Here is a 72,089-nt window from a genome sequence, read left to right as displayed (position 1 = left end):
CCGGACAAGAAAGCTGGTAAACCACGTGAGCAACATGATGCATTCTTTCTTCTGTCCTAATGCACCCGTCTCTCCCTGGATGTAACATTACATAGCTCCGTATGTGGCCTACTATGATGGTAAGAGCTACTGCCCCCTCCCTACCCACCACACCCTGGTTCTTCCTTTGCTTCTGTCTGCAATGTGCTGTACAGTGACGCGCTCAATGTGAATGGGGTTATTTTTCAGTTGCACACGCAAATAATTCTATGGTTGCATCGCTAAGTTCTGGCAAGATGTGAGATCTTGCATGGTGTCAGAAGTGATGCTCTGAATCTGCACGTGCTAATGTATTATGCCATTTGTTTCCCTTCTGCATCACAGCACAGTGATGGGGACAGTCTGTCGTGGCATCTCTTAATGTCACCTGATGCCCCATGCCTTCCATTGGTTCCCATCACCTCCTGAATGTTCAAAATATTACACACACAGACAAACACAGGCCTTGCTGGTCTGCAGAATTGTTTGGACTCCAAGGAAGGCCCTGCAAGCCATCTCCCCGAGATCCAAACATCCACATCTGCTCTTCATGTGCTTTGCTGTTTTTCCCCAATCGATTTCTCCCCATAATTGCTGTTAGCTACAACTTAAATCAGTTTTTCATTATTTTAAGGAGTAGTTTGGCTAATGCTGCATGGTGTAAATTGACAATTTTCTTGATATTTTGTCAATGGGAGTGACAGTTGCCCTCCTCCTGGTAGAAAATCTACCTACGGAGGACATTTTGGCTCCAGGGCTATTTACTGCAGTGCACCTGTATTGACCATCTTCATGTCCTTAGACTTACTGTAACTCAAGGGAATTAACTTGAGTAAATTCAAGTTCTGTCAGGTTTTTCCCATCAGCAAAATACAACTCTTATTAGATTTACTTGTAGTTATTTTGTGTTGATATCAATAGATATTTTTCCCCTCATATTGATATGCATATTGATACGATTGCTATGTAATGACCTTTGACCCTCTATTTCTCTCCTCAGCACCAGTTCCTGTCCGAGGCTCTACAGTGGAGGGCACAGACTGACCCAGACCACTGTCTCTATGTGCTGCTCAATGCAAAGGTAGCACTCTCAGTCTTATAGACACACTCTCACACGTATTACAGTAAACAGAACCCCCCCATATACAGTTGTGCCCAGTTGTAAATAAACCCCTTGCCCCTACCCTCTCTAACTCCTGTGCTTCAGGGGGTAGAGGTATCTACAGCAACATGTGTGCAGCTGCATAAGCGGGCGGAGAAGATTGCAGCGGCGCTCACAGAGAAAGGCAGCATCAACACCGGGGACAACGTGGTGCTGCTCTACCCTCCTGGTGAGTCCTTTCTGTCTGTCCGTCAGACTCTGAGAAGTGGCATAGCCGTACCTGTTGAGGATGACTTAGAGTTACAGTCTGTCTTTGTCTCACTCTCTAGGTATTGACCTGATAGCCTCCTTCTATGGCTGTCTGTACGCTGGCTGTGTTCCTGTCACTGTCAGACCTCCTCATCCACAGAACCTGGCAGCCACACTTCCCACTGTCCGCATGATCATCGACGTAAGTGTGTGTGTTTGTGTGTATACAGTTGAAGTCGGAAGTTTACATACACCTTAGCCAAATACATTTAAACTCAGTTTTTCACAATTCCTGACATTTAATCCTAGTAAACATTCCCTGCCTTAGGTTAGTTAGGATCACCTCTTTATTTTCAGAATGTGAAATGTCAGAATAATTGTAGAGAGAATTATTTATTTCATCTTTTATTTATTTTATCACATTCCCAGTGGGTCAGAAGTTTACATACACTCAATTAGTATTTGTTAGCATTGCCTTTAAATTGTTTAACTTGGGTCAAACATTTTGAGTAGCCTTCCACAAGCTTCCCACAATAAGTTGGGTGAATTTTGGCCCATTCTTCCTGACAGAGCTGGTGTAACTGAGTCAGGTTTGTAGGCCTCCTTGTTCGCACACGCTTTTTCAGTTCTGCCCAGCATTTTTTTCTATAGGATTGAGGTCAGGGCTTTGTGATGGCCACTCCAATACCTTGACTGTGCTGTCCTTAAGCCATTTTGCCACAACTTTGGAAGTATGCTTGCGGTCATTGTCCATTTGGAAGACTCATTTGTGACCAAGCTTTAACTTCCTGACTGATGTCTTGAGATGTTGCTTCAATATATCCACATAATTTCCCTGCCTCATGATGCCATCTATTTTGTGAAGTACACCAGTCCCTCCTGCAGCAAAGCACCCCCACAACATGATGCTGCTACCCCCGTGCTTCACGGTTGGTATGGTGTTCTTCTGCTTGCAAGCCTCCCCCTTTTTCCTCCAAACATAACAATGGTCTTTGTGGCCAAACAATTCTATTTCTGTTTCATCAGACCAGAGGACATTTCTCCAAAAAGTACGATCTTTATCCCGATGTGCAGTTGCAAACCGTAGTCTGGATTTTTTATGGCGGTTTTGGAGCAGTGGCTTCTTCCTTGCTGAGCGGTCTTTCAGGTTATATCGATATAGGACTCGTTTTACTGTGGATATAGATACTTTTGTACCTGTTTCCTCCAGCATCTTCACAAGGACCTTTGTTGTTGTTCTGGGATTGATTTTCACTTTTCGCACCAAAACGCGTCTCCTTACTGAGCGGTATAACAGCTGCGTGGTCCCATAGTGTTTATATGTGCGTACTATTGTTTGTACAGATGAACGTGGTACCTTCAAGCGTTTGGAAATTGATCCTAAGGATGAACCAGACTTGTTTTCTGAGGTCTTGGCTGATTTCTTTGGATTTTCCCAAGATGTCAAGCAAAGAGGCACTAAGTTTGAAGGTAGGCCTTGAAATACATCCACTCCAACTCCAATTGACTCAAATTATGTCAATTTGCCTATCAGAAGCTTCTAAGCCATGACATAATTTTCTGGAATTTTCCAAGTTGTTTAAAGGCACAGTCAACTTAGTGTATGTAAACTTCTGACCCACTGGAATTGTGATACAGTGAATTATAAGTGAAATAATCTGTCTGTAAACAATTGTTGGAAAAATGACGTGTGTCATGCACAAAGTAGATGTCCTAACCGACTTGCCAAAACTATAGTTTGTTAACAAGAAATGTGTGGAGTGGTTGAAAAACGAGTTTTAATGACTCTAACCTAAGTGTATGTAAACTTCCGACTTCAACTGTATGTGCTATCTTTTGATCAAGTCAGTGTATGAGGATGGGTGCTTTCTTATGAGCTTGCTGTTTGAGTGTAATTATTTTGGTCTTCCAAATAAGACAAACTAACATGTTGTTTGTGGTGCCTCTGACTGTCCCCAGGTCAGTAAAGCTGCCTGTATCCTTACCACTCAGAACCTCATGAGGATCCTGCGCTCTAAAGAGGCTGCTGCCACTCTGAACATTAAAACATGGCCGACAATCATAGACACAGGTACCAAAGACCAGGGGTTCTTAAACTTTTTGGTCCCGGGGACGCCTTTTGTGGTAGCAAATTCATCAATGATGGACCCCCTCATATTTAGARCACAACTTGAGTGAGATGAAAATAGCATACAAGGAGTTCTACTATGACTTTGGCAGTGCATGGCCGGATGAAACAAGTCTCAGGCCCTGGGATGGAACATAGAGCATCTGTTTTTTTTTTTGCAAATTTCCTGCAATTCTACACATTTTGCCATGAGGCAGAGAGAAAACTTTGCTATTCAAAGTTTCAATTACAGTGCATTTATGTAAGGTATTGAGTTGAAAAGTTGATAATTGGTGGACTACTGTGGATACCAATATCCCTGTGAGCTTCCCAGGCACATGATGCCCAGGTTTAAGAAAATATATTGTATATAAATTATATTGTATTGTATTATACCCTCTAAACTTATTCCACGGATCCCTTGGACAAAATTTGTTTAATCTATTTAAAAAAAWATATATATATATGCTTGCTCTGGCTGCGTACCCCTAAAGTACCTCCACACCCCACTTTGAGAACCCCTGCCATAGAAGATCTCACATACAGAGCATACCTAACCATATAACCTGAGCCAGAGAAACTCAACCGTGTTGTGCATGTTCCCTTCTTCCAGACGACCTCCCTCGCCATAGACCTCCCACGATCTACAAGCCCCCCACGGCAGAGATGATCGCCTATCTGGACTTCAGTGTGTCCACCACGGGTATGCTCACTGGGGTCAAGGTAAGGTCAACTACAGGAGGCTACCGCTGGGTCTCAATACTCTAAAACAGTCCCAGATAGTTTGTAAACCTATGGTAGCCCATAAGCAGCTTGCCATCGGCAAAGTAAGTAGCCAACGGGCCATTTTGCTCATCTGCTGTACAATGGGCCAATGGCAGTAGCCATAACCATGGCTTTAGCGRTTGATTCTGCTTCTCTTATTGGTTGTTTCATTGTGATGTGTGTGTGATTGGCTGTGTCTCTCTGGCCATCAGATCTCCCATGCTGCAGTCAGTGCTCTGTGTCGCTCCATCAAGCTACAGTGTGAGCTATACTCCTCACGCCAAATAGCCATCTGCCTGGACCCTTACTGTGGCTTGGGCTTCGTACTGTGGTGCCTCGCAAGGTACACACACACACACACACACACACACACACACACACACACACACACACACACACACACACACACACACACACACACACACACACACACACACAGGGTATCTTTATCTCTCTCACTTACACACATTCCGAACACACACCTTCTCTTGTTTCCTGTGTGTAGTGTGTACTCGGGCCACCAGTCCATCCTAATCCCTCCTATGGAGTTGGAGAGCTGTCTGCCCCTGTGGCTGAGCACCCTGAGCCAGTACCGCATCAGAGACACCTTCTGCTCCTACTCTGTCATGGAGCTCTGCACCAAGGGGATAGGCACGCAGACAGATATACTCAAAGTGAGTACAACACATATACACACACACACGCACGCACACGCACACGCACACGCTAACTCTCCTTCTCTCTTTCCTTCCAGGCGCGTGGGCTGAACCTGTCATGTGTGAGGAGCTGTGTGGTGATAGCAGAGGAGCGTACTCGTCTGGCCCTCACCATGTCATTCTCCAAGCTGTTTAAGGACCTGGGCCTCTCCCCCCGCGCTGTCAGCACAGCCTTTGGATCYAGGGTCAACCTGGCCATTTGCATGCAGGTATTCAACCAGCTAGAATCAGTTCTGTGAGGAGTTACTAGGCAACAGGGAATTTTATAAGATGGAAGCATAACTCACTTGTTTGGAAAGATAGACTTTTATGAATGTTTTGACGGCCATGGCCAATGTTCCTATGATTTGTTGCTGACTCATGTTGGTTGATGCGCTAACCAGTGTCTCCCTGAACTGGAGGCTAAAGCCTTCTGTTAACTCTACATAATAGAAGAGTCACATGTAAATAGAGGAATCTATCTGAGGGTTGTCTGCCAGGTCAGTTAGTACAGCAGGACCTCCCTGTATGTCTCCTCAAGGACTGATCCATGTACAGTGGATGTGTATCTGAGTTTTCAGTCAGGTTTTCTGTGTGTTTCTCAGGGAACCACTGGACCGGACCCCTCCACTGTGTATGTGGACATGAAGTCCCTCCGCCATGACAGGTGAGAACATATGTGTGAGCAGCTTTGACACTGAGGATATTTTTGTTTTTACAATATTGAGTTTACCATCACAATGTGCTTTCACTTTCTGTCTCAGGGTGAGGCTGGTGGAGAGAGGAGCCCCTCAGAGTCTCCCTTTGATGGAGTCTGGAAAAGTAAGTCTCCCCTGATGGATCCACACACATTAAATTCCATTTTGTATTCAGATACAAGATGTGTTGTTGTGGGAGTTTGTTGTTCACCATCTGTCTCTCTACTCTATCACTTTCTCTAGATCTTACCAGGAGTCAGGGTGATCATTGTGAACCCAGAGACCAGAGGACCTCTCGGAGATTCCCATCTAGGAGAGGTGAGAGGAGAGAGAATGCTAATATTAGATTGAAAATGTCAACATGTGGCATTGATAAAAGGATGGGCAATAAGAAGGGTATAATTAGGAAAAACGCATATCCCTGTCAATAACCAACAATTCTCCTCATACATTACTCTCCTATTTCATCCTTAACTGTACATTGTCCCCTACTCTGCTCTCTGTCTCTGTCAGATCTGGATCAACAGCCCTCACAGTGCCAGTGGCTACTATACCATCTATGGAGAGGAGAGCCTGCAGGCCGACCACTTTAACACCAAGCTGAGCTTTGGAGACCCCACGACCCTGTGGGCCAGGACTGGCTACCTGGGCTTCGTCAAGAGGACTGAACTACTGGATGCCGCTGGGCGTGAGTGGCTGGGCACGGTCAGGGATATGGAGGCTAACGCTAATGGCTAACATGAAAAGGGAGACATACTAGGGATCTGATTAGGGCTAAATTAACTATCCCAACATTCCCAGTATTCAACATATTTGTTTGCCCCTCTCTGTCTGTCTTCCTCTCTGTGGTCAGATCGTCATGACGCCCTGTTTGTGGTGGGTTCCCTGGATGAGACTCTGGAGCTTAGGGGACTGCGCTACCACCCCATCGACATCGAGACATCTGTTTCCCGGGCTCACCGCAGCATCGCAGAGAGGTCAGAACACTGGAGGGTCTCAGGAAACCTTACTTATTGTCCAATTGGTTTATCTATGTTTTCATAATTGGAGGGAGATGAAGAGATTTCTTAGTGTGTGTGTGTTTGTGTGTGTACGTGCGCACGTGTGTACTGCATCTTTGTCTGACATTTGATTTTAATATAACACCCTTTTTCATATGTGTCCCATGCAGTGCGGTGTTCACGTGGACCAACCTACTGGTGGTGGTGGCTGAGCTGTGTGGCTCAGAGCAGGATGCCCTGGACCTGGTGCCCCTGGTCACCAATGTGGTGCTGGAGGAGCACCATCTTATCGTGGGCGTGGTGGTCATCGTGGACCCGGGGGTCATACCCATCAACTCCAGGGGAGAGAAACAGCGCATGCACCTCCGGGACTCCTTCCTGGCTGACCAACTGGACCCCATCTACGTGGCATATAATATGTGAGGGGCCAGGCGGATGGGCTGGGCAGGTCATCGTATGGTGGAAAAGATTACGGCTGTTGGAGTGGGGATTAGGAAGAAATTAGTTTGGACCAACCTGCTCCATAGACAGAAAATGCATGGTACCACAATGGGCAGTAGGATGGGTTGGCTGCACTTTATCGCACTGTATTGACACAGCCCTTTTTGGGGTGCATGTGGTTCAAATCTTAGGTCTTTTGCAGTCCAGGTCTTTTGGATTTCAAGGGGCACTGTTGTGTTTTGAGATGTACACTGTATAAAATGGTGTATATATACAGTACCAGTCAAACGTTTGGACACACCTACTTTTTACTATTTTATACATTGTAGAATAATAGTGAAGACATCAAAACTATGAAATAACACATATGGAATCATGTCGTAACCCAAAAAGTGTTAAACAAACCAAAAATATATTTTAGATTTGAGATTCTTCAAAGTAGCCACCCTTTGCMWTGATGACAGCTTTGCACACTCCGGGCAATGTCTCAACCAGCTTCATGAGGTAGTCATTTGGAATGCATTTCAATTAACAGGTGTCCCTTGTTAATTTGTGGAATTTTTTCCCTTAATGCATTTCAGCCAGTCAGTTGAGTTGTGACAAGGTAGGGGTGGTATACAGAAGATGGCTCTATATGTAAAAGACCAAGGACGTATTACAGCAAGAACAGCTCAAATAAGCAAAGACAACTGACATTCCATCATTACTTCAAGACATTAATGTTAGTCAATACGGAAAATTGTGCTGTCGCCAAATACGTCAAGCGCTATGATGAAACTGGCTCTCATGAGTAACCGCCACAGGAAAGGAAGACCCAGAGTTACCTCTGCTGCAGAGGATAAGTTCAATAGAGTTAATTGCACCTCAGATTGCAGCCCAAATAAATGGTTCACAGAGTTCAAGTAACAGACCTCCACAATCACCCGACATCAACCCAGTTGAGATAGTTTGGGATGAGTTGGACCGCAGAGGGAAGGAAACGCAGCCAACAAGTGCTCAGCATATGTGGGAACTCCTTCAAGACTGTTGGAAAAGCATTCCAGGTGAAGCTGATTGAGAGAATGCCATGAGTGTGCAAAGCTGTCATCAAGGCAAAGGGTGGCTACTTTGAAGAATCTCAAATACAAAATATATTTTTATTTGTTTAACACTTTTTTGGTTACTACATGATTCCATATGTGTTATTTCATAGTTTTGATGTCTTCACTATTATTCTACAATGTAGAAAATAGTAAAAATAAAGACAAACCCTTGAATGAGTAGGTGTCTCCAATCTTTTATCTGGCACTGTATATACATACATACACACAGACAAAAGTATGTGGACACCCCTTCAAATTAGTGGATTCAGCTTTTTCAGCCAAACCCATGGCTGACAGGTGTATAAAATCGAGCACACAGTCAGGCAATCTCCATARAGAAACATTGGCAGTAGAATGGCCTTACTGAAAAGCTCAGTAACTTTCAACATGGCACCGTCAGAGGATGCCACCTTTTCAACAAGTCAGTTCGTCAAACCACAATAACAATAACAGTAAGTGCTGTTATTGTGAATTGGAGACGTCTAGGAGCAACAACGGCTCAGCTGCGAAGTGGTTGGCCACACAAGCTTACAGAACGGGACTGCTGAAACGCGTAGCGCATAAAAAATGTCTGTCCTCGGTTGCAACACTCACTATAGAGTTCCAAACTGTCTCTGGAAGTAACGTTGGGACAAGAACTGTTCGTTCGGAGCTTCATGAAATAGGTTTCCATGGCCGAGCAGCCGCATGCACACAAGCCTAAGATCACCATGCGCAAAGCCAAGCGGTGGCTGGAGTGGTGTAAAGCTCACCTCCATTGGAGTCTAGAGCAGTGGAAACTCGTTCTCTGGAGTGATGAATCACACTTCACCATCTGGCAGTCTGACGGACGATTCTTGGTTTGGCAAATGCCAGGAGAACGCAAGCTGCCCCAATGCATAGTGACAACTGAAGAGTTTGGTGGAGGAATAATGGTTTGGGGCTGTTTTTCATGGTTCGGGCTCAGCCCCTTAGTTCCAGTGAAGGGAAATCTTAACGCTACATCATACAATGACATTCTAGATGATTCTATGCTTCCAACTTTGTGGTAACAGTTTGCGGAAGACCCTTTCCTGTTTCAGCATGACAATACCCCTGTGCACAAAGGCGAGGTCCATACAGAAATGGTTTGTGGAGATTGGTGTGGAAGAACTTGACTGGCCTGCACAGAGCCCTGACCTCAACCCCATTGAACACCATTGGGATGAATTGGAACGCCGACTGTGAGCCAGGCCTAATCGTCCAACATCAGTGCCTGACATCACAAATGTTCTTGTGGTTGAATGGAAGCAAGTCCCCGCAGCAATGTTCTAACATCTAGTGGAAAGCCTTCCCAGAAGAGTGGAGGCTGTTATAGCAGCAAAAGGGGGACCAACTCCATATTAATGCCCATGATTTAGGAATGAGATATATATTTATTTTGTGTTATATTTATATATATCCACCCGGACAGAGTCAGTGTCTACACCAAACACAGCTTTCAACTGGAAGGGAAGAGAACTCTACTCTCGCCACACCCCCTACGGCCCTCCTGCCCAATCACACAACACCTCAACAGCCAGACTGGCCCTCTATTTGCACAGTGTCAGGGAGTATTAAGGTGCTGAAGTCAATCTTACCTCTCTCCCAACTCCTCCAAGATCCAATCATCTGGAAGGTATTGCGAGGGGCCAAATAGATGAGCACTTCCTGTCTCTGGTGACATAATTTCCTGGGGTTGAGTGATACAGTATGTACATTCATCTTACTCCATTCTTACTGGCTTTCCTCCCCAAGCTTTCCAGGTCTTACCCAGTCCTTGTTTTTTTATTGTTTTTTAAAATGATCTTTAACTTATTCTAAATGCTTGCTTCACCCTGCAGTGACGTATCTGTGCACTTTGAGGCAGGGGTTTATGAAGGATGTGTAAAGGCATGTTAGAACACTAATGAACACACATTAGATAGACCAATCAGAAGCCGTAGAGGAAAGTACGTCAGTCAGTCGTCATTGGCTGTACTTGCATCACAGGTTTATTGCTTGAAAAGGCAAAATAAGAAATGGAATAAATTCTCAACTTTCTTGATTTAAGTTTACTTCTTGCCTTATAAAACTTTGCCCATACATATTTTGTTTTTGTCCATTGCTGTTCTTCCATTTCATAACTGTTTGTGTTATTGGGGTGATAATCCTGATTTGATATCCAAAGGGATGTTTGGAGTAGAACATAGAGGCCATTTACTGTACTGTACCCATCAAGGCCTCTGTATTTTAGATATACTGTATTTCACTGTATAGATATTATTTTAAAATTGTATGTATAAATGTAAAAAAAACAAAAAAACAATTTATCTCTCTCACCTGATAGTTTTCTGGAAAACTAACCTAGCTGTGAACAGATGGTGGCGAAAGATTATTGTACATAAGAATTTTTTTTTTATGTAATGGTAAAGACTAGTGAATTTAAGATCTTAACACTGATCTTGCACGTGTCTATTTTTGATTATCTAATTATGCACATTCCTCCTGTTCAAGGAGCATATTAATTGTGAGGAATCATTTTTGAGGAATCCAAGTTAACTAGGGATTAGCAGAAAGAAACCAGGTAATAGTGCCAGGAGTTTTCCCTGGTCAAGTCACATCAAGCTCGAAGGATCTTGAAAACCACGCCACCATGAATAAGGTTGTCAGGGATTTGTAGAGTCAGCCATAACTCCTGGGCCCAACCAGAGATTGGTTTGATGTTATGAGCTTGGGGAGAATGATGAAACCAATATAATGACTGTTGTTTTGTGGCATAGTAAAGCAAGCTCTTATTTTTTGTATGAACCACTGATCAATTAGATTGGAGGGTACTTTTCAGTGACTGTCCAAAGCTGAGCGATTGAAGAATGTGAGCAAGAGAATTTGGCAATGCAACATTTTGCATACGAAAAGGACTTTCAGGGCCCCAATTTGCAAAAATAGGACTGTCATATTTAATGTAATTATACATTGGCCACTATCATAGTGGTCAGGTTTGAAAATTTAATCATATTCTACTTTAAATCACTGGAACCTGTTTTTATTTCCCCCTGTAAACTTCAATTGCACACCTGAGCCAATCGTATTGTTGGAATCAAGAAGGTAGTATTTTATTGAAACCGGAGAACAACATCCACCTGTTTAGGTTTTATTATGTTCCTCTCCTCTCCACACACAATGTTTAGCACTCGGGGAGAAAAGTTTATAATTTACTGTAACCTTTAGAAGTTTTCACGTTATTATTATATTGTATGCTCCTTCCTGTCTGTAAGGTTCTAGTGATCCTCAAAATAACATTTTTTATCCTTGCAGTGGTGTAGGAGTCCATGATGAACTATTCATTATTATTGTCTAACATGTCTATGCGTAAATAGTTTGTTGTTTTGTTATTTTCGATCCCCCTCCATCTTAAATATGTGAGAAGTGTGAATGGGGTTTGTCTATATGTAACATTCAGTCATGTTCAACACTACAGCTTAAAAGTTTGCATTCAACTTTGTTGTAATATATGAATAAGAACAATATGGGAAGGTTCTGGACCAGAGATGTGTGTGAGTTAAATAATTGTCCCCCTTATGCTGTTCAATCACAATGTTTAGAGCGATGAGAAGTTTACCGTATGATTTAACCCTATCCATTCAGAAAAACTATAGCAGTGACAAGTTATAGCTCCATATCCTACATTTGAATTAAAGTTCCAAGTTCACCATGGAATGTCTGTCTGCATGACACAGAGACCAAGCACACATAGGCATCAGATTCAACCACAAAAGGGATAGTTTTTTTTGGGGGGGAGACATTTCAGGGAACAATAGTTGGCTACTCTGACAACCGAGTGAATAATACTCCCCATGTTGTGTATGTTTGTCCCAGGACTTGCTTGGCATTACTACTAACTGCAATCAATCTACCACTGGGAGGTCAATAAGGGCTTCCTCTTCTCTCTGCTCTCTCTAAAATACTTTTTGACACTATGCAATCAATGGCCGTGCAGTTTAACCCCAATGTTTACACAGCCAGGGGGAAATTCATGTTGCTTATACATTTTGTAATAAATTTACACAAAGAGGACTTCAATTTGACTTGTGGTATTGTACATATAGCACTGCACATATATCTTTATCTGAGTTGTTCAATCAATATTTTGTGTATGCACTCTTAGTATGCTGTGTATATCAATTATTTGGTTAATAATAATAATAATGTCAATTAAAGGGGGGCTGATCTTCCTGATTTAGCCTCGGTTTCAATTCTCCTCATTAGGAAATGCGACTGAGAACAAGATTTGGGTTTTGGAGGCTTGCTTTGATGTGGGTGTCTCTTGTGTATGTTCAAACGTGGGAGGTGTTTTTTGCTTTGACTCTGCCAAAACAGTACACAGTTAGTCAGTCAATCACCCTTCTAGATAACTTGACAGTCTAACCAGGTATTGTGTCTGGAAGTAGCATAGACTAGCCAGCAAGCTAGCCAACTTCTTTCTCCAATTAGCTTAAATGGCCTGGTGTGCTACCTTGGCAAAATTGGTTTCACTTAGGATAGGCTATTTGTGGGGCTAGTTATGGACTGTCAATAAATGACCAAAATGTAAATAGGACAATAATTTCATGTTGCACACCTTTTAGTTGTCTCATTAAATGCTTCAATATTTATATATTAAAGACATGCTCCGGTACTTTGGCAACTAGTAAGTATTTTTCAAACCTCCAGCTTTGGACTGGATGTGTCAATGTGTAGTTCATACATGCATAATCTATGAGCAGAAATACTGTTTTACCTCAATTAGCCACAAAATCTCTGGTTTGAAATCGACTGTTTTCTGGAAGTTGTGCAGTGCCATTTTCCCTACATTTCCCCCCACATAGGCCAGCCCCCTAGCAATTTGAGTTTTAACCAATAAGCTTCAGCCCCTTGCCATTTGTGGGACAGCTTGCAAGAGGCACACACAGTAGAGTGAGAGAGAGCAATGACATGGTGCACTTATGTAGTATCCTACCAATTTCCCGGGGAACACTATTGGCTTATGTGCACTACTGGCTAAAAAGTATACAAAAGTACCAGAGAATCACTTTAATTTGTTAAATTTATAGTTGGTTTGATGTTTTTAAGTCATGGAAATTTGGAGCTATTGACATAAAACAATATTTCCCCATGTACATTGTGTATTTTACTGATGGTCTCTAACTAGCCCCATAGGGATATCGAATTTCAAACCAAATTGACCATGGGCATTTTACAATCAGGTTGCGTGCAGCTGCGCTCCTGCCAGCTGTGGGCATGATTGAAATAAACCCAACCCAAGGAAAACAGTTACGGTACCCTTCATTCCGTGACATACCATTTTTTCCTAATTATCTCGCAAATCTCTGTTTTGGATGAGACTGACTTTTTGACCAAAATTATCCTATTTACACTTTATAGTCAATTTTGACAATAGAATAAATGTTCCTAAGGCATATTGATGCCACATATGCCGTTTTCAAAAGGAGTAGTTGCTTATTACGTTCAGTTGCTCTTTAAAAACAGGTCATATTCATAGTCAGTCATAGTGATTTAATTGTTTTCTGAATTCATTTAGCTCATTTATTTTTTAAATAAAGACTTGATTATATTATACTACACTTACCCCATTATTTTCACTCGTTTCATTTAGTAAATTGGTTATAATTGCTGTTTTATACTGAAATTGCAAAAATGAATTAAAGACTGATTTTACAGCCAATCATTATTTTCAGATTTTTTTCCGAGTTCCTTGAGTTCAAGGACATTACTCATGTGTATGGGTGGGTAACTGGATTTGTTAAAGGTGCTGTCATGTTATTGATCGTTTCAACTATTGAAATATACCCCTTGGTTTTTGAAGAATACAACTAAGAAATACTGTACCTAAAATAGCTTWGTATTACTAAGCTATTTCAGGAAGTTGATGCTATGTATATCCACTGAAGGTGGCCATTTACTACAGATGTGGACATTTTAAGTGCTATTTACAAAACTGTGCATGTGGAATTTGTTTACAGAGGCAGCGACAATGTATCTATTTTATGTCATCATAGTTTTACTATACACACTTTTCCACCAATCACAGTTCTCAAAGGAAGCAATTACGTCATATGTCCTTCCTGGGGCTGCGCGCATCTCCGCCTCCTTCCTTTAAAAACAAATAGAACGTTTTTATTTTTTCATGGTTCTGCGCCGCCCTTTTATTTACCATATTAGCAATTAGCTAGCTAACAACTATTTGTTTTCCCGTGATTTATACGCGCTTTTGTGATAATCAACGCCATCGCTGAGGTCCACGAAGGATTGTAAAGGTAATACAGCTTTTCAATGATTTGACCGTCTGCATATGTGTGCTCCGCTCTAAACGGCACAATGCCATTTTATGGTGTGCTTTGCTAATATAATGGCGCCTGTCGGCTCCCTCTCCTCGTCGAAAGGTAAGTTGCTAATCATGGTTCCCCTTATCGCTGACGTCCGTTGACGCGGGTACTTGCGTGCCAGTGACTGTGTATTACAAAAATTCGCTCATTCATTGAAACAAAAGCACATACTAGCCACGCTAGCTAACGTTAGCTAGCTACAAGGCAAATGTTAAGAATAGCTGGCTTGTCCACCAATGTTTAGTTAGCCAGCTAGCTAGTGTTAGTTAGCCAGCTAGCTAGTGTTAGCTGGCTGACGTTACACTGCCTGTTTCGACCAATTAACGTTAGTTAGCAATAGATAAATTAGTAACGTTTGATAACTATCAAAAGTTACTAGGGGTATGTTCGTAAATTCAATCTTGAGTGCCCGAGTGCACTCGTAAATTCAGAGCGTTGTCAGATTGTCCGTTCGTAAATTCAAACGCGTTTCGCTCTTGGAGCGTTCAGAGTGCACACTGGACGCTCTGGCCGAGGAGTAGGGCTGATCCGAGCGTTCTGACCTCACAACAGTAACCACTCTAACGTTGGCTAGACTGCTAGTTACTTCCAGACACGCATGAGAGAACATCTCACTCGCCCAAGCAAAGCTGACTAGGCTGTTTTCATGTTATCCAGAGCGTTGGTGACTAATTGCTGCTGGCAACAATTTAATTACGTTTTTTTGCCGACGTTTACTGACACACCCGCCATATTCAAGGGGTGTTGAGCATTCGTAAATTCATCAGCTATTCTGCGCTCTGGCACACTCAGACGAGAGTTCTGAAATTGCAGTAGATGGCCAGAGTGAAATTACGAACGCACCCGAATTTACCTAGCTAGTTAGCTTGTATTCAAATAAGAGGACGTTAGCTAAACGCTTAATAACTAGCTAGATAACTCCGCTAGCAAACAATGCTTACATATTGTGAACCGGTTTCTTGTGCGGGCTAGCTAGCTAATGACATTGGAATTTGCCTGTTGACCACACGTTATGTTGAGCAAGAAAGACAACGCACTTGGCATAAACATATAGCTAGCTACCACAGGTTAGTGCTGTCAGCCTTGTAACTAATGTAGCTAGCTACTGGTACCTAGTGCAGCATTTTCAATCATGTCCTTAGTTTTTATTGATTTATTTTACCTTTATTTAACTAGGCAAGTCAGTTAAGAACAAATTATTATTTTCAATGACGAAATGACGGTTAACTGCCTTGTCCAGGGGCAGAACGACAGTTTTTTTACCTTGGCAGTTTGGGGATTCGATCTTGCAACCTTTCGGTTACTAGTCCAACGCTCTAACCACTAGGCTAGACACTCTCTCATTAGCTAGCTATGTTTTGTTCAATGGATACATATATCCTGGTGGATGTGCATAGTAATTCTAGCTATGACGAATAACATGCTAGTCAATCGTTAAAAAATAAATAAATAATAGTAATTATATAGGTGTGAGGGATAGGTGACTGTCCTCTATTTCCATGTAGATTCTCAGCCTGTCCAGTCCTTGTCCACCATATCCCTCTATTTACAAAATAGACTTGCCAGAGAGGGCTCTGTCCATTGCCCATACACACCAGTGTCCCATCAGGAAATTTTACCAGTGGTCTTTAAATTTTTCTGTATATCTGCCTCCGCAGTGACAATGGAAGAGGTGCAGAACAGCAATGGCGCTGAGACACAGACTGTCACCATCCCCACCACCATCACAGCCTCCCAGATCTCCCAGATAGCCCAACAGGTAACAGACTGGCTGATATCAAGAGGTTAATAATGACTCACAGACTTTATGGAAGTAGGGATTAGGAATGGGAATAATATCACAGACAGCAATGCACTATGCAGGTGAGAACTTTGAGGGCCGTGTAGTGTTACTGTTACAGAGAACATGATGGGTTCATTCTGTGAATAATATCAGCATGATAATGAAGAGGCATAGTTACCAGGGTGTCTACAGGTCCTTTAAGTCTTAAATTAATTTATCTGCCACTTTGCCATTTCCTGGTAGCTAAAATTCTAATAGTTTTCCTATTTTCAGTTTGACAAAACAAGCAAGTATAGTGTAGAGCATCATTGTACCATCTACACAGCTGTGCAATATCTTTTCTATAACCAAAAATATTGTAGTTTCAGCTGTTTGAAGCTGGTGTACAAAACTGAAATTAAAGACGCAAAAATGAAACTTAAGAATGGATGCATAGAAATAGCACACATAGAATAGATCTACCACTTAGACTTGCTTTCAATGAGAATGACAGATCAAAAACACACATTTCTATGTGAATTTGGTCAGGTTGCCCAAAAGGTTACATATTGCAGCTTTACTTGTTTCCACCACTCAACAAAAATATAAACAATTGGGTCATTCTTACAACTGATATTTTACCAAAAAATGATGTTTTCCCACAATTCTTATTACTGCAACAGTTTTCAAAGTAACAAATAAATCCTTTACAAAAAATGTTTTAACCTGGCTTGAAAAGGCCGGAGTTAAACAACACTGAATTACTAACTAAATTATATTATTTTAAATCAGACTTGTTCCAAATTTGAGCTTTTTAGCCGTTTCGGTAATAAGAAGGCCAAGTGGGGTGAAATGGGTTACTTGAGAATAAGAAACTCATTCTGTAGGCATATAGTAGCATATAATTAATTAAATTAACTTTTCTCAACTAAGGACTACTCTAGATGATGGATCATGGGTGAATAAAAGTTATACTATTTTAAAACTGATAGGTTTGCATTGGGGTTTTGTAACTCAATTTTCTACAGACATGGTTTCACGAGAATCACATGAGAACTCGAGGCGCACTTTCAAGTTGTTAGAGAGCTATCCACATGTGCGTCTCTGTGTGTGCACATCATGTGCGAGTTGGGCTGTTGCCAGAGGAAAGAAAGGAGAGAGCAAGGTAGCCTATACAACAGTATCTTAAGCTGAGACAATAAACCGGCATTGCCATCCTCTTACCAAAGCAATTTTGCTTGCTTACCCCTCCTGCTGTGTTCCAGTCGAATTGGACTGATTTGACAGGTTTTCTCTCTGAAAAATGTAGTTCATTTAATCTGATTGTCATAAGGTTCCATGACTTTGTCCACACAGGGCATCTGAACACACAAATTACATTTCTGAACATTTTCATAACATTTTGGGTGTCTTATTTAACTTTTGTACACCTGTGGTGTTCCCGGGTTAAAAATGACTGGTCATTAGAAATGAAGGGGCGAGACTACAATTAGTGTATACAATTGAGTTCAGGCACATGTTCATTCATCAGATGGACACACTTCCTCCCAGACCCCCACATGTATGTGTTTGAGCACACACACCTCACTCCCCTTCTTGGCTTCCATGGCAACCCCCACGGGAACCTTTCTCCAATATAATCTTTCCCCCACTGCCAACAGGTGTGGTTCCATTCTCACAAACAATTGCAACATTGTTTCAATAATATATAGAACTTTTCTTGCCGCTCTGGTATATAAAGTTTTGAGAGGCCTTGCTCACAGTTCATTCTGTGGCAGCACGTATCATCTTTGATCATGACAGTGGTGAGGAGAGAGTCCTTGTTAAACTTTGGCACAAAGAGTTCTGTGATAAATAGCACTGTTTCATCTGAGTATTTGTTATAGTCAAAATAATCCATACATTTAGCATTCTTTTACTCAAACGAGTTGTATGAGCTCAGGTCAATGAGGCCTACAGGCCATAAATAGCAAATAGAAGTTGTAATGTTCACAAGAACTTAAGTTGATTAAAAAGATCTAATGCAACATTAGTTGATAATATATGGATTATTATGGGTTTATAATCAGTTATAATGGGGTGGTCATTTTGGACCGGGAACACAGAATTAATGAACACAACAGGAGAGTTATGTAATTTCGGTGATTCGGCAACCCAACGTTCCTGCTGATAATTACTTTTTTTTGGGGGGGGGATTCTAAAACCATTGTTTGGTAAACAGTAATGTGCATTAACCTGCTTCCCACAATAAAAGTATCTGCCCTTTCCCTGTTTTGCTGCCGCCTCTCACTCCTCCCTTTGCACACTGAGTAAAGGGAGAGATCCATTCTGATAAGTTCAAGCATACTGACAGTTAAGCAACATTTCAACATGTAATTGTGGGAAAGACCGTTTTAAAACAACTACTGTTACTGTTGTTAAAAAAGAGTAAAGTCTCAGTGTTATGTGAGTATAACATTTATTTCTCACCTGTCAATATAGAGGAAATGGCAACACTTTGCAAAAGGAGTATGTATACTGAACAAAAATATAAATGCAACATGGAAAGTGTAGGTCCCATGTTTCATGAGCTGAAATAAAAGATCCCAGAAGTGTTTCATACACACACAAAGCTATGAGCCCTTATTGATGTCACCTGTCAAATCCACTTCAATCAGTGTAGATGAAGGGGAGGAGACCGGTTAAAGAAGGATTTTTAAACCTTGAGACATGGATTGTGTATGTTTGCCATTGAGGGTGAATTGACAAGACTGAAGTGCCTTTGAAATGGGTATGGTAGTAGGTGCACTGGTTTGAGTGTGTCAAGAACTTTTGACTTTTTCACGCTCAACAGTTTCCCAAGTGTATCAAGAATGGCCATCCACCAAAAGGATTTCCAGCCAACTTGACACAACTGTGGGAAGCATTGGATTCAACATGGGCCAGCATCCTTGTGTAATGCTTTCGACACCTTGACTCCATGCCCTTTACGAATTTAGCTTTTTTTTAGGGGTGCAACTCAATATTAGGAAGGTGTTTCTATTGTTGTGTATACTTGCTTGTTTTGTCACAAATTGAAATTAGAGGAACTATTAGAATTTTAGCAACCAGGAAATGGCGTAGCAATTTTTGCATAGTGCACCTTTTAAATAAAGTGCAATAAGAAACCATTTGGTCTTGTTTTTATCATGTCTTAGACCTGCCGAAAGGCTTCTGGCAAGGAACACACAGCATGTTCACCTTTTCTGCCCCAGAGTAGCGAACTCTGCAGGATAATGGACTTATAAATGTTGACGGAGGTTTGTAGTCTGTCCACCCTGATCTTTTTTATAGGCTATGTTTTACTTGTCAGACTGCACAAAATCCATTTGCATTTGTTTATTAGGCTATTGTGCAGTCTGACAAGTAAACATTGCCTACAATAATAACTAAATCAACATATGCATTTTTGAAAGAGTATTTTTAGCATTATTTTATTAACGAAAGCATAAAGATGCTGGTGAAGAAGTACAGTATATTCTTTTATTATATACATTTAAAAGCATGTACTGTATTTCTTCATCAGCATCTTTATGCTTTCGTTAATAAAATAATGCCAAAAATACTCTTTCAAAATGCAGATGTTGATTTAGTTATCGATCCATAACGAATTACTATGGGAATAAATATCCCTGATTTACAGATATTGGAACAAGTTGTCTAATGAAGGCAAACAATTTAGAATCCTCTTATGCTGTAGCCTACTCCTGATTGTCACGTTGTACAGCGCCATATGTTCCATTCCATCTTAACGGAAACCCTGAGGGCTTATTTCCCCCCCCCCCTTTTATATTTATTTTTCTCGGAATAGAAACACCATAATATTAATTAAGACAAATTTCTTAATTAATCCCATATACTATGTTATTACAACAACAAAAAATTAAATTATCTGGTAATGCCAATATGGAAGACTCAAATGCTTCTCAAAGATGCCCTCTGGTGGTCAAACTAGCACTAACTTGCATTAACAGAAAAATGGCTGACAATTATATAACGTGCCACAGAATGCTGCAACAGCCCACAAGGCGTGCTGCAGTATAATGCAGCTTTTAGAGGAGGAACCACTGTACAAAACATTGTTGCTCTGTTTCCTGCCTTAACGTGACCTCTGGATACAATACACATTTTGATTCTATATGTATCGGCAGCTAAGTATCGTGAGGACCCTGGCAATACCCAGACACCGCTGTTTTAGTGTTTGTTGTTGCATCAGCCTCTAAAGGTAGTGTCAGCGACAGCAGAATGACTTCGCTCTCACATAGTCACACAGCGTATGTGCACAGGTGCGCTTTACGGTGCTACAAACCGAGGGGAAGGGGAGCCTCGCACTTCAAAGCTCTTAGTAGTTGTGGACATTTACCTGCTACTGCTGTTTGCATCTGCGTCACCTGGCTGAGTAGCTTTAATAGGACAGCAAACCGAATCCAAAGGATGGGACAGTACAGGATTGAATATTCACTCCTGTGTCATTGTTTAATCTGACTGTTTGCAGATGTCTCTGGGGGGCTCTCCTGTGACTGTGGTCCAGCTACCTGGGGGTCAGTTCCAGGTGCAGGGGGTGATCCAGTCGGCCCAGTCGTCTGTCATCCAGTCCCCACAGTTGCAGACTGTTCAGGTAGGAGGTGCTCCTCAACAACCAGGAACTAGGCCTGCGCCCGTATTCACAAAGCATCTCAGAGTAGAAGTGCTGCTATTCTAGGATCAGTTTTACTATAAAGATCATAATGAATAAGATTACGTACACAAGCATTTTGCTACATCCACAATATCTGCTAAATATGTGTATTTGACCAATAAAATTTGATTTTAATCCTAGATCAGCAACCCTACTCTGAGATGCTTTATGAATACTGCCCCTGGACTACAGTGCCTCCGGAGGACATGGAGGTGTCCCCTGTTCTTCTAGCATACTTTAATCGTTGTTAGCCTTTAGCTTACGTTATCTTGCCAAATGGTATTACTGGGGTAAATGTGTGATTTGATGGGCAGGTATCTCTATCGTGTACACTCTAGAACCACCACATTCTGATTTAAGTTAAGGTCCTGGGCAGTGATTCTGATTCCCATGTAAAATAGCTTTTTGAGTGACTAAAACATCACCCATAGTATTTTTCCTGATTTTAAAAATGCTAAAATTGAGAACTGCGTCTTATGTTAAGACCAAAAAACTGCCAGTAAGTCTGAAAAGACCGACCAAGTGGAGAGGAAGATAGTAGGCTGAGTGGCGGGGGACCTCACCTTGACTGGCGGTTGGTGTGCCTGTGGACCACAACTGGAGGTGTACCTGTGGATGTATTTCAAGGCCTACCTTCAAACTCAGTGCCTCTTTGCTTGACATCATGGGAAAATCAAAAGAAATCAGCCAATACCTCAGGAAAAAATGTGTAGACCTCCACAAGTCTGGTTCATCCTTGGGAGCAATTTCCAAACACCTGAAGGTACCACGTTCATCTGTACCAACAATAGTACGCAAGTATAAACACCTTGGGACCAGCCGTCATACTGCTCAGGAAGGAGACGTGTTTGGTCTGCTAGAGATGAATGTACTTTGGTGCGAAAAGTGCAAATCAATCCCAGAACAACAGCAAAGGACCTTGTGAAGATGTTTGAGGACGCGGGTACAAAAGTATCTATATCCACATCTCAAGACATCAGTCAGGAAGTTAAAGCTTGGTCACAAATGGACAATGATCCCACGTATACTTCCAAAGTTGTGGCAAAATGGCTTAAGGACAGCAAAGTCAAGGTATTGGAGTGGCCATCAAAAAGCCCTGACCTCAATCCTATAGAAAATGTTTTGGCACAACTGAAAAAGCATGTGCGAGCAAGGAGGCCTACAAACCTGACTCCGTTACTCCAGCTCTGTCAGGAGGAATGGGCCAAAATTCACCCAACTTATTGTGGGAAGCTTGTGGAAGGCTACCCAAAACGTTTGACCCAAGTTAAACAATTTAAAGGCAATGCTACCAAATACTAATTGAGTGTATGTAAACTTCTGACCCACTGGGAATGTGATGAAAGAAATAAAAGCTGAAATAAATCATTGTCTACTATTATTCTGACATTTCACATTCTTAAAATAAAGTGGTGATCCTAACTAACCTAAGACAGGGAATTTTTACTAGGATTTAAATGTCAGGAATTGTGTAAAACAGTTTAAATGTATTTCGCTAAGGTGTATATAATCTGTCTGTAAACAATTGTTGGAAAAATGTATTGTGTCATGCACGAAGTAGATGTCCTAACCAACTTGCAAAAACTACAGTTAACAAGACATTTGTGGAGTGGTTGAAAAACGAGTTTTAATGACTCCAACCTAAGTGTATGTAAACTTCCGACTTCAACTGTGTGTGTATGTACAGTCGTGGCCAAAAGTTTTGAGAATGACACAAATATTAATTTTCACAAAGTCTGCTGCCTCAGTTTGGTATGATGTCAATTTTCATATACTCCAGAATGTTATGAAGAGTGATCAGATGAATTGCAAAGTCCCTCTTTGCGATGCAAATGAACTGAACCCCCCCAAAACATTTCTACTGCATTTCAGCCCTGCCACAAAAGGACCAGCTGACATGTCAGTGGTTCTCTCGTTAACAAAGGTGTGAGTGTTGACAGAGACCAAGCTGGAGATCACTCTGTCATGCTGATTGATTTTGAATAACAGACTGGAAGCTTCAAAAGGAGGCGTTGTGCTTGGAATTATTGTTCTTCCTTTGTCAACCATGGTTACCTGCAAGGAAACGTGTGCCGTCATCATTGCTTTGCACAAAAAGGGCTTCACAGGCAAGGATATAGCTGCCAGTAAGATTGCACCTAAATCAACCATTTTATCGGATCATCAAGAACTTCAAGGAGAGCAGTTCAATTRTTGTGAAGAAGGCTTCAGGGCGCCCAAGAAAGTCCAACAAGCGCCAGGACTGTCTCCTAAAGTTGATTCAGCTGCGGGATCAGGTGTGAGTGCATCTGCACGCAGTGTGAGGCGAAGACTTTTGGAGGATGGCCTGGTGTCAAGAAGGGCAGCAAAGAAGCTATTTCTCTCCAGGAAAAACATCAGGGACAGACTGATATTCTGCAAAAGGTACAGGGATTGGACTGCTGAGGACTGGGGTAAAGTCATTTTCTCTGACGAATCCCCTTTCCGATTGTTTGGGGCATTCGGGAAAAAATCTTGTCCGGAGAAGACAAGGTGAGCGCTACCATCAGTCCTGTGTCATACCAACAGTAAAGCATCCTGAGACCATTCATGTGTGGGGTTGCTTCTCAGCCAAGGGAATGGGCTCACTCACAATTTTGCCTAAGAACACAGCCATGAATAAAGAATGGTACCAACACATCCTCCGAGAGCAACTTCTCCCAACCATCCAGGAACAGTTTGGTGACGAACAATGCCTTTTCCAGCATGATGGAGCACCTTGCCATAAGGCAAAAGTGATAACTAAGTGGCTCGGGGAACAATGTAATTGTCAATAAAAGCCTTTGCCACTTATGAAATGCTTGTAATTATACTTCAGTGTTCCATAGTAACATCTGACAAAAATATCTGAAGACAATGAAGCTGCAAACTTTGTGGAAATATTAATATTTGTGTCATTCTCAAAACTTTTGGCCACGACTGTGTGTGTATATATCTCAATCAGAAACATCTAAAGCCATTACATACATACTTTTCTGTATATGTATATACTGTACTCTATACCATCTTGCCTATGCCATTCGGCCATCGCTCATCTATATATTTATATGTACATATTCTTATTCATTCCTTACACGTGTGTGTGTATAAGGTAGTTGTGAAATTGTTAGATTACTTGTTAGATATTACTGCATGGTCGGAACTAGAAGCACAAGCATTTTGCTACACTCGCATTAACATCTGCTAACCATGTGCATGTGACCAATAACATTTGATTTGATTCTGTAATTTTCCAAGCTGTTTAAAGGCACAGTCAACTTAGTACTTCTGACCCACTGGAATTGTGATAGTGAAATAATCTGTCTGTAAACAATTGTTGGAAAAATCTATTGTGTCATGCACAAAGTAGATGTCCTAACCAACTTGCAAAAACTACAGTTAACAAGAAATTTGTGGAGTGGTTGAAAAACGAGTTTTAATGACTCCAACCTAAGTGTATGTAAACTTCCGACTTCAACTGTGTGTGTGTGTAATAATGACATTTACAACAATACTGAATGAACACTTTTTTTTATTTTAACTTAGTACATGAATAAAATCTATTTGGTCTCAAATAAATAATGAAACATGTTCAATTTGGTTTAAATAATGCAAAACAGTGTTGGAGAAGAAAGTAAAAGTGCAATATGTGCCATGTAAAAAAGCTAATGTTTAAGTTCCTTGCTCAGAACTTGAACATATATGAAAGCTGGTGGTTCAATATTCCCAGTTAAGATGTTTTAGGTTGTAGTTATTATAGGAATTATGATGCGTCGACTATTTCTCTCTATACCATTTGTATTTCATATACCTTTTGACTATTGGATGTTCTTATAAGCCCTTTAGTATTGCAAGCCTAATCTCAGGAGTTGATTATGCTTGAAGTCATAAACTGCGCTGTGCCTCAAGCATTGCTAAGTGCTGCTGGCRAACGCAGTAAAGTTTGAATGAATGCTTACGAGCCTGCTGCTGCCTACCACCGCTCAGACTGCTCTATCAAATCATAGACTTAATTATAATAAACACAGAAATATGAGCCTTTGGTCATTAATATGGTAAAATCCGGAAACTATCATTTCGAAAACAAAACGTTTATTCGTTCAGTGAAATACGGAACTGTTACGTATTTTATCGAACTGGTGGCAACCCTAAGTCTAAATATTGCTGTTACATTGCACAACCTTTAATGTTATGTATAATTCTTGCAAATTAGTTCACAGTTCGCAAAGAGCCAGGCGGCCCAAGCTGTTGCATATACCCTGACCTCTACTTGCACTGGAGAGAAGTGACACAATTTCCCTAGTTAATATTGCCTGCTAATATGCAGGTTTAAAAATATATAATTTTGTGTATTGATTTTAAGAAAGGCATTGATGTTTATGGTTAAGTACATTTGTGCAAAGACTGCTTTTTTTCATCAGTGTGCTTTTGTTAATTCACCCGTTTGGCAAAGTTGAAGTAGGCTGTGATTCGATGATAAATTAACATTGATTATATGCAACGCAGGACAAGCTAGTTAACCTAGTAATAACTACACATGGTTGATGATAACTTGTGATTTTGTGAAGATTGATTGTTTTTATTACAAGATAAGTTTAATGTTAGCTAGCAACTTACATTGGCTCCTTGCAGCCACAAGGTCTTTTTGACGCTGCACTCGCGTAACAGGCCGTCAGCCTGCCACGCAGTTTCCTCGTGGATGGCAACGTAATCGGCATCCAAAAATGCTGTTTACCGATTTGTTATGAAAACTTGAAATCGTCTCTAATTAATTGGCCATGCCGATTTTTAATCGGTCGACCACTAGTCTCAACCCCGCCCTGTGCAATTGGGTCCTGGACTTTCTGACGGGCCGCCCCCAGGTGGTGAAGGTAGGAAACGACATCTTCGCTGACCCTCAACACTGGGGCCTCACAAGGGTGTGTGCTCAGCCCCCTCCTGTACTCCCACGACTGCGTGGCCATGCACACCTCCAACTCAGTCATCAAGTTTGCAGATGACACAACAGTAGTGGGCTTGATTACTAACAACGACAAGGCGGCCTACAGGGACAAGGTGAGGGCACTCGGGTGTGTGGTGTCAGGAAAACAACCTGTCACTCAACGTCAACAAAACAAAGTAGATGATTGTGGACTTCAGGAAACAGCAGAGGGAGCACTCCCCAAACCACATCGATGGGACAGTAGTGGAGAAGGTGGAAAGTTCCTCGGCGTACATATCACGGACAACAAATGGTCCACCCACACAGTGTGGTGAAGAAGGCGCAACAGCGTCTCTTCAACCTCAGGAGGCTGAAGAAATTTAGCTTGTCACCTAAAAGTTTGTCGGGTTTTTACAGATGCACAATCGAGAGCATTCTGTCGGGCTGTATCACCGGCGGGTACGGCAACTGCACCACCCTCAACCACAAGGCTCTCCAGAGGGTGGTGGAGTCTGCACAACGCATCACCAGGGGCAAACTGCCCTCCAGGACACCTACAGCACCCGTTGTCACAGGAAGGCCAAAAAATCATCAAGGACAACAACCACCCGAGCCACTACCTGTTCACCCCTCTACCATCCAGAAGGCGAGGTCAGTACAGGTGCATCAAAGCTGGGGCCGAGAGACGGAAGCTATTTTTCAATCTCAAGGCCATCAGACTGTTAAACAGCAGTCACTAATACAGAGAGGCTGCTGCCTACATACAGACTCAAATCATTGGCCACTTTTAATAAATAGATCACTAGTCACTTTAAATAATGCCACTTTAACAATGTTTACATATCTTACAGTATATACGAGATGAGTAATGTATCTTATATTATCTATTGTTTCTTGCCTATGCCGCTCGGCCATCACTTTAATTTGTGTATATTAGGTAGTAGTTGTGGAATTGTTAGATATTACTGCACTGTCAGAACTAGAAGCACAAGCATTTCGCTACACTCGCAATAACATCTGCTAACCATGTCTTTGTGACCAATAAAATTTGATATTGATTATATAAATGGGCCCGTTTGATTTTGTCTGGCTTGCCGCTCCAAATAAAGTGGAATATTCTTTGGTGATTTTTACACAAATAGACAGATGTTGTCCTTTGCATGGTAGCAAGATCTTATCTAATTTGTCTAACTTTCTGTTAACATGTTTTGTATTGCGTTCTTTCTTTCGGGATATGAATACCGATTGTCGTTCACTGTCGGACCATTTTATTGGTAAACTACACGGTAATGTAAAAGTTGAATTTTTTAGCGATCCAATACATAATGTTGTGCATTTATCATAATTCAGTTTTAATCCAGAGTGTCTGTGCATGGATCCAAATTGCAGATTTAAAAGAAAACATGAATCGTCAACGTACTAAGTTAAGCCCCGGATTTCTAGCCCCTTCATATTATTGTTGGATCTGACTTTTAATAGTTAGCTTTTCGTTAGCCATAAATAGTTATCTTTTAATACGAAAACTAGTTTTTTGGGGGGGACATTCAGGTAGGTCCCTCCCAGTTCTGTTTGCTTCTTAAACGGTTTGATCAGGCTGTTGATTGTGGAATGTTGGACCCACTCCTCTTCAATGGCTGTGCGAATTTGCTGGATATTGGTGGGAACCGGAACACGTTGTCCCAAACTTGCTCAATGGGTGACATGCCTGGTGAGTATGCAGGCGATGCATTTTCAGCTTCCAGGAATTATGTACAGATCCTTGCGACATGAGGCTGCGCAGTTTCATGCGGAAACATGTGACGGCAGCGGATGAATGGCACGACAATGGCCCTCAAGATCTCATCACAGTATCTATGTGCATTAAAATGGCTATCAATAAAATTGTTCGTTGTCCGTAGGTTATGCCTGCCTATACCATAACCCCACCGCCACCATGGGGCACTCTGTCCACAACATTGACATCAGCAAACCGCTCGCCCACACAACGCATACACGTGGTAGGCCATCTGCCCGGTACAGTTGAAACCGGGATTCATCCGTGAAGAGCACACTTCTCCAGTGTGGCAGTGAGCATTGGCCAACTGAAGTCAGTTACGTTGACGAACTGCAGTCAGGTCAAGACCCTGGTGAGGACAAAGAGCATGCAGATGAGCTTCCATGTGCGTATGGAACATTTCTGGGATATTTTAGCTTGTGAAACATGGGACAAACACTTTTTACATGTTGTGTTTTTTATTTTGTACAGTGTAATAAAAAAATGTTGCTACTGATATTCATAAAGGTATAGAAGGAAAAAAAGTCCAGTTTAAAAATATATATTTTCACTGCCCCCTTTGAATACCACATATCACACAGTGTATTCGGAAAGTATTCAGACTCCTTGACTTTTTCCACATTTTGTTACGTTACAGCCTTATTCTAAAATTGATTGATTAAAAAAAATACATCTACACAATACCCCATAATGACAAAGCAAAAACAGGCTGTAATCTCTGCCAGAGGTGCTTCAGCAAAGTACTGAGTAAAGGGTCTGAATGCCTTTTTGTAAATGTGATTTTAAATATGTATATATTTTTTTACCATTTGCTAAAAATTCTAAACCTGATTTTTAATTTGTCATTATACAATCAATTTTAGAATAGGGCTGTAACTTAAATATTGTGGGAAAAGTTAAGAGGTCTGAATACTTTCCGTTCGCGTGTTGCGTTAATATTTCCCTTCACTGGAACTAAGGGGCCTAGACCAAACCATGAAAAAGAGCCCCAGACCATTTTTTTTGGGGGGGGGGGGGGGAASGGACACATGAAAGAATCCCTGCTTTGGGGAAATGCCAGTTTTAACTAATTAAACAAAGATTATAATCTACATGATCAGTCTCTGTGTAAAATAAAGTGGTTAATGTGAACCTAACTCGCAGCAACAAAAAAATTTTTTTATTAAGCAATCCAATGTTATTTGTTGCCTAAACTTCACTGCAAATGACACTCAAGTCTTGAGAAAAAACAATACACTAATATTGCAGTTTGCCATGACAGCATTTATAATAGAACGCTTGTGACCACACACACACTGCCTATATCTAAATATTGCACTTGTGAAAAAACAAACATCTTAAAGTAGAAATAGAATGAAACGACCATTATATTTTTACTCTATTTTAGTGGTCACTATAGGAGACGATAAAAGACAGTACTGTGCAGCTGTCTTCATCAACCTGTCCAAGGCTTTCGACTCACCGTATTCTTATCAGCAGACTCAACAGCCTTGGTTTCTCTGACTTCCTCGCCTGGTTCACTAACTACTTCTCAGATAGAGCTCAGTGTGTCAAATCGGAGGGCCTGTTGTCCGGACCTCTGGCAGTCTCTATGGGGGTGCCACAGGGTTCAATTCTTGGACCGACTCTTTTCTCTGTATATATTAATGATGTCGCTCTTGCTGCGGGTGATTCTTTGCTCCACCTCTACGCAGACGACACCATTCTGTATACATCTGGCCCTTCTTTGGACACTGTGTTAACAAATCTCCAAACGTGCTTTAATGCCATACAACACTCATTCCGTGGCTTCCAACTGCTCTTAAATGCTAGTAAAACGAAATGAATGCTCTTCAACCGATCGCTGCCCGAACCTGCCCGCCCGACTAGCATCACTATTCTGGACGGTTCCGACTTAGAATATGTGGACAACTATAAATACCTAGGTGTATGTCTAGACTATAAACTCTCCTTCCAGACTCACATTAAGCATCTCCAATCCAAAGTTATATCTAGAATCGGCTTCCTATTTCGCAACAAAGCCGCCTTCACTCATGCTGCCAAACTTACCCTCGTAAAACTGACTATCCTACCGATCCTTGACGTCGGTGATGTAATTTACAAATTAGCCTCCAACACTCTACTCAGACTGCATCCAATTTGCTATCACAGTGCCATCCGTTTTGTCACCAAAGCCCCATATACTACCCACCACTGGGACCTGTATGCTCTCGTTGGCTGGCCATACCCACTGGCTCTAGGTCATCTATAAGTCTTTGCTAGGTATAGCTCTGCCTTCTCAGCTCACTGGTCACCATAGCAATACCCACCCGTAGCACACGTTCCAGCAGGTATATTTCACTGGTCATCCCCAAAGCCAACACCTTTTGGCCGCCTTTCCTTCCAGTTTTCTGCAGCCAATGACTGGAACGAATTGCAAAAATCACTGAAGTTGGAGACTTTTATCTCCCTCACTAACTTTAAGCGTCAGCTGTTAGAGCAGCATACCAATCGCTGCAGCTGTACACAGCCCATCTATAAATAGCCCATCCAACCAACTACTTATCTCATCCTCGTTTTTGTTTTTCTGCTCTTTTGCACACAAGTATTTCTACTTGCACATCCTCATCTGCACATATCACTCCAGTGTAAATTGTAATTACTTCACCACTATTGGCTTATTTATTGCCTTACCCCCTTCATTTGCACACACTGTGTATACAGATTTCTTTTATTGTGTTATTGACTGTACGTTTGTTTATCCCATGTGTAACGCTGTCATTGATTTSCCGCTTTGCTTTATCTTTATCCCATGTGTAACGCTGTCGTTGATTTGCMGCTTTGCTTTATCTTGGCCAGTTCGCAGTTGTAAATGACAACTTGTTCTCAACTGGCCTACATGGTTAAATAAAGGTGAAAAAAATAAACGTCAATCAAGTGCACACATGTAGCCTTGCGCAAAAATAATGTTCACGGCGTTAAAAAAATGTATAATCCCCCTTACGTGTTAGTCAAATTCAACACAACAAAAACAACGTATTTGAGCTACACTGAACATTATTACGTTGTGCACTTTCTGCCTGTGGACATCGATTCTACAATGTGACACCAGTGCATGATACCCTTTGTTGGCATAATTGATCTCTTTCAGGCAGAGAGTAGACCTGCCATACCCCTTTTCTTAAGGAAAGGGGGGAAACATTAGTTCAGAGTACTCTAGTTAGTTTGAACATTTTACACAGATTGCCATGGTCCAGTAAGCAACTAACGCGCTGTAACTTGAGGAACGGCAGGGAGTCGTATACCAGTTAATACTAATGCAAATGGTTAGTTATGGTCTGGTTACTAACGTTAGCTCATCTGATGTTGTAACGTTATTAGCTAGCTAATTTTCACCGCATAAACTCAATTATTTGATCAGTTCAGTTGGCTAATGTTGCTCAACATTTCTCTGGCTAGCTAATGGAGAATTTGATCCAGCTACTGTAGCAAGATGCTTAACAATACATTTACATTTAAGTCATTTAGCAGACGCTCTTATCCAGAGCGACTTACAAATTGGTGCATTCACCTGGATATAATCCATGGAACAAACCACTTTACAATAGTGCATCTAACTCTTTTAAGGTGGGGGGGTGGTATTGGGGGGAGAAGAAGGATTACTTTATCCTATCCTAGGTATCCTTAAAGGAGTGGGGTTCAGGTGTCTCCGGAAGGTGGTGATTGACTCCGCTGACCTGGCGTCGTGAGGGAGTTTGTTCCACCATTGGGTGCCAGAGCAGCTAACAGTTTTGACTGGGCTGAGCGGGAACTGTACTTCCTCAGAGGTAGGGAGGCGAGGCAGGCCAGAGGTGGAGAACGCAGTGCCCTTGTTTGGGTGTAGGGCCTGATCAAGCCTGAAGGTACGGAGGTTCCACCACACTTCCTCCCTCACCTCAAACTTTCCAAATACCAGTTTTTCGGTTACTCATGAAGTACGCTTTATCACCTTCTCCGTTGTCAGATCTACACGAATCACGTAGGTCACCAAATTTGGATTCAAAACAGCAAATATGCCAAAAGGTGACTAGTTTGCTTCCCTGGTTATTCCTCCACCAAACTTTACAGTTGGCACTATTCATTCGGGCAGGTAGCGTTCCCTGGCCTCTGCCAAACCCACATTCGTTCCACTGGACTGCCAGATGGTGATGCGTGTTTAAAATCACTCCAGAGAACGCGTTTCTACTGTTCCAGAGTCCAGTGGCGGACAGCCTTACACCACTCCAGTCGACACCACCATGCGCAATGCAAGCGATCTTATGCTTGTGTGCAGCTGCTCGGCCACAGAAACCCATTTCATCTAGCTCCTGAAGAACAGTTCTTGTGCCGACAATTCTTCTGGAGGCAGTTTGGAATTCAAGTAGTGAGTGTTGCATTTTTACGCGCTGTGCGCCTCAGTACTCGGCAGTCCCGTTCTGTGAGCTTTTGTCCTACTACTTCACGCTGAGCCGTTGTTGCTCCTGGACATTTGCACTTCACAATAATACAAGCACTTACAGTTGACCGGGGCAGGTCCAGTAGGGGAGAAATGTTACAAATTGACTCGTTGGAAAGGTGGCATCCTATGATGGCGCCACGTTGAAAGTCACTGAACTCTTCAGGAAGCCATTCTACTGCCAATGTTTGTAAGGAGATTGCCTTACTGTGTGCTCAATTTTATATACCTGTCAGCAACAAATGTGGCTAAATAGAGGAGGCCACAAATTGAAGGGCTATCCACATTTGTTTTTTTCCTGCCACGCAATGTTGTTTATCTATCTATCCTCCTCTCTCTCTCTCTCTCTCTCTCTCTCTCTCTCTCTCTTCTCTCTCTCTTCTCTCCTCTCTCTCCTCTCTCTCTCTCTCTGCTCTCTCTCTCTCTCTCTCTCTCTCTCCTTCCCTCTCTCTCTTCTTCCCTCTTCTCTCTCTTCTCTTCTCTCTCTCCTCTCTTCTCTCTTCTCTCTCTCTCTTCTCTCTCTCTCTCTCTCTCTCTCTCTCTCTCTCTCTCTCTCTCTCTCTCTCTCTCTCTCTCTCTCTCTCTTCTCTCTCTCTCTCTCTCTCTCTCTCTCTCTCTCCTCTCTCTCTCTCTCCTCTCTCTCTCTCTCTCTCTCTCTCTCTCTCTCTCTCTCTCTCTCTCTCTCCTCTCTCTCTCTCTCTCTCCTCTCTCTCTCTCTCTCTCTCTCTCTCTCTCTCTCTCTCTCTCTCTCTCTCCTCCTCCTCTCTCCTCTCTCTCTCCTCTCTTCTCCTTCTCTCTCTCTCTCTCTCTCTCTCCTCTCTCTCTCTCTCTCTTCTCTCTCTCTCTTCTCTCTCTCTCTCTCTCTCTCTCTCTCTCTCTCTCTCTCTCTTCTCTCAATTCAAGGGGCTTTATTGGCATGGGGAAACATGTGTTAACATTGCCAAAGCAAGTGAGGTAGATATTATACAAAAGTGAAATAAAACAATACAAATTAACAGTAAACATTACACATACAGAAGTTTCAAAACAATAAAGACATTACAAATGTTATATTATATATATACAGTGTTGTAACAATGTACAAATGGATAAAGCACACAAGTTAAAATAAATAAGCAAATATGGGTTGTATTACAATGGTGTTTGTTCTTCACTGGTTGCCCTTTTCTTGTGGCAACAGGTCACAAATCTTGCTGCTGTGATGGCACACTGTGGAATTTTCTCCCAGTAGATATGGGAGTTTATCAAAATTGGATTGTGTTTTCAAATTCTTTGTGGATCTGTGTAATCTGAGGGAAATATGTCTATCTAATATGGTCATACATTGGGCAGGAGGTTAGGAAGTGCAGCTCAGTTTCCACCTCATTTTGTGGGCAGTGTGCACATAGCCTGTCTTCTCTTGAGAGCCATGTCTGCCTACGGCGGCCTTTCTCAATAGCAAGGCTATGCTCACTGAGTCTGTACATAGTCAAAGTTTGGGTCAGTCACAGTGGTCAGGTATTCTGCCACTGTGTACTCTCTGTTTAGGGCCAAATAGCATTCTAGTTTGCTCTGTTTTTTTGTTAATTCTTTCCAATGTGTCAAGTAATTATCTTTTTGTTTTCTCATGATTTGGTTGGGTCTAATTGTGCTGTTGTCCTGGGGCTCTGTGGGGTGTGTTTGTGTTTGTGAACAGAGCCCTAGGACCAGCTTGCTGTAGGGGACTCTTCTCCAAGTTCATCTCTCTGTAGGTGATGGCTTTGTTATGGAAGGTTTGGGAATCGCTTCCTTTTAGGTGGGTTGGAGAATTTAACGGCTCTTTTCTGGATTTTGAGAATTAGTGGGTATCGGCCTAATTCTGCTCTGCATGCATTATTTGGTGTCTACGTTGTACACGGAGGATATTTTTGCAGAATTCTGCATGCAGAGTCTCAATTTGGTGTTTGTCCCATTTTGTGAAATCTTGGTTGGTGAGCGGACCCCAGACCTCACAACCATAAAGGGCAATGGGCTCTATGACTGATTCAAGTATTTTAGCCAGATCCTAAATTGGTATTTGAAATTTATGTTCCTTTTGATGGCATAGAAGGCCCTTCTTGCCTTGTCTCTCAGATCGTTTACAGCTTTGTGGAAGTTACTCTCTCTCTCTCTCTCTCTCTCTCTCTCTCTACTCAGCAAAAAAGGAACATCCTCTCACTGTCAACTGTGTTTATTTTCAGCAGACTTAACATGTGTAAATATTGTATGAACATAAGATTCAACAACTGAGACAAGTTTCACAGACATGTGGCTAACAGAAATTGAATAATGTGTCCCTGAACAAAGGGGGGGTCAAAAGTAAGTGAGTATCTGGTGTGGCCACTAGTTGCATTAAGTAATGCAGTGCATTTCCTCCTTATGGACTGCACCAGATTTGCCAGCTTTGCTGTGAGATGTTACCCCACTCTTCCACCAAGGCACCTGCAAGTTCCCGGATATTTCTGGGGGGAATGGCCCTAGCCCTCACCCTCTGATCCAACAGGTCCCAGATGTGCTCAATTGGATTGAGATCCGGGCTCTTCACTGGCCATGGCAGAACACTAACATTCCTATATTGCAGGAAAACACGCACAGAACGAGCAGTATGGCTGGTGGCATTGTCATGCTGGAGGGTCATGTCAGGATGAGCCTGCAGGAAGGGTAACACATCGAGGAGGATGTCTTCCCTGTAACACACAGCGTTGAGCTTGCCTGCAATGACAGCAAGCTCAGTCCGATGATGCTGTGACACACCGCCCCAGACCATGATGGACCCTCCACCTCCAAATCGATCCCGCTCCAGAGTACAGGCCTCGTGTAACGCTCATTCCTTCGACGATAAACGCAAATCCGACCATCACCCCTGGTGAGACAAAACCGCGACTCGTCAGTGAAGAGCACTTTTTGCCAGTCCTGTCTGGTCCAGCGACGGTGGGTTTGTGCCCATAAGTGACGTTGTTGCCGGTGACATCTGGTGAGGACCTGCCTTACAACAGGCCTACAAGCCAATAAGTCCAGCCTCTGTTCGCAATARGCTGAGAGTCTGAGCACTGATGGAGAGATTGCGAGTTCCTGGTGTAACAGAATGGCAACTTGTTTGGATGTACTGATCCTGTGCAGGTGTTCCACGTGGTCTGCCACTGCGAGGACAATCAGCTGTCCTGTCTCCCTGTAAGCGCTGTCTTAGGCGTCTCTCAGTACGGACATTGGTGTTTATTGCCCTGGCCACATCTGCAGTCCTCATACCTCCTTGCAGCATGCCTAAGGCACATCCACACAGATGAGCAGGGACCCTGGGTATCTTTCTTTTGATGTTTTTCAGAGTMAGTAGAAAGCCCTCTTAGTGTCCTAATTTTCATAATTGTGACCTTAATTGCCTACCGTCTGTAAGCTGTTAGTGTCTTAACGACCGTTCCACAGGTGCATGTTCATTAATTGTTGATGGTTCATTGACCAAGCATGGGAAACAGTGTAATCCCTTTACAATGAAGATCTGTGAAGTTATTTTGATTTTTTTGGGGGGGATGGGTTCTTTGAAAGACATGGTCCTGAAAAAGGGATGTTCATTTTTTTGCATCCCATTCTGTCTGTCTGTTCAAAAGTTTGGGGTCACTTAGCTTTTCTTTCAAAAACAAGGACATTTCAAATTTTCTTTTTGGGCCATTTTTAAAATAACATAGAATTGATCAAAAATACAGTGTAGACATTGTTAATGTTGAAAATGACTATTGTAGCCTGAAACGTCAGAATTGTAATGGAATATCTACATATGCGACAGAGGCCCATTATCAGCAACCATCACTCCTATGTTCCAATGTCATGTTGTTAGTTAATCCAAGTTTATCATTTTAAGAGACTAATTGATCATTAGAAAACCCCTTCTGCAATTATGTTAGCACAGCTGAAAACGGTTGTGCTGATTTTAAAGAAGCAATACAACTGGCCGCCTTTAGACTAGTTGAGTATCTGGAGCATCAGCATTTGTGGGATTAATATGGGAAACCTTTTAATTATATTTGCTGACAAGTTGCAGTCAAATTTTGGCACCAGTAGATTAGCTTTGTAAACCACACCCCTCTGCAACCACACCTTCTGCGATGTTGGTTACAAGGCGGTACGTATTTATATTGGGTAAGAGAATAAGATGTTACCATTGGTGTATTCAAATTAGATTTTGATAATCACAATCCCCCTAAATAATCCTGCCTTCTGAATTCAAGTGTTTGACATGGAGAAGTTGACCAATAACTTTATGATCAAACTTTATCAATGTACCAGCAGCACTCATTTTTCATGATCTGATTTCATTCAAATATCACGAAAATAATTATTTTTGACTGTGCAGGACCTTCTAAGTGAACATGGTGTATGAGTAACTCATCATGTACCGGCGTCTCTTCTTCTCCTCCACAGGGCCAGGGCTCAGACAGTGACGATTCCCAGGACTCCTCAGACAGTGGAGCCTCTGCCCAGAAGACCAGAGAGATACTGGCCAGACGGCCCTCCTACAGGTAGCCGCCACCGCGCTGTTGTATCAAACACCATCTTAACCTGTCCATGTAGTGGTGGAAAGAAGTGTGTGCAGACTGCAGAGGTCAATGCTGGTGATAGACTGGGATATTGGTGGCGCTCAAGTCACCTTTTCACCTAGTTTAACACCTGATTTGTGACCCCACCACCTTCTCTTTTTGGTGTTATGTTCAAACATTTTAAATGTTACTTTTTACATTAGGTAAAAGTACAGACTCAGAGCTTCAAAATGGTATATCATACAGTGCATTCAGAAAGAATTCAGACCCTTTTATATTTTCCACATTTTGTTACCTTGTAGCCTTCTTCTAAAATAAATTTAATAAATATTTATCCTCAATCTACACACAATACCCAATGACAAAGCGAAAACTGTTTTGGGGGAAATGTTTGCAAATGTATAAAAAAATCAAAACAGTAATTGGTGGAGAAGAGCCTTGGTCAGCTCTAGAGTTCCTATGTGGCGATGGGAGAATGGTGGTGGCAGCATCATGCTGTGGGGATGTTTTTCAGGGGCAGGGACTGGAAGACTATTCCGGATCATGGCAAAGATGAACGGAGGAAAGTACAGAGAGATCCTTGATGTAAACCTGCTCCAGAGCGCTCAGGACCTCAGTCTGGGGTGAAGTTTCACCTTCCAACAGGACAATGACCCTAAGCACACAGCCAAGACAACGCAGGAGTGGCTTCAGGACAAGTCTCTGAATGTCCTTGAGTGGCCCAGCCAGAGCCAGAGCCCGGACTTGAACGGTCTAACATCTTTTGAGAGACCTGAAAATAGCATATTTCTGTCCTGTGCTTTGGAGCAGGACATGTAATGCCCATAGCCTTTTCAGATGCATGCATGGGGGATGGTTGCACATCTCTGGGAGGAAGGACATCAACGTTGCACAGCAGCTGAAACCTGGTCCCAGTTGAGTGAAAGCTCCTTGGCTGCAACAACACCAGGCTCCAGACAATTGAAGCTGTAATGGAAGAAAGCAGACAAAAATAGACATCACACGCCAGCAATAACATTCCTTGACCCGAAGTTCAAGCAATAAGCTCAAAGTACAAAGACAAAATACCTGAAATGTTGGTTGTTCACCCTCGTTCATCTCCTTGTACTGGGGCCGAGAACAGGTTTATGCTGAAAGACAAATTCCAGAAAAACAGGTTAATACACAAATTCATTCATCTCCTATATCTTTACCTGTTGAATGCTACAGCTGTACTAAAATGCCCTGTACACTCAACCTGCTTCCAGCCGAACAATTGCAATGCAGACACTACACGATAACTAAAGGGATTTAGGAAACGTTTAACTAGATAATTACCAGCTAGTTGAACATGCAAAAAAACAACCGAGGTCTATAATCCAATGCAGATGGCTAACTATTTAGCCATCATTTCATTGTGACTAGCTAGCCAACTTAGCATGTCCCTATCACTTAACATGGCGTTTGATTAGCATTCGCACCACAGTGGCTAATTTCAGTAGCTAGCTAGGTAAACATGACAAACTGACCAACATGACAAAGATTATAATTATGTCATGCATGGCTTAGCACATCAGCAATCAACATTAAGAGCAGAATGCAACTGGCCAGCTCAGCTAGCTAGCTGGCTGTAACTTTACCTGTATGCAATTGGATAGCTAGGTAGCTAACAACAAACAACTTTTTTGATACAGTTGAGACAGTGCATTGGAAAAGTATTCAGACCCCTTGACCTTTACCATATTTTTTTACGCTACAGCCTTATTCTGAAATTGCTGAGGATTTTTTTTATAATCAATCTACACACAATACCCCATAATGACAAAGCGAAAAACAGATTTTAGTCATTTTTGTAAATTTATTCCCCCCAAAACTTTAATTACATAAGTATTCAGACCCTTTGTTATGAGACTTGAAATGGAACTCCGGTGCGTCCTGTTTCCATTGATCATCCTTGAGATGTTTCTACAACTTGATTGGAGTCCACCTGTGGTAAATTCAATTGATTGGACATGATTTGGAAAGGCRCACACCTGTCTATACAAGGTCCCAGAGTTGACAGTGCATGTCAGAGCAAAAACCAAGCCATGAGGTCGAAGGAATTGTCTGTAGCCCCCCAAGACAGGATTTTGTCGAGGCACAGATCTGGGGAAGGGACTCTTCCTAGAGCTGGCCGCCCGGCCAAACTGAGCAATCGGGGGAGAAGGGCATTGTTCAGGGAGTTGACTGAGAACCCAATGTTCACCTTGTCAGAGCTCCAGAGTTCCTCTTTGGAGATGGGAGAACCTTCCAGAAGGACAACCATCTCTGCAGCACTCAACCAATCAGCCCTTTATGGTAGCGTGGCCAGGCGGAAGCCACTCCTCAGTAAAATGCTCATGACAGCCCGCTTGGAGGACTCTCAGACCATGAGAAACAAGATTCTCTGGTCTGATTGAAGTCTTTGGCCTGAATCCCGAGCGTTGTGTCTGGAGGAAACCTGGCACCATCCCCTGTGGTGGCAGCATCATACTTTAGGGATATTTGTCAGAGGCAGGGACTGGGAAACTTTTTTTCTAAACCTGTTTTCAGCTTTGTCATTATGGGGTGTTGTGTGTAGATGGAGGGGGGACAAATMAATTTTAGAATAAAGTTGTAATGTAACAAAATGTGGAAGAGGTCAAGGGGTCTGAATACTGTAGCTATCTTGGCTTTTTAACTGTAGACTTAACTGTGTATGGACTATGATGGCAGTCCTTCCAAATTTAAAGCTGCTAGCAGCAATGCCGGGGTTAAAGCTGTTGGCCCACTTTGCCACCATCAGGACCAATTTTAAAAATGTTTCTAGGATGAGCTACTGCTGTACTCCTACAATGATGCTAGAATGATATCTTTTAGATGTTTACTAGTGTTAGGTTCTTATTTTTCAGAGTAAATAACTCACGAACACTAGAGAAGCTTTAACCAAGTTTAATCTAATCAAATGTATTTATATAGCCCTTCTTACATCAGCTGATATCTCAAAGTGCTGTACAGAAATCCAGCCTAAAACCCCAAACAGCAAGCAATGCAGGGTGTAGAAGCACGGTGGCTAGGAAAAACTCCCTAGAAAGGACAAAACCTAGGAAGAAACCTAGAGAGGAACCAGGCTGAGGGGTGGCCAGTCCTCTTCTGGCTGTGCCGGGTGGAGATTATAACAGAACATGGCCAAGATGTTCATAAATGACCAGCATGGTCAAATAATAGTAATCACAGTGAACAGGTCAGGGTTCCATAGCCGCAGGCAGAACAGTTGAAACTGGAGCAGCAGCACGGCCAGGTGGACTGGGAACAACAAGGAGTCATCATGCCAGGTAGTCCTGAGGCATGGTCCTAGGGCTCAGGTCCTCAGAGAGAGAATTTAGAGAGGGGGCATACTTAAATTCACACAGGACACCGGATAAGACAGGAAAATACTCCAGATATAACAGACTGACCCTAGCCCCCCGACACAAACTACTGCAGCATAAATACTGGAGGCTGAGACAGGAGGGGTCAGGAGACACTGTGGCCCCATCCGATGATACTCCCAGTTACAGGGCCAAACAGGCAGGATATAACCCCACCCACTTTGCCAAAGCACAGCCCCCACACCACTAGAGGGATATCTTCAACCACCAACTTACCATCCTGAGACAAGGTCGAGTATAGCCCACAAAGATCTCCGCCACGGCACAACCCAAGGGGGAACGCCAATCCAGACAGGAAGACCGCGTAAGTGACTCAACCCACTCAAGTGACGCACCCCTTATAGGGACATCATGGAAGAGCACCAGTAAGCCAGTGACTCAGCCTCTGTAATAGGGTTAGAGCCAGAGAATCCCAGTGGAGAGAGGGGAACTGGCCAGGCAGAGACAGCAAGGGCGGTTCGTTGCTCCAGTGCCTTTCCGTTCACCTTCACACTCCTGGGCCAGACTACACTCAATCATAGGACCTACTGAAGAGATGAGTCTTCAATAAAGACTTAAAGGTTGAGACCGAGTCTGCGTCTCTCACATGGGTAGGCAGACCATTCCATAAAAATTGAGCTTTATAGGAGAAAGCCCTATCTCCAGCTGTTTGCTTAGAAATTCTAGGGACAATTATGAGGCTTATGACCGTAGCGTACGTGTAGGTATGTACGGCAGGACAAAATCGTAAAGATAGATAGGAGCAAGCCCATGTAATGCTTTGTAGGTTAGCAGTAAAACCTTGAAATCAGCCCTTGCCTTAACAGGAAGCCAGTGTAGGGAGGCTAGCACTGGAGTAATATGATCAAAKTTTGCGGTTCTAGTCAGGATTTTAGCAGTCGTATGTAGCACGAACTGAAGTTTATTTAGTGCTTTATCCGGGTAGCCGGAAAGTAGAGAATTGCAGTAGTCTAACCTAGAAGTAACAAAAGTATGGATTAATTTTTCTGCATCATTTTAATCATTCCCAAAGGTTCTGTACAGCTGTAATCAGACAGCAAAACATTTATTTATTCAGTTATATACATCCTACTTAAGACACTCCTCCTCCTTACAGTTTATGGCTCCACAGGAAACTAATAAAGAGGGTAACAGGATGACAAACCTTTTACTGCCTTAAGAGAATCTGTCCTCACCTCCTGACCTCAACACAGTCCTTCATCTAATCCACAGATGTTCATTGTTTTTCTTCAGAGAACCATTAACTTCTGACGTAACCCAGTCTCTTTCATTTCCTATCTCAATGATCAAAGTTTAGCCGATTCCAACACTAGTGAGCCACTTCTTCTCCATTCATTTTCCAATCTCATTACTTTGGTTCTGTAGCATTGTGTGTTTTAGTGTAAGGATTTCGGTAATGGATTATTGTATGAGTAATCTCCCGCTTCTTCACGGTGGTCTGTAGGAAGATCCTCAATGAGCTGTCTGCTGAGGAGGTGGCGTCACGGAATGAAGGAGAGGATGAAAACCCTGCTTCCTCTGGCATGACCACAGTGACAATGCCCAACACCCAGACAATCTACCAGACTAGTAGTGGCCAATACAGTAAGGGTTGCCCTACTACATAGCACTACAACAACCACACACCATCCTACCAGTGCATAATTATGACACCATAAATAGATTATACAGTTGGATATTGTTAGAATTGGAGGCACTTGTTGAGTAATGGATCATCAATAATGGGCTTCTACAGTTTTGTGAAAATATATCGCACCGCCGGGGACAGGGAGTGCAAACTGGCTCCCGAGGTGTGGTACTGTAAGCATGCACAAATCCCTCAACTTTTCACAGGCTTTCAACTCAGGCAGCCATGGGCAAGACCAGAAAAGTGAACCTTCACACAGTTGCAGTTTCTTTTATAAAAATGTATATATCGGAAAAAATGCAACAGATTTTTTTTTCTCTCTCATATCGGTGCCCGTCATACCTAGTAGTTACCATTGTCCCTAACTTCCTGTGTGTTTATTGTCTGTAGTTACCATTGCCTCTAATGGCGCCATCCAGCTGGCCAGCCCAGGGTCAGAGGGTCTCCAGGGGTTACAGACTCTCACCATGACCAACTCAGGCCAACAACAGGGCACCACCATCCTACAGTACGCTCAGACACCCGATGGACAGCAGATACTTGTGCCCAGCAACCAGGTGGTCGTACAGAGTGAGTATGGCTTCATGACTCACGGTAAGCGTTGAGACGATACCACAAGGAGAAGTACCCAGTAGTGCCTGCTAAACCCCCCCCCCCATAATTGTCTTGTGTTGTCACTAAAGCTTCTCTGAAGGTGTGTAAATATCCACTGAACCCAGCTTGTGGTCCACATTGTAATTTGTTAAGATTTTGAAGAGGAGATGCTCTCATCTACTGTTTTAATTGGCCTCATCCCCCTCAGATGCAGGAGGAGAGATGCAGACGTACCAGATCCGCACGGCACCCACAGCGCAACAGACCGTAGTCATGACTTCCCCTGTAGGAATATCTGAACAAAAGAGTGGCGACCCCACCATGAAGAGAGAGATCCGCCTCGCCAAGAACAGGTGTGTGTGTGTATATAAAGATGTGTTGTGGCAGTGCACAGTTGGTCCCTTTGTCTGTTTGTGTGTGAACCAACTTCTCTGGTTGAAAAAGGCCTATGTGGCATCGATATTAGTCAAACATTTATTCCAGAACCAAAATGTACTAAAGTGTAAGTAGAATAATTTTGGTCATAAAGTCAGTATATTCCAAAAGTGATTTGTGTAACTGAAGATCTCTCAACTTACATGAGGGTTGGGTTTTGATTTCAAACCTTCCCACACAGGACCGCTGCCTGGCACCGTAATCACGGCTGGCAGTAATCAAATCATCTGGATCACAGCTGCCTGTTGTGCTGTAGTGCACACTATCCAATCGCTCACCAGACTCAATCTACTACCCTGCCACTTATTTACAGACAGCCAAAGTAACCATTAGCGCACAGTGCCTCAGACTTCATTAGATAGCATTTGCGACAATGTCTTATATTGCTATGTTGAAAGAATGAGTTCTTTTATAAAAGGCTTTTTTTACCCAACTAAAACTACTGAGTGGTGCGGTGGTCTGAAACACTACATCTCAGTGCAAGAGGTGTCACTGTAGTACCTGGTTCGAATCCAGGCTGCATCACATCCGGCCGTGGATTCGGAGTCCCATAGGGCGGTGCAAAATTGGCCCAGCGTCGACCGGGTTAGGCCGTCATTTGTAAATAAGAATTTGTTCTTAACTGACCTAGTTTAAAAATATATWTTTTWAAATCACATTTGTGAGCTAACGTTAGCCTCAGAAATTCAACTTTTATAAAAAATGGCAACATCTAGAAAGCAGGATGCTCGAAGCATGGAATTCCCTGACCAATCACGTACATGTTGCCATGCTGCTGCGTCACGTGGTTGCTAAGCCATGTGGTGTGGTGGCCTGTTTTGTTCCTAGTCGGTCACCATCCCAATCAACATTAYTGCAAGGATATGATATAGTCAACATAAGACACCCACATCGAACCACACCACTAAGATTGAAATCTTGTTTTCCTTTAATGAGCAACAGAAAAACACATGGAGAATCGATGAGTTCAGTCGCTCTTTAAATGTAATCCTCTAAAGCAGTTTTCTGTGTTTCTCCCTGACAGGGAAGCTGCCCGTGAGTGTCGCAGGAAAAAGAAGCAATACGTCAAATGTCTGGAGAATCGTGTGGCGGTGCTGGAGAACCAGAACAAGACTCTCATTGAGGAACTCAAGACGTTAAAGGACCTGTACTGTGTCAAAACAGGATAACCAGGAGGAAGAGAAGCCAGCCAGCGAACAGGACATTTAACGGCAGTGAGCGGCTCAGCTCTGCCACATGAACAACGCGGGGTTAACCGGGAACACATTTCATTTCAAACCTGAAATCCTCCTCCTCCTCAGTTTGTGTTTTATACTCTTGTTTTAACATGTCATGAGTGGTGGCCATGGGAACTGTCCCATTTTTAGAAGACAATGAAAGGGTGTGAGAGGTTGACTGTTTTTCATTGTCTTTTTATTGAGCTAACGAATGGATTACTAACGCTTAAATTTGTGTATATTTTGTAAGCACACGGGAGGCGTGAATTGTGAGCTTTATCATTGACATTCAATTTCCAATTGTGTCCCCCTTTTCCAGAATCAACTCCTTATTTTCCTTGTGTAGCAGTAGGTTCAATTTGCTGTTTTTAACATCTATCAATTTGCGGCTGTATTGATTGTATGATGACTTCTATGACGTGATTTCATGTATTTTTTTATGTGAACCAGCTATTTCCACCACCACCCCCATTCTTTCCCCCATGAGGAAATGTTACAAGTACCATTCCTTATCCTTGTCAAGAGGGATGTAAGGGGTATTAGATAAGATAACATTGTGTAAGGCGGACTTTGCTGTTACTAAGACAATCTATCAGGGAGAACACACAATGGCAGGGTAATATTTATTTTCTATTTCTGGAGAGGGGGAATGAGCGAATCAAACAAAAAGAGGGAAAGCATTGTCACTCATTCTGTAAGTAAATTGAAATAAATATTTTTCCAGTCTTTACATACATTGCTTACTGGGGATTTTTCTGTTACGTATTATACATTTTTGGGGGCTCAACATTCATTTGGGCTGTTCAGTGGTGGAAAAAAATACCCAGTTGTCATACTTCASAAAAATTAAAGATGYCTTTTTTAATAGAAAATTACTCAAGTAAAATACTACTTGAGTAAAAGTATTTGGTTTTACATATACTTAAGTATCAAAAGTACATTTAATTGCTAAAATATACTAATGTATAAATCATTTCAAATTCCTTATATTAAGCAAATCAGACGGCACAATTTTTTATGGATATGCACGGGCACACTCCAAAACTCAAAACATTTACAAACRAAGCATTTGTGTTTAGTGAGTCCACCAGATCAGAGGCAGTAGGGATGATAATGGATGTTCTCTTGATAGGTATGTGAATTGGACCATTTTCCTGTCCTGCTAAGCATTAAAAATGTAAATAGTACTTTTGGGTGTTTGGGAAAATGGAGTAAAAATTACATTATTTTCTTTCGGAATGTAGTGAAGTAAAACTTGTCCTAAATAAAGTACAGATACCCCAAAAAACAACTTAAGTAAAWGTACTTTACACCACTGGTCCAGTCTCTCCCATTTAGTGACAAGTATTTGAGGTTTTCATTGGTATACGAGGACCTCTAATGGTCATTGATGCAGTTTCCCACCTAGCAATGTTTGTAGATCAAGAGCACGGAGTCATTGTCTAGGCCAGGTTCTGAAAGCGGTTGTCACTACTTTCCAAGGCAAACATTTTTTTAAACACCTTTTGTAAATAAGGTGTTTTGTATGGATTGATGTACAATGTATTGAGATGTGTTGTATTTAAGTTTAGCCCCATATTACACTGCAGTAACTTTATAGTTAGCCTATGCCTCGTGTAGCCAATAGCCATGCTGCTAGCCAATGGACATGGTTATTTTGTACTATGAAGTACAAGGCAGGCTAGCTAGCTAATTTTGTAACATGCTTGTGCTTGGTTTGACATTTCAGATGGCAACTAAATSTAGTGTATTTTATTTCTAGAGGAGAGACTTTAGAGGAGAGACATAGACACTTCTAGAGGAGAGACATTGACCTTCAGTCAATGCATGTATAGGGGGAAATGTAGCCAACAGAACTCAACACCACAATTTACGACAAATAGTACATTTACGATAGTAAATCGAGGAGTTGCGTTTAGTTGGCTAGGGAACACTTTTTACATCATGCAGGTTTCTCAGATCAAATACCCTGACCTATATGGTGCCCCCCCCCCCCCCCCCCCCCAAACAAATGCACTGTCATGTCAACAAACAACATATCCTAAAAACAGGACAGTTCAAAGTAAAATGGACAATCACAACTTGTCCAGGGGTTTCACCCCATTGGCATGATCAGTGCTTTGAAGTTTGTATCCCTCAATTTGACAAGCTGATCATTGCGAAAAAGGAAATACTTCTGCATTTCCTGCATAAAGTTGGGTAGCTGATATCCAGAGCTTAAATTTAAATTTCAGGCCATTTCTTCTCCCTAAAAAAAACTATGGTAGCTTTTTGAGATGCATACCCGGGGACTGGGAGGGAGCGCACTCAGCACAGCCTCAGAAGCGCACATACAGTGCCTTCGGGAAAGTATTCAGACCCCCTGACTTTTTTCACATTTTGTTTCAGCCTTATTCTAAAATGGTTTAAATAAAATATTTTTCCTCAGCAATCTTCACACACTACCCCATAATGACAAAGCGAAAACATGTTTTTAGAAGTTTTTGCAAATGTATTACATAAACAGATACCTTATTTACATAAGTATTCAGACCCTTTGCTATGAGACTTAAATGAGTTTAGGTGCATCCTGTTTCCATTGATCATCCTTGATGTTTCTATAACTTGATTGGAGTCCACCTGTGGTAAATTCAATTGATTGGACATGATTTGGAAAGGAACACACCTGTCTATATAAGGTCACACAGTTGACGGTGCAYGTCAGAGCAAAAACCAAGCCATGATGTCGAAGGAATTGTCCGTTGAGCTCCGAGACAGGATTGTGTCGAGGCACAGATCTGGGGAAGGGTACCAAATAATTACTGCAGCATTTAAGGTCTCCAAGAACACAGTGGCCTCTATCATTCTTAAATTGAAAAAGTTGGGAACCACAAGACTCTTCCTAGAGCTGGCCGCAAGGTAAAACAGAGCAATCGGGGGAGAAGGTCCTTGGTCAGGGAGGTGACCAAGAACCTGATGGTCCCTCTGACAGASCTCCAGAGTTCCTCTTAAGATAGGAGAACCATCCAGAAGGACAACCATCTCTGCAGCACTCCACCAATCAGGCCTTTATGGTAGAGTTGCCAGATGGAAGCCACTCCTCAGTAAAAGGCACATGACGGTCTGAGTCTTTAGCAGGCTATGAGAAACAAGATTGAACTCTGGTCTGAATGCCAAGCGTCATGTCTGGAGAAAACCTGGCACCATCCCTACGGTGAAGCATGGTGGTGGCAGCATCATGCTGTGGGGATGTTTTTCACCGGCAGGGACTGGGAGACTGCTCCGTTCATCTTTCCCTCAACTGATTAAAGTACAGAGATCCTTGATGACAACCTGCTCCAGAGTGCTCAGGACATCTGACTGGGGCGAAGGTTCACCTTCCAACGGGACAACGACATTACATTTTAGTAATTTAGCAAACATTCTTATCCAGAGTGACTTACAGGCACGATTAGGGATAAGTGCCTTGCTCAAGATCACGTCAACAGATTTTTCACCTAGTCTCGTGTATTAGAACGCGACTTTCAGTTACAGGCCCAACGCTCTTAACTGCTAGGATACCTGCCCCCCCCCCCCCAAGCATCTCAATCCAACAGACACAGTCCATGGTCCGAATGTTGATTCCACAGCTCGAGAGGTTTGGAGAAACWTGTTCTATACTAGTTACATCATTATGGTCCTTATGACAGGAAATTTGACTGTGATTCTTTTGTAAACATTGTACCTTTTGATTAATGTTGTATTTTCTGTTTATCCCTCTTTCAGCCCAACRTCTGAGACAGACACAACTTACATCTTCATTACTGGAACAGTTCCCTTGCCTCAGGATTCAGAGGGTGAAAGTATTACATTTTCATTTAAAAACTCGCTGCATTATTTATCATGCATGAGTTCTGCTATTTCCACCGAAATGGAGCCCTTGAAGGAGTAATACTTTTTGAGTGTTATTTGTTGTTACTGAGCGGTTTAATTGATTCAAATAGACGCGTAATGATATTAGGCCACAGATGGTCTACAGTTTTTCACACATCAGCTGCAATTTTGTTGATATGCACAAGTCACTATATTTAGGGAAAGACACAACTTACTATATTTAGGGAAAGAGGGATTTCCCAAGTAAAATGTTACATGGCATGAAATACCTTTTGCCCATAAGAGTCAGATGTGTCTCATAAAGAAGACCGCTATCCAGAGGGCTTAGTGGATACGTGAAAACGGGTCCAAGACTATGGGGTAAATTCCAATCACAGTTGCTGAATATTCCAGGCATGGTGGGTCAGAATTCAATGTATGATTTAATTATAACTTATATTCTTGTACCAGTTTCATTGATGTACAAAATAATTTGCATTCCAGCTTAGATTTTGCCATTGAAAGTGCTACCTTTCAATCTACCCTTCTAATCTAAATGATAAACAAATTCATAGATTTGTTTGCGTCTACCTGTTCTCCAGATTTTGATTCACTCAAYTTTGAATGTTCAACAAAGCTGACCGAAAACAGTTTTCCCCCGAGAAGATACTGTCTGGCTCGCAAGGATATTCATGCCGAGAACCTGCTGTCAGAGCTGGASGCAGATGTGATTACTGCAGGTGCATATTGAAATAAAAGTGCTATCTCAAATGTTCATCCACCTTGATCCATTTTTATTCTCCCCCAGATAAAAAAAGGCGACATGGCCCGATGCTGCTACCAATGCTGCTCCCATTACCAATGTACTGAGTTGGGAGGAAGAATGTCTGCTCAACCATCCTCGAAGCCAGAAAGTCATTTCTTGACTTGCAGCCTAACTATAGATGTGAATATTGAGTACGTCTTAAACTGTAAACTACGGACAAAGTGGCAGAGACTCAACACCATGCAGATTAACATCCTGCACAGTGATGGACTTGTGAGTATAGCATGTTCTGAACAATAGGAAAGGTCACATTTTGTGTGTGCACATGGTTGAGCTTGCCATATTCTCTAATAGACAGGTCAGAACCAACATGGCTGAATACCTCTGGCGGACGGCAAGGAGACCCGACCCATCTGGAGGTGCAATTGTAGAGGGACCTTGGACTGGTGCTAAAGTATGCACCGGACAGACGGCGATGAAAACTAGTTGTTCGGTTGTGTTCATTTTGTAATGATATCTCCTCCCATTCAATAAATACATGTTATTTTACCTAGAAATTGTATTTCTTTACTGATGTGATTTTTTTTTTTTATGGTGGTACAAAATATATGTTTAATAGTTGAATGAACCTTAGGATAATTTTAAGAAGGCAATTTCATATTTGTAGATTATCTCACCATTGTCATAGTAGCTGGATATTGTGGTTTAAGGTAATACATATGGATTGATTTGCCGTGAACATTGTTGCTGTGAGATGCATGTGCACAGCATCAGTAATATTGAGAGGTTATATTTTGGTTTGATATAATTTGAGGACGTCAGCAACAAGACGTCTTATTCAGGTCAGATTCTAGTTGCATATGAACGTTTTAGACATCTCCTAAAAGATTTCAAAACTTTCAAAATCTGACCATCATACGACATCAGGATAATATGTCATTGTCTTGACAACCGACCTGTGCCCGTTGGGAAGACAGACTAGAGATGTAGCCTATAGCCTAAATTATAAGCGTAGGCTATGCATATTAGCCGATAAGCCTAACATTGAGTTTATGAATTAACACTGCAGTGAATATATCCAGTCAATTTCAAATCAAACTTTGTCACGTGCCGAATACAACCTTATCGTGAACTGCTTWACTTACAAGCCCTTAAACAACAATGCAGTTCAAGAAAGAGTTATGAAAATATTTACCAAATAAACTAAAGTAATTTTTTTTAAAGTAATTCAATAACAAGGCTATATACGGTACCAGTACCGAGTCCATGTGCGGTGGTACAGGTTAGTCGAGGTAATTTGATCATGTAGGTAGGGGTAAAGTGACAATGCATAGCTAAGTGAAAGTGACTATGCAAATTTTATTGGTCACATACACATGGTTAGCAGATGTGAATGCGAGTGTAGCGAAATGCTTGTGCTTCTAGTTCTGACAATGCAGTACTATCTAACAAGTAACCTAACAAATTCACAACTACCTTATACACACAAATGTAAAGGGATGAATATGAATAAGAATATGTACAGGGGGTACCGGTACCGAGTCGATGTGAGGTTAGTTGAGGTAATTTGTACATGTAGGTAGGGGTGAAGTGACTATGCATAGGTAATAAACAGCGAGTATTAGCATTGTAAAAAACAAATGGGGGGGTGTCAATGTAAGTTGTCCGGTGGCCATTTGATTAATTGTTCAGCAGTCTTATGGCTTGGGGGTAGAAGCTGTTAAGGAGNGCAGATGTGATTACTGCAGGTGCATATTGAAATAAAAGTGCTATCTCAAATGTTCATCCACCTTGATCCATTTTTATTCTCCCCCAGATAAAAAAAGGCGACATGGCCCGATGCTGCTACCAATGCTGCTCCCATTACCAATGTACTGAGTTGGGAGGAAGAATGTCTGCTCAACCATCCTCGAAGCCAGAAAGTCATTTCTTGACTTGCAGCCTAACTATAGATGTGAATATTGAGTACGTCTTAAACTGTAAACTACGGACAAAGTGGCAGAGACTCAACACCATGCAGATTAACATCCTGCACAGTGATGGACTTGTGAGTATAGCATGTTCTGAACAATAGGAAAGGTCACATTTTGTGTGTGCACATGGTTGAGCTTGCCATATTCTCTAATAGACAGGTCAGAACCAACATGGCTGAATACCTCTGGCGGACGGCAAGGAGACCCGACCCATCTGGAGGTGCAATTGTAGAGGGACCTTGGACTGGTGCTAAAGTATGCACCGGACAGACGGCGATGAAAACTAGTTGTTCGGTTGTGTTCATTTTGTAATGATATCTCCTCCCATTCAATAAATACATGTTATTTTACCTAGAAATTGTATTTCTTTACTGATGTGATTTTTTTTTTTTATGGTGGTACAAAATATATGTTTAATAGTTGAATGAACCTTAGGATAATTTTAAGAAGGCAATTTCATATTTGTAGATTATCTCACCATTGTCATAGTAGCTGGATATTGTGGTTTAAGGTAATACATATGGATTGATTTGCCGTGAACATTGTTGCTGTGAGATGCATGTGCACAGCATCAGTAATATTGAGAGGTTATATTTTGGTTTGATATAATTTGAGGACGTCAGCAACAAGACGTCTTATTCAGGTCAGATTCTAGTTGCATATGAACGTTTTAGACATCTCCTAAAAGATTTCAAAACTTTCAAAATCTGACCATCATACGACATCAGGATAATATGTCATTGTCTTGACAACCGACCTGTGCCCGTTGGGAAGACAGACTAGAGATGTAGCCTATAGCCTAAATTATAAGCGTAGGCTATGCATATTAGCCGATAAGCCTAACATTGAGTTTATGAATTAACACTGCAGTGAATATATCCAGTCAATTTCAAATCAAACTTTGTCACGTGCCGAATACAACCTTATCGTGAACTGCTTWACTTACAAGCCCTTAAACAACAATGCAGTTCAAGAAAGAGTTATGAAAATATTTACCAAATAAACTAAAGTAATTTTTTTTAAAGTAATTCAATAACAAGGCTATATACGGTACCAGTACCGAGTCCATGTGCGGTGGTACAGGTTAGTCGAGGTAATTTGATCATGTAGGTAGGGGTAAAGTGACAATGCATAGCTAAGTGAAAGTGACTATGCAAATTTTATTGGTCACATACACATGGTTAGCAGATGTGAATGCGAGTGTAGCGAAATGCTTGTGCTTCTAGTTCTGACAATGCAGTACTATCTAACAAGTAACCTAACAAATTCACAACTACCTTATACACACAAATGTAAAGGGATGAATATGAATAAGAATATGTACAGGGGGTACCGGTACCGAGTCGATGTGAGGTTAGTTGAGGTAATTTGTACATGTAGGTAGGGGTGAAGTGACTATGCATAGGTAATAAACAGCGAGTATTAGCATTGTAAAAAACAAATGGGGGGGTGTCAATGTAAGTTGTCCGGTGGCCATTTGATTAATTGTTCAGCAGTCTTATGGCTTGGGGGTAGAAGCTGTTAAGGAGCCTTTTCGTCCTAGACTTGGTGCTCCGGTACCGCTTGCCGTGCGGTAGCAGAGAGAACAGTAGATGACTTGGCTGACTGGAGTGTTTGACCATTTTTGGGGCTTTCCTCTGACACTGCCTAGTATATAGGTTCTGGATGGCAGGAAGCTTGGTCCCAGTGATGTACTGGGCCGTACACACTACCCTCTGTAGCGCCTTATGGTCAGATGCCGAGCAGTTGCCATACCAGGGCGTGATGCAACCGGTCAGGATAATCTCGATGGTGCAGCTGTAGAACTTTTTAAGGATCTGGGGACCCATGCCAAATCATTTAAAAGTTTCCTGAGGGGCAAAAGATGCCCTCTTCACGACTGTCTTGGTGTGTTTGGACCATGATAGTTAGTTGGTGATGTGGACACCAAGGAACTTGAATCTCTCAACCTGCTCCACTTCAGCCCTGTCGATGAGAATGGGGGCGTGCACGGTCCTCCTTTTCCTATAGTCCACAATCATCTCCTTTGTCTTGATCATGTTGAGGGAATGGTTGTTGTCCTGGCACAACACGGCCAGGTCTCTGACCTCCTCCCTATAGGCTGTCTTGTCATTGTCGGTGATACTACTACTGTTCTGTCATCGGCAAACTTAATGATGGTGTTGGAGTTGTGCCTGGCCGTGCAGTCATGACTGAACAGGGAGTACAGGAGGGGACTCCGTGTTGAGGATCAGCGTAGCGGATGTGTTGTTACCTACCCTTACCACCTGGGGGGCGGCCCATCAGGAAGTCCAGGATCCAGTTGCAGAGGGAGGTGTATAGTCCCAGGGTCCTTAGCTTAGTGATGAGCTTTGAGGGCACTATGGTGTTGAACGCTGAGCTGTAATCAATGAATAGCATTCTCACATAGGTGTTCCTTTTGTCCAGGTGGGAAAGGGCAGTGTGGAATGCAATAGAGATTGCATCATCTGAGGATCTGTTGGGGCGGTATGCAAATTGGAGTGGGTCTAGGGATAATGGTGCTGATGTGACCTGCCTTTCAAAGCACTTCATGGCTACAGACGTAAGTGCTATGGGTCGGTAGTCATTTTAGGCAGGTTACCTTCGTGTTCTTGGGCACAGGGACTATGGTGGTCTGCTTGAAACATGTTGGTATTACAGACTCAGACAAGGAGAGGTTGAAAATGTCAGTGAAGACACTTGCCAGTTGGTCAGCGCATGCTCGGAGTACACATCCTGGTAATCCGTCTTGCCCTGCGGCCTTGTGAATGTTGACCTGTTTTAAGGTCTTACATCGGCTGCGGATAGCGTGATCACAGTCATCCGGAACAGCTGATGCTCTCATTCATGTTTCAGTGTTACTTGCCTCGAAGGGAGCATAGAAGTAATTTAGCTTGTCTGGTAGGCTCGTGTCACTGGGCAACTCTCAACTGTGCTTCCCTTTGTAGTCTGTAATAGTTTGCAAGCCCTGACACATCCGACGAGCGTCGGAGCCGGTGTAGTACGATTCGATCTTAGTCCTGTATTGACGCTTTGCCTGTTTGATAGTTTGTCGGAGGGCATAGCGGGATTTCTTATAAGCTTCCGGGTTAGAGTCCCGCTCCTTGAAAGCGGCAGCTCTACTCTTTAGCTCAGTGAGGATGTTGCCTGTAATCCATGGCTTCTGGTTGGGGTATGTACACAGTCACTGTGGTGACGACGTCATCGATGCACTTGTTGATGAAGCCAGTGACTGATGTGGTGTACTCCTCAATGGCATTGGAAGAATCCTGGAACATATTCCAGTCTGTGCTAGCAAAACAGTCCTGTAGCTTAGCATTTGCTTCATCTGACCACTTAAAGGGGCTGTGATATTTTGGTTAAAAGTTAAAAAATGTATTTCCACATTTTGTTGTGTTACAGACAGAATTTAAAAAAGTGCTAAATATTTCTCTCACACAATACCCCATAATGACAAAGTTACATTTATTCTTCATAAATTGTTGCTAATTTATTGAAATTCTTAAATATCTAATTTATAGATTCTACCATGTTAGAATTACCTTTGGCAGCGATTACTCCTGTGAATTTTTCTAGGTAAGTCTCTAARAGCTTTACAAACCTGGATTGTACAATATCTGCACATTATTCTTTTCAAAATTCTTCAAGCTCTGTCAAGTTGATTGTTGATCATTGCTAGACAGCCATTTTCAAGTCTTGCCATAGATTTTCAAGCCGATTTAAGTCAAAACTGTAACTAGGCCACCCAGGAACATTCAATGTTGTCTTGTTAAGCAATTCCAGTGTGTATATGGCCTTGTGTTTTAGGTTATTGTCCTGTTGAAAGGTGAAGGCCTCCCAGTGTCTGTTGGAAAGCARACTGAACCAGGTTTTTTTCTACAGGGCTTGACATTAACTTTTTTAGCCACTTGTCAAGTTGGACCCCTAGTAAAAAAAATCCTGTAGTATTCCAATAAAAAACAATATTACAATCCAATAGAAAATTCGATCAGATTTTGGAACCTAACCCTGAAGGATTTTATCCTATAGGATAGAATCAATCTTATAGGACCTATCCTATAGGACTGGTTCCAAAATCTGATAGGGTTTTCTATTGGATTCTTGTATTGGAATCCAATAGGATTAAATCCTATAGGATAGAATCCCATAAGAGTCCTATAGGATTGGTTCTGGTGGTGTGTCGAAGAGCTTGAGAACCTCAGGGAATTATCACTTGTGTGAGTAGGCAAAAATATGGAGATTGTGCKCKGGAGAGACATGGGAGAAAGACTGTTCCTCAGTTTTTTAAATATTTGTTTTATTTCGTTTTTATTTCACCTTTATTTAACCAGGTAGGCTAGTTGAGAACAAGTTCTCATTTGCAACTGCGACCTGGCCAAGATAAAGCATAGCAATTCGACACATACAACAACACAGAGTTACACATGGAATAAACAAAACATACAGTCAATAATACAGTAGAAAAGTAAGTCTATATACAATGTGAGCAAATGAGGTGAGAAGGGAGGTAAAGGCAAAAAAAGGCCATGATGGCGAGGTAAATACAATATAGCAAGTAAAACACTGGAATGGTAGATTTGCAGTGGAAGAATGTGCAAAGTAGAAATAGAAATAATGGGGTGCAAAGGAGCTAAATAAATAAATACAGTAGGGGAAGAGGTAGTTGTTTGGGCTAAATTAGATAGGCTATGTACAGGTGCAGTAATCTGTGAGCTGCTCTGACAGCTGGTGCTTAAAGCTAGTGAGGGAGATAAGTGTTTCCAGCTTCAGAGATTTTTGCAGTTCGTTCCAGTCATTGGCAGCAGAGAACTGGAAGGAAAGACGACCAAAGGAGGAATTGGCTTTGGGGGTGACCAGTGAGATATACCTGCTGGAGCGCGTGCTACGAGGGGGTGCTGCTATGGTGACCAGTGAGCTGAGATAAGGTGGGGCTTTACCTAGCAGAGACTTGTAGATAACCTGTAGCCAGTGGGTTTGGCTACGGGTATGAAGCGAGGGCCAACCAACGAGAGCGTACAGGTCGCAATGGTGGGTAGTGTATGGGGCTTTGGTGACAAAGCAGATGGCACTGTGATAGACTGCATCCTGTTTGTTGAGTAGAGTGTTGGAGGCTATTTTATAGATGACATCACCGAAGTCGAGGATCGGTAGGATGGTCAGTTTTACGAGGGTATGTTTGGCAGCATGAGTGAAGGATGCTTTGTTGCGATATAGGAAGCCGATTCTAGATTTAATTTTGGATTGGAGATGCTTAATGTGAGTCTGGAAGGAGAGTTTACAGTCTAACTAGACACCTAGGTATTTGTAGTTGTCCACGTATTCTGAGTTTACTGTTCTTTAATCTTGATTGCAGTTTAACATAAAATGTACAGTTTCTGTGCCATATAAATCTGTGAAATTGTCCAATAAAGCTACATATTAGATTATTTTATATTTGCACTRATTTCCTGTACGTGGACAGTATTTATTACTACATTACAGAACCTCACGTTTTGACCACATCAAACTGAGTGTAATTACACATCCTGTTTATACTAACATCACTAATATGAGGTAAACATTTATAGTAATCACAATGACACAAAATTTATTAAAACAGATCAATATAATTGTTTTTTTACTGTTGATTTTGACATACACCCTGGCAGTCTTAGGACTTAGAATTCTACAATAATCTTTAAACTCAAATGGCAATGAAAATTCAGGGTGCTCTCTGTAAAAAAAAGTTGCGGTCTCACACCAATACATGGATTTGAGAGTCAAAGTATCACTCWAATAACAGCCAGCTCTTGTCACTGTTGATATCCTATGGCGGGTCGTGATTCAATTACAAAACACCTGATTTGTTTCCTTCCCCGTTTCGGCAGCCTCACAAAACTTCCATCMGACATTCTAGAATGTATGTAGATGACTGTCTTTAGCAAATTCTCTTCTAACCAGTGCCTTCATAAAGTATTCACACACCTTGACTTTTTCCACATTTAGTTGCGTTACAGCTTGAATTTAAAATGGATTAAATTGAGATTTTGTGTCACTGGCCGACACACAATACCCCATAACGTCAAAGTGCATTAATATATATATATATATTTTTTTTTATTCGTTCAAATCAATAACAAATTCAAATCTGAAATGCCTTGAGTCAATAAGTATTCAACCCCTTTTGTTATGGCAAGCCTAAATCATTTCAGAATTAAAAATGTGTTTAAAAAGTCACAAGTTGCATGGACTCACTTTGTATGCAATAATAGCGTTTAACATGACTACCTCATCTCTGTACCCCACACATATATTTATCTGTAAGCAGTGAATTTCAAACACAGATTCAATCACAAAGAACAGGGAGGTTTTCCAGTGCCTCACTAAGGGCACCCATTTATTTTATTTCATTTAACAAAGCAAGTCAGTTAAGAACAAATACTTATTTACAATGACGTCCTACCTATTGGTAGATGGATAAAAATAAAATAAAAAGCAGACATTGAATATCCCTTTGAGCATGGTGAATTATTAATTACACTTTGGATGGAGTATCAATACACCCAGTAACACAAAGATACAGGCGTTCATCCTAACTCAGCTGTTGGAGAGAAAGGAAACCGCTCACGGTTTTCACCATGAGGCCAATGGTGATTTTAAACCTGTTACAGAGTTTAATAGCTGTGRTAGGAGAAAACTGAGGATGGATCAACAACATTGCAGTTACTCCACAATACTAACCTAATTGACAGAGTGAAAAGGAAGCCTGAACAGAATAAAAATATTCCAAAACTTGCATCCTGTTTGCAACAAGGCAGTAAAGTAATACTGCAAAAMAATGTGTGAAAGCAGTTAACTTTTCCTGAATTCAAAGTGTTATGTTTGGGGCAAATCCAATASAACACATTACTGAGTGGTGGCTGGATCATGTTATGAGTATGCTTGTAATCGTTAAGGACTGGGGAGTTTTTCAGGATAAAAAAGAAACGTAATGGAGCTAATCACAGGCAAAATCCTAGAGGAAAACATGGTTCAGTCTGTTTTCCACCAGACACAGGGAGATGAATTCAYCTTTCAGCAGGACAATAACCTAAAGCACATGGCCAAATCTACACTGGAGTTGCTTACCAAGAAGACAGTTCCTGAGTGGCCGAGTTACAGTTTTGACTTAAATCGTCTTGAAAATCTATGGCAAGATTTGAAAATGGTTGTCTAGCAATGATCATCAACCAATTTGACAGAGCTTGAAGAATTTTGAAAAGAATAATGGGCAAATATCATTCAATCCAGGTGTGCAAAGCTCTTAGAGACTTACCCAGAAAGACTCACAGCTGCAATAGCTGCCAAGGGGTGTGAATACTTATGTAAATAGCATATTTCTGTATTTACAGAAATATGTGGCAACAGTTTGGGGAGGCCCTTTCCCATTTCAGCATGACAATGCCCCAGTGCACAAAGTGACGTCCATACTGAAATGGTTTGTCGATCGGTGTGGAAGAACTTGATTGGCCTGCACAGACCAATGACCTCAACACCATCGAACACTTTTGGGATGAATTGGTACGCTGACTGCAAGCTAATCACCCAACATCAGTGCCTGACCTCACTAATGCTCTTGAGGCTGAATGGAAGCAAGTCCCCGCAGCAATGTTCCAACATCTAGTGGAAAGCCTTCCCAGAAGAGTGGACAGGCTGTTATAGTAGCAAAGGGGGGTCCAACTCCATATTAATATCCACGATTTTGGAATGAGATGTTCGACGAGCATGTGTCCACATACTTTTGGTACTGTAGTGTATTTAGTAATAAACAAACAAACAGTGACTCAAAAACAAGATACAAATGGCAACAACTTAGCTAACGTAAACTCACCCCATTCCGTACAAATGTGCGCAACCGCAACATTCAAACGAGGCTACAAAGAAAACTAATGGGACTGTAGCGACTGTGTTGACTTCAAAATCTGGGGTGTGAACAACGTTTCTATTCAAGCATTGATTGACATGGTAATGGATCTATAGTAGTGGAGAAAAGTTGAAAAAAACTGACCCTCCGTTACATCGTGACGGGTCATGCCGTAACGTACAGCACGCATACAGCAACTATTTCTGTATTACAATCTCTCTCCACCAGGTGAAGCACTTCTCTCATCGTTTAAAAACAAGAAAAATGACAAAGATCACTTTAGCACCGCCCTAAAAACCCGATTCAAATTCGACACAAACCTTCAAATAGGTATGCAATGACACATTATATAAACTCTTTATAGTGTTTTATTTACATTTTAGAGGCGATAAGGTGATAAGTTGGAGAGATCGAGAAGAAAAAAGGTATTTTCCCACACAACATCTCTCCTCACTATCAGGCATTAGTTTCGCTTCCCCACCCGCCATTTTTAAAAAGACCCGACGGTGCTCATTGCCTTCTTGAATTATGCAGAAACGRGCAGCGTTTAGGTCATGTCATTTATTTTGTTGGAAAGGGTAGAAAGTGTGCTTTACAATGGTATTGACATTACAGTTGATCTGGAAGTATTACGTTTTTGGGGCGCTAAAATAAGGTCAATTGTAYGGACCAAGGCGATGTACAAAAGTGAGTGAGTTTACGTTAGCTAGCTAGGCAGCTGATAGGCTAAATGTGGCTAGCAGTAGTTTCTCTGCTAGCATAAAAACAAGTGCAGAAAATACTGCAMAATAACAAAATATGACTAAAACATTGACAACTTTGTTGGGAAACATTACGAAACAAATAATGTACTCATAGTTCTTGCTTCACAAACAGTGAAGGATAAAACAGTTAGAATAATAATGTTAGCTGAACTTGGTAGTTAATTAACACTGCAAGCCTAGCTATGACATCATCAGTCACTCTTAAAGGGACAGGCTTTCTTAAAGATGAATAAAACAAAAATTAATATAGAACGGTTGTCTCCAATTAACAAAAATGTAATTAAATGTTGTTGTATTGTACTGGAACTTATGACAACAAACTATACTTTTGGRGTTCAATTAAGAAGAAAGTTCTGATAGGATTCTGACTGTGGTGACACAATCCTACAAGATTTATCAAAAACCTATAGGAACCAATCAGATTACTTTTGATTTCCAATTGGAAAAAATAGTCAAATCGGATTCAGATAGAGGTGATACAAAATCATATAGGATTTTGAGAATCCTATAGGGTCTAATACGATTACTTTGGATTCCAAATAGTGAAAAAGTAGTCAATAAGATTCTGATACAGGTGACAAAATCCTATAGGACTTTGTGTCACCTCTATCAGAATCCTATTGGTTACTTTTTTCCTATTGGAAATAAAAAATTAATCATATTAGATCTTATAGGATTCTCGCAGTCACCTCTATAGGATTGTGAGAATCTTATAGGATTCTATTGGAAAAAAACACAAATCCTATAGGATTTTGACAAGGGACTGACTTTTTACTTTTTAAGTCACATGTCCAAAAAAAAAATGGTCTGTAACATTAAAAAGGTGACTAAAAGTTGTGTTGTATGATGCAAGGAATCATTTCACAAAATAACYATTATTATCACTGGTATTGACAATGTAAGGCCTCTATTCTCTGATCCGTTGTAAACTTGAGCAAGGCATTTAACCCTCCACAAAGTAAAATACTGCATTAATGGGCTAATGTATAAAACACATGAGGTCCGTCAACCCTCCATCTGGAGAGCTACTGGGTGTGTAGGCTTTTTATATAACCATGCTCAAACACACCAGATCCAGCTTATCAAGGTCCTGTTGAGTAGCTGATTTTTACTWCAATGTGGTGTGTTTGAGCAGGACTGGAGAAAAAAAGACTTCACACCCAATATGGCCACTCTGCAACATTACAATTACAACCAAATACTTATGTCTTTATAACATAATTCCATCATTGAATGAACCCGGGATCAAATGGCTAAGGTGGGCAAGGTAACTAAGAMGTTTATCTATATGTAAGGTTAAAATATTCAGTGTTTAGGGGAGATCTTGACAGCACACATTTTTTTTCACTTTGTCAGAATTACATGGCTAGTATTGAAGAGSAGAATCCTAGCCAATTTTGAGCCCTTGAGAGACAGTTTTTACAACCGTAGTATGCAGCATTGGTTTCATCAACTACGCACCCATATCAACTGCGTGTTGGCCATTTGCAGTTATACAACAGTGCCGTTTGAAAGTTATTTTAGGACATGGGACATGGCAATGACATTAATGCATGCTAATAGCTAAATGTTTAACTAGCGAGATAATCAGCCAAACTATACAATATGTTTTGAATTGGCAATCTAGTTAGTCTGTTGTAGGCTATACCATTATTTTACCTGCTGCGTAAATGTCTCTCTCTCTTCCCCTCTGGCAATGGCCCACTGGAACACACGCAGGTGATGCATACACCATGACTTTTCCAGGATTTTCATTGCTGACACAAAATTTGCAGCAACACTTTACTTGACACCCAGCATCATAAGTTATAACATGTCATAGATTGCCATTCTCATCGACGGGGCTGTAGTGGAGCAGGTTGAGAGCTTCAAGTTCCTTGGTGTCCACATCACCAAAACTAACATGGTCCAAGCACACCAAGACAGTCGTGAAGAGGGCACGACAAAACCTATTCCCCCTCAGGAGAGTAAAAAGATTTTGCATGGGTCCTCAGATCCTCAAAAGGTTTTACAGCTGCACCATCGAGAGTATCCTGACCGGTTGCATCACTGCCTGGTATGGCAACTGCTTGGCCTCCGACCGCAAGGCACTACAGAGGGTAGTGCGTACGGCCCAGTACATCACCGGGGYCAAGCTTCCTGCCATCCAGGACCTCTTTACCAGGCGGTGTCAGAGGAAGGCCCTAAAAATTGTCAAAGACTACAGCCACCCTAGTGATTGACTGCTCTCTCTGCTACCGCATGGCAAGCGGTACCGGAGCGCCACGTCTAGGTCCAAGAGGCTCCTAAATAGCTTCTACCCCCAAGCCATAAGACTCCTGAACAGCTAATCAAATGGCTACCCAGACTATTTGTACTGCCCCCCCAGAACGCTGCTGCTACTTTTGGTTATTACCTATGCATAGTCACTTTAATACCTCTACCTACATGTACATATTACCTCGACACCGGTGCCCCCGCACACTGACATTGACACTGTACCGGTACCCCCTTTATATATTGTTATTTACTGCTACTCTTTAATAATTTGTAATTCTTATCTCTTACTTTATATTATTATTTTTTTTAGGTATTTTATTAAAACTGCATTGTCGTTTAAGGGCTTGTAAGTAAGCATTTCACTGTAAGGTCTACACCTGTTGTATTCGGCGTATGTGACAAATAAAATGTGATTTGATGACAGCTGACATAACAGGTCATATTACTGTCATGACACATATTTACATCTGTTGTGGCATATTTTGCGTTATTTTATCACTGGTTATGACCCCTACATAAGAATGTAAAAACCCACAAAACCTACCATGGTAGTTATTTTATGGCTGGTTATGACCCCTACATAAGAATGTAAAAACCCACAAAACCTACCACACAAGGCACAACATTCCATTGCACCATAGCCTACGTGTCAACTGTATGTTTATGTTGTATAGGTATTTTTTTAACTGACCATATTAAATTATCATCATTGTAATTGCACACACATTGTTGTCAGACATGCACCTACCCCAATGCTCTGTTGCGGATGACTGGGCTGAATGCAGGAGTAGATTTCAGGAGCAGGACAGGACACCCTCTTTTTGACTGATATAATGGCATGTACGTGATAGGCCTATCTGGCTTATATGATTATGATGGTCATAATGCTTCTTCACAGTGTCAAAGTGTATTTTCTTAGTCCAAGTAAAGTGACACAGGATGGTCATAATACTTCATGACAGTGTTATAAAGTTATTTAAAATATGATGAAAAAAACATGACTGTAAATAATTAATTACAACAAAGGATATAGGAAACAAACTTTCAAAACGAAAGAAAACTTCTTGGCAAGGAAAAAAATTATTAGAATAAATGTGGGTTGACACTCTTATTTAGGTGTCATAACCAGCCATAAAATGACWCAATATATATTACAACAGGTGTAAATATATGGGTCATGACAGTATTATGACAGGTTATGCTAGCTATTATGACATGACAAGGTTATGATGTTATAACATGTTATGACACAGGGTGTCAAGTAAAGTGTTACCAAATTTGCTATAACTGGGAAAATCACCACAAGCAATAATTATAAACAAATTTGCAAACGCATCTCGCGGCTGCATGATTGAAAGACCACTTGTGCCTGTCAATGCAGTCTCCAGAGATTGGGAAGACAGTGAGCAACACATCCAGAGGACACTTTAATCCAATTCTGATCAGGGTAGCCTAATGTTTTATATTGTCCATTCAGACAACTAAAATCTATAGTCTGCTTGTCCACTTGTCCTGAGCAAGCAGACAAGCGTTAATGTTGTGGCCCTGCTCAAGCATTTTGCCTGTACTTAATTCTATTGTATATTTTCATCTTAAAGAACTCCCTAGTCCTTGTCGATGACAAGGATCCCATAATATGATGCAGYCACCATCATGCTTGAAAATATAAGTGAAGCTTTGTATTTAGGACAAAGTTAATTTATTTTGCCACATTTTCTGCAGTTTTACTTTAGTGCCTTATTGCAAACAGGATGCATGTTTTGGAATATTTGTATTCTGTACAAGCTTCCTTTTCAATCTGTCATTTAGGTTAGTATTGTGGAGTAATTACAATGTTGTTGATCCATCCTCAGTCTTCCATCACAGCCATAAAACTCTAACTGTTTTAAAGTCACCGTTGGCCTCATGGTGAAATCCCTGAGTGGTTTCCTTCCTCTCTGGCAACTGAGTTAGGAAGGACGCTGTAGTGACTGGGCGTATTAATACACCATCAAAAGTGTAATTGATGGGCCTCCTGAGTGGCGTAGTAGTCTAATGCACTGCATCGCAGTGCTAGCTGTGCCACTAGAGATCCTGGTTTGAGTCCAGGCTCTGTCGCAGCTGGCCGCGACCGGGAGACCCAAGGGGCGGCGCACAATCGGCCCAACGCTGTCCGGGTTAGGGGAGAGTTTGGCTGGTAGRGATGTCCTTGTCCCACTAYGCTCTAGTGACTCCTACGGCAGGCTGGATGCATGCATGCTGACACGGTGTACAGTGTTTTCCTCTGACACAATGGTGTGGCAGGCTTTCAGGTTAAGTGGGCAGTGCGGCTTGGTTTGGTTGTGTTTCAGCTCTTGACCTTTTCCTCTCCCGAGTCCGTACGCGAGATGCAGTGATGAGATACTAATTACCAATTGGGAAAAATGACAAATTAAATGAAAGTGTAATTCATAACTCCACCACGCTCAAAGGGATATTCAGTGTCTGCTTTAATATTCTACTTATTGACTCAAGACATTTCAGCTTTTCATTTTTAATTAATGTGAACAAATTTCAAAAAACAATTCCACTTTGACATTATGGGGTATTATGTGTAGGCCAGTGGCACAAAATCTCAATTTAATCCATTTTAAATTCAGACTAACACAACAAAATGTGGAAAAAGTCAAGGGGTGTGAATACTTTATGAAAGCACTGTAATGCCAGGAGGAATTGAGGAAACGCCAGACTAAACTATGGGAGAATCTCAAATGCATACTCCTCACATCCTTTCTCCGCTCTCCTCTAAACCTGTTGGAGGAGAAGGTTTGAGTGGCGGGACATCTGGCTTTCTCCTCCAATGGATTTTGAGAAGGAAGAGAGGAGAGAGGACTTGAGTATCCAATTGAGATTCTCCCTATAGAACATGTCTCAGACCCAGAGTTTATCTGATCAGGTGGTGGCCTACTGGTTAGAGTTTATATCCACTAGATGACAGCGGTCCTCTTCTCCTAGCATTCTGAGCCTCCACTCTCCCTAAAGAAAAAACAGCTTGTTGCTCCATTTGGTTACACAGAGGTGATCTCTTCAGATTAATACACACTCCCTGTATATGCCATTTTAAGTAGCTTTTTTGAATAACACTTTTTAAGAAAAGTACTCAAAATAACACTTGGTGGTATGCTGCTGGCTTTCCTCTGAAGCTAAACAGGGTTGGACTGGTTGTTCCCTGGATGGGAGACCAGTTGCTGCTGGAAGTGGTGTTGGAGGGCAAGTAGGAGGCACTCTATCCTCTGGTCTAAAATAAATATCCCAGGGCAGCGATTAGGGACATTGCCCGGTGTAGGGTGCGGTCTTTTGGATGGGACGTTAAACAGTTGTCCTGACTCCCATGGCACTTATCGTAAGAGTAGTGATGTTAACCCCAGTGTCCTGGCTAAATTCCCAATCTGACCGTCATGGCCATCTCATCATACCCATCTTCCAATTAGATCATTCATCCCCATAGCTATTCCCCAAGTTAAATAAGAACGTGTTCTGAGTCAACTTACCTGGTAAAATAAGGGTTATAAAATTACACTGAATACATAAGTGTCAACAATTACTTTTAAACAGTTGCTGGGATAGGCCTAAGACCAGAGATTTTTATCAAACTTTACTGTAAAGAAAAGAGAAACCCGCACTCTTGCTTATGACGTATTATATTAAAGCCTGCATAGGAACAAGTGATACAAACAAGAGCACTGTGCGGGTTTATTTTTTCTTTAAACCGTCATCACATTATTCCCACACACTTGCAACGAGATAACTCAGATGTTCAAGTGCTTTTTAGATTTTTTAGTCAAACTTTACTTGACAGCATAGCCTATAATATGTGGTTTGATCATGAAGTTGAGTGGTGCCTCGATGTGCCTCAGTTTGAGCTCAGAGAACCCAGCAGTCTCCAGATGTTTCCATGTCGCCCTGACTACTTCACATCCATCCCCAAAGTAGTACCATATCGGCTGGAAGACGTGCTGGAAGAAGTATGTCCAAGAAGATGGGTCTGCCACTACATGCTCCAAAAAGTACAGCGCACCACCCTGTTGGACATTGACAACAACAAAAGTTACCAGTAGTTAAAAAGCATTTTGTTCCAACCTTCAGTCCATACCACTGTTAGTAGAAAAATGCATTGTCAGTATGTAGATAGTAACTGACTATTTAGTAGAAACTTATAAACATGACAGTCTTCTAAAACTAGCCGCAGCAGGGCATTTATGTTTAGTGATTCAAGTGCCTGCACAGTGGTGTATTCATTACCCACTAGCTTGTGTTCCTGATGATTCAATCGAACTAAATTGAATTAGTTAGTGTAGCTATATTGCATACGTTTGGTGCCTGCTATAGCTTGTTGCAACTTCCCAGCTATAGCCTAATGGCACACATACACAATCCATTAATGGCACACATACACAATCCATGTATTAAATTGTCTCAATGCTTAAAAATCCTTTGAACCTGTCTCCTCCCCTTCATCTACGCTGATTGAAGTGGATTTAACAAGTGACATCAATAAGGGATCATAGCTTTCATCTAGATTCACATGGTCAGTCTGTCATGGAAAGAGCAGGTGTTCCTAATGTTTTTTATACTCAGTGTATAATCTGTTGACAAAATGCCAGCAGCGCGTTACTGACATTTCTCTGAAAAACATAATTTAACTATGCTGAAGGGTTATATATAACATGGCCAATATTTTCTATTTGAGAATGGATAAGCGCTCAAATGTTTACACTCTAAATATGAAAATCAATTTACAAGCCTCAATATGCGATGCGCTTCCTGCAATGTTCGCCGTATGTCGTTGACAGAACACAACACCAGCGTGCAGACGACAACGTCCACCGAGTCATCTTTCACTGCCCCCATGTCCTCTCCGAAAGCGACCACAAATCTTTCAAATGTTAGGTGATCATTGACAGCCAGACTTTTTTGTAGATACTTCTCGAAGTTAGGATTGGGGTCGGTGCAAATCACCTTGCAACCAGACGGGTAGAATTCAAAGTTAGCCCCGCTTCCGCAACCAATCTCCAAAATGCGAAGCGGGCCATTGCCTTTGGTGAACTCTGAGAGATTGCTGAAAAGATCCTTCTTTTTGTCGTTCATTTTCTTGTTGTAGGTGAAAGATATCTTGTAAATTAGAAATGGAAAGACACGCTTGTAGATGCCATATATGCCAACCACTTCCATTAATTGTAGTGGCAACGTTACTACCTTGAAAATAAACGTAAAGAAATTCATTAAAAAAGTCATTTTGCGTTTGTTGAGCTACAGAAGTTGATACGGTCGAAATAATGTTTCGTTTCAAGCTCTTCGTCTTATTCTGTGTATTTTTTTATGACAGTTGGCAACCAACTTTAAAGTGCATTACCGCCACCAACTGGACTGGAGTGTGGACCAGAGACATGGAGGCACAGCTATGCAATGTGGAAGGGAGGGGTAAGAGTCTTTAAACTGTCATTCTTGTTTTATTTTTTCATGAATGTGTATGTTTGATGTTATGTTTGGCCTATGCCATGCATCTCACCATATCRCAGTGCATTTTCTTGTACGTAAAGTAAATATCTGTGAAAATCAGACAATGAAGAAATATCTAATTTAGTGGAGAGCCTCATTCTGGTCCAAGTATGATAATTAGGGTCCTCACGGAATCCAGGCATTAAAAAAATATTAAAACATGTATTACCTTAGTAAGGAATCAACTAATGTATTGAAAATGTATTAGTTTGCCCAAATGYATCATAAGACATGAACAAAATGTATCAGTGATACAACGAGACTTCCCCAATCTTCTGGTAGATAGATGGAAAGGCTTTCCTAAAAACATACTCAATTACATGTTCACTACAAAGAAGCTTATACTTTCCTGGCAGAATGATTTCATTGTTGCATGTTGCGTTTATATTTTTGTTCAGTATATTTCAGTGCCAGAAATATGGGAGGGAAAGGGAGTGATTGTTATTAGATTTGAGGAGTAATGGTGTTGAAGAGCCATGATTAACTGAACTGCTGGGAAAATCTTCAGGGAATATAGGTTTTAATTATGTATTATGTTTACTTAGGGAGATGAAAATATTGGGTAGGATTTAGACCTTACACATCCCCTTAATGTTCAAGGTCCCTGAGCGTGACATGTAATGTTATTGCACAACTCTTATTTAACACAGTTAGTTATATTTCACTTATCACTTTTCACTATTGCCCGTTCCCGAATGAGTAAATCTACTGTGTCCCCATGTCCCCAATGTCCTCCTTATTTGTTCATAAAGGTCAGTGCATGTGGCACAAATTCGTTTTTGTACCTGACCAGTTTGCACAGGGGGAGTCTGTAGTGCTTCCTGGATGGCAGAAGCACAAACTCTGAGTTGAGCACATGGGAGGGGTGCTCTGATATTTGTTTGCTGTCCACAGCATGTTTGTGTGGTAGCTGTCCAGAAAGGTTTTGATGGTCAGCTTGACAATTATTTTTTAGGCAGTTTTCAGCAGACTTGCCACCCTGGCTATTGCCTGTACTGTGGCACTGTTGTACCAAGCAGTGATGCAGTACTGCAAAACACTCTGGATAGTGGAGCAAAAGAACATGTTCAGTATTTCCGAGGTTGCCCCGAAAGACTTCAGCCTGCAGAGAAAGTGCATGCACTGTTGCACCTTAGCACACACATAGCACATAGTCCACTTTGACACTACATCTCAGGGCATGGTCAACATGTACTCCCAGATATATATATATGAGAGTAGACCTGCTGGATGTGTTCACTGTGRATGACTACCTGGTTCTGGTCAGCCACTGACCTGGGCTCAAAGATAACCTCCTGTGTTTTTGTGACATTCAGGACCAAAGATTTTGTCACACCACTGCACAAGGCTGTTTACACTGTCTAGGTACAGTGGGAGGTTGCTGTTGTCCTCCATTAGGGCCAGCAGGACAGTGTCATCGGAAAAGTTAATCATAAAATGCTTGGTGTTTTGACTTGTGCAATCGGTGTACAGAATGAAAAGGACGGGTGAGCTCACACAACCTTGCGGGGCTCCCCAGTTGGTGACCACAGGAGGGGAGAGAGTGTTGTTTACCTTGAGTTATGTTACTGAGAAATGAGTGTTACCAGTAAATGGGGTATGGGTTAATGTCCAGTTCTTTCATTTTGGCTAGTAGAAGGTGCGTTTGTATGGTGTTAAAAGCAGAGGAAAAAATTATAAAGAGTTCTCTGGCATATGTTTTTGGTTGGTCAAGGTGTTTCAGGATCAGGTGTGTGAGGGTGGTCACTGCATCCTCTGTACTGCGCCCGTTTCTATATACAAGCTGGTAAGGGTCCAGTTTCCTATCTGCAGAGAGTTTTAGGTTCAGAGCCACTATTCTTTTCAAAGATTTGACGAGCATTGTGGTCAGAGCCACTTGTCGGTAGTCATTGTGCTCCTTGGGGCATGGCTTTTTCGGGATGGGGATGAAGTGAAACGTTTTCCAGGCCTGTGGTATTGTGTGTGAGTCGATGGATAACTGGAAGATGGGTTGCCAGACTGGGCCAAGCTCCTCAGCAAAGGTCTTGAGGAGGACTGGGCTCACATTAACTGGCCCAGAGGCCTTCCTTGGGTTTAGCTGTTTAAAAACCTTTGTGACCTGCTCTGTGGTAACAATGATTTCCTCTGCGTGAGAGGTAGGGACAGTCTGTAGGACAGCAAAGCAGTCATTTGTGTGATTATGGGTGTCAAATCTTTTGTAGAACAGGTTCAGTTTCTTCACATGTGGGCTCGTCATCCATGTGGAGGGGTTTGCAGGGTGCTGACATGCCGGCCATGCTCTTTATGGTTTGCCAGGCTAGCCCATTGTTCCTGCAGTGATGATTCACCATCTTTATCAAATGTTTTCATAATTTATCTGCAGATAAGCGCTAAAAAGCCTAGGCCTACCAATAGGTAACCAAATGAACGACTCTCTCACTGATGCGATTCGGTAGGTTACACTGACTGACGAGACGAGAGTCACTCACTGTCTGGCCCCGACATGCTAGGAAAGGAAACCTAGGAAATCCTTTAGGTGTCACGCCCTGACCTTAGAGAGCCTTTTTATGTCTCTATTTGGTTTGGTCAGGGTGTGATTTGGGGTGGGCATTCTATGTTTTGTTTTCTATGTTTCTTTATTTCTATGTTTTGGCCGGGTATGGTTCTCAATCGGGGACAGCTGTCTATCGTTGTCTCTGATTGGGAACCACACTTAGGTAGCCCTTTTTCCCTCCTTTCAGTGTGGGTAGTGTAAGAAATTGTATTAGATACTGGTAACTTGTTTTACAACTTCTCAACACAAGCTATACTTGGCACAACATGCACCCATCCCCACTATACCCCCACTACTTTGTACCCTTATAAATAACCGCAGACCCACACACACACTCCCCTCCCCCATGAATAGGGCCCYGTGAAAACAAACGCACATGCAGGATGCTTTTGGATGAGACTAAGACAAAGAACTGTGTGAAGAGCCAATGGAATGTCGACATCAGGCCCGGACAGGACTACCCACGACCCAGATCGACCAATCGGAAGGCCAGACTACAAGATCAACCTACTTTGCTTGTTGCCTATATAATCTGTATGAACTGTTTAGAGCRCTCTCTCTTCCGACGATTCCATACGAGTCAGACAGAAGGAGCCRTGCTGCACGATTTACTAAGATATTTTCACATGTGAATAAACGGCCTTATTATATAATTATCCACCTCGTCCTATGTCTCCACTTGATCTCCTGTCTCCAGTAAACGTTTTATAAACAGAACTTAACTTTGTTTGTGGCACTAATGTCCTGTTGTTGGCGACATTTTAAATAAAAAGGGAAAATGTACGCTCACCACGCTGCACCCTGGTCCACTTCTTTCAACGGCCGTGACATTAGGTTACTTGTCCCAATGCGATACCATGGACATACAGTATAACCAAGTTGCATTATTTATGAATAGCAAAGGGATATAGAAGATCGACTTTATTCAGTCAGTTCGACACCTTTTATAAACTAGTCTACACTTGCTGTTGAGTTGTCAATCGACGCACAGTAAATAGCCGACAATGTGCCACAACTTCACATAGCTGGCTATGTGAAAAACACGAAAGAAAATAAACAAATGTGTCAGAAAAAAAATGATTAAGATATGCCGTGGATTTTGACTCATCGTTACAACTTACATTACATTGGACGTGAAAATTCATGCACGTCATGCTCTCTCCCTCCTCTGTGTAATTTTTTTGGACTGCAACTGGAGATCTGTATATAATGACGATATGCTCATGTCTCCACCATAAAACGGGAGTCATTGTCCAAAAAGGCGGGAAGGAAGGCATCAAGCTTAGTTACAAAATAAGCCCATAGAAATGCATTGGGCTGTGAAACCTCTTGCTTCGCTTCTTCCTCTCTGCTGTGTTGTCCTGTCATCGTTCGCTTTGTGACTGACAGGCGCCTATCCTATCAATAGATTGTTAGAAGATGCATATCGTTCATTCTAGTGGGAGAAGGCTTGCCGGACTGGCGAACTGAAACTTTTAAATGAAAAGTAGCCTAGTTAATATGAAGTGGAAAATGTAGCTGGCTGAAAATTATTCTGTAACCGGTTGATTAGCCAACAGCCGGCGCTTATGGAAAACATTGGTGGTGGCGGGCTGGAGAACATATTAATTGTAGCTTCCCCATTAGCTATTGTGAGGAACCTCCCACTCTGTCTGCCGTGTTCTCTCTTTGTTCTTGTTTCCTTATTAGGATGCCGGTGGGCGGAGTTGGGAGGGTCGTCAGCTACATGGGAGACACCTGGGCCCGGTGTCTCCCAGGAGGATAAATACACCACTTCCCCATTCATGGAGGAGACTCTCTCCATGCAGACACCTTTATAGATTTGGTTGTGTTTCTTGGTGGTTTTTTGGTTGTTTGTTTTAGCATCTTTCAACACCCTGCATTATCACATTCATGCATGCAAAACACTCACTTACACTACTGATTACTGATTACACACACCATTGTATATTATACTTAGTTACTTTATTTAATAAATATATATTTTGTTACTCCWTATCTCCACGTTGTCTYCCTTTTGTTACGGGCTTTGAGCCGGTTCGTGACAAGTGGGGGCTCGTCCGGGATCTTGAATGTATTGTTTGGGAGAACGTGGAGTTAATGTTAAATTTTGTAGTTGTTTTGTTTGTATATTTTGTTATGTTGTTTGAGTTTGATAGGCCCAGTATTGGTTGCCTTTGGTGGTTTGGTTTGTCTACTGTGTTGGAGAGAGTACATTGGTTAGTTTCCAGGGCCCTGCCCAGCCTGGAAATTCTTGCTCTACTCGCTGTTGGGACATCGGTCTGAGGAGGTGAGTACAATCTGCTGTGTACCTCAGTGGGAGATTTGGGTAGGGTAGTACCATTTACTACCCGGAGCTATAGCCTTTTTCCCCTGATAGGCTTAGCGACGTGTTTCATTTTTGGAATATGTTGGGCATGGATAATGTTTGTTATTTTTGTGTGGTGTCTGTGGACTGAGCTGTTGTCTCGGGGGCACATCCGTGGCTTGGTGGAATCTACCAGCGTGCTGGGGGGTTTATTACCTTGCCAGCKGGCTACAGTGCGTAAATACCCACCACAAATCCGCAAGAAGACTAGGGTTGAATTATTATAGGTTTTGGGGAAGCTCTGTTTCACATCTCTTTTCTGTGGTG

The 72,089-nt window shown here is 41.8% G+C and overlaps 3 protein-coding genes across 6 annotated transcripts in view; 2 read left to right on the top strand and 1 right to left on the bottom strand.

The window, feature by feature from the left end:
• The window catches only part of LOC111966280 (disco-interacting protein 2 homolog B-A-like), a 103,169-nt gene extending 90,952 nt beyond the window's left edge, over window positions 1–12,217 (top strand). Inside the window, exons 25-38 of the mRNA XM_070444459.1 lie at window positions 1,019–1,099; window positions 1,226–1,349; window positions 1,450–1,571; window positions 3,329–3,440; window positions 4,090–4,199; window positions 4,454–4,584; window positions 4,747–4,915; window positions 4,996–5,166; window positions 5,542–5,603; window positions 5,701–5,758; window positions 5,878–5,952; window positions 6,148–6,322; window positions 6,488–6,611; window positions 6,806–12,217. Of these exons, the coding sequence (XP_070300560.1) occupies window positions 1,019–1,099; window positions 1,226–1,349; window positions 1,450–1,571; window positions 3,329–3,440; window positions 4,090–4,199; window positions 4,454–4,584; window positions 4,747–4,915; window positions 4,996–5,166; window positions 5,542–5,603; window positions 5,701–5,758; window positions 5,878–5,952; window positions 6,148–6,322; window positions 6,488–6,611; window positions 6,806–7,058 (1,767 nt within the window). The 3' untranslated portion in view covers window positions 7,059–12,217. The remainder of the gene's footprint in view (window positions 1–1,018; window positions 1,100–1,225; window positions 1,350–1,449; window positions 1,572–3,328; window positions 3,441–4,089; window positions 4,200–4,453; window positions 4,585–4,746; window positions 4,916–4,995; window positions 5,167–5,541; window positions 5,604–5,700; window positions 5,759–5,877; window positions 5,953–6,147; window positions 6,323–6,487; window positions 6,612–6,805) is intronic.
• A 2,027-nt stretch (window positions 12,218–14,244) lies between these two features.
• atf1 (activating transcription factor 1) lies at window positions 14,245–44,663 on the top strand. 4 transcript variants are annotated; one of them, XM_023990772.2, is made up of 8 exons: window positions 14,245–14,451; window positions 16,179–16,279; window positions 20,796–20,918; window positions 36,534–36,631; window positions 41,501–41,640; window positions 42,074–42,277; window positions 42,486–42,630; window positions 43,737–44,663. In XM_023990772.2, the coding sequence occupies exons 2-8, from the start codon at window positions 16,184–16,186 to the stop codon at window positions 43,879–43,881; spliced, it is 951 nt and encodes a 316-aa protein (XP_023846540.1). In that variant the 5' UTR covers window positions 14,245–14,451; window positions 16,179–16,183; the 3' UTR covers window positions 43,882–44,663. The 4 variants fall into 4 exon arrangements, with proteins under 4 accessions (XP_023846540.1, XP_023846549.1, XP_023846528.1 ...); XM_023990760.2 differs by lacking the exon at window positions 14,245–14,451 and adding an exon at window positions 14,491–14,577; XM_023990765.2 differs by lacking the exon at window positions 14,245–14,451 and adding an exon at window positions 14,492–14,577 and having other exon boundaries at window positions 42,074–42,253.
• A 19,191-nt stretch (window positions 44,664–63,854) lies between these two features.
• Window positions 63,855–67,900, bottom strand: LOC111966255 (thiol S-methyltransferase TMT1A). Its single transcript, XM_023990747.2, has 2 exons — window positions 66,163–67,900; window positions 63,855–65,444 (listed from the first exon to the last, which is right to left on the bottom strand). Exons 1-2 carry the CDS (start codon window positions 66,655–66,657, stop codon window positions 65,211–65,213), a joined length of 729 nt encoding a protein of 242 aa, XP_023846515.1. The 5' UTR covers window positions 66,658–67,900; the 3' UTR covers window positions 63,855–65,210.
• Window positions 67,901–72,089: the final 4,189 nt, after the last annotated feature.

Source organism: Salvelinus sp. IW2-2015, linkage group LG1, assembly GCF_002910315.2.
Source record: "Salvelinus sp. IW2-2015 linkage group LG1, ASM291031v2, whole genome shotgun sequence".
NCBI lineage: Eukaryota > Metazoa > Chordata > Actinopteri > Salmoniformes > Salmonidae > Salvelinus > Salvelinus sp. IW2-2015.
This window is presented reverse-complemented; position numbering and strand designations above follow the sequence as displayed.

Bases quoted from the DNA above. Each gene is read 5' to 3' on its own strand.
- atf1 (XM_023990760.2), top strand. From the start codon at position 14,523: ATGGTGTGCTTTGCTAATATAATGGCGCCTGTCGGCTCCCTCTCCTCG. The intron at 14,578-16,178 runs GTAAGTTGCTAA...CTGCCTCCGCAG, and splicing joins CTCCCTCTCCTCGTCGAAAG to TGACAATGGAAGAGGTGCAG. The intron at 16,280-20,795 runs GTAACAGACTGG...GACTGTTTGCAG, and splicing joins TCTCCCAGATAGCCCAACAG to ATGTCTCTGGGGGGCTCTCC.
- LOC111966255 (XM_023990747.2), bottom strand. From the start codon at position 66,657: ATGACTTTTTTAATGAATTTCTTTACGTTTATTTTCAAGGTAGTAACG. The intron at 65,445-66,162 runs GTAAATTGATTT...AATGTCCAACAG, and splicing joins CGCATCGCATATTGAGGCTT to GGTGGTGCGCTGTACTTTTT.